Below are 72,089 nucleotides of genomic sequence, written 5' to 3'. Positions count from 1 at the left end.
ACATATAGATTTTTAGTACAAACAGCCATGCACGCAGCATGAAGCAACATATAGCTTTTTAGCACAAATAGCCATGAAGGCAGCATGAAGCAACAACATATAGCTTTTTAGCACAAATAGCCATGAACGCAGCATGAAGCAACAACAATTAGCTGTTTAGCACAAATAGCCATGCATGCAGCATGAAGCAATAACATGAAGCTTTTTAGCACAAACAGCCATGCATGTAGCATGAAGCAATAACATGAAGCTTTTTAGCACAAACAGCCATGCATGTAGCATGAAGCAATAACATGAAGCTTTTTAGCACAAACAGCCATGCATGTAGCATGAGGCTGCAACATATAGCTCTTTAGCACAAACAGCCCTGCACGCAGCATGAAGCAACAGCATATAGCTATGCACGCTGTTTGTTTTACTTTTTTTCTTACAAATCTAAAAATCTTACAACATTAATATCTCTTTTTTTTCTCAGAATATTGCCCTTTATTTAAACAAAAAAAAAAAACCTACTATGTGTCTGATACACCATCATACCTGGCAGCTCTCAGTGTCTTCTAGAACATCTTTCACTATTCCTTGTCTACGGGGCAGCTGCAGTTTTTATATTGTATGACACCACAAGTTTGAGTTTTAGCACTATTATTTGGGGATTTGGGAGAGAATAGTTCATGCTAACTAATACTTTTGGACTGTCATAGACCAATGTATGAGTTTTAAAAATGGACGTAGTTCCCCTTTAACAAGAAATTTTACAAGTGAAATTTTAACAGCCTCTTAAATGTTACTTAAACCTCTCGCATAAAAAAATGTTGATTAGAGGAGCTTTTAAAAATGGAGGACTGTTGTTTACTGCTGCATATTATTAAAGACACATTTCACTGATTGTACCTTTAAAAATCATCCTTCAAGAAATGTCACCTTAATGTGTCATCTCAAGTCAGAATTATAGCAGCAGCAGTAGGAATTATTTATGAGTGCTTTGAGAGCATTTGAGTGCAAATTCAGGAGGCTTAACCTCATCACCATGGAGAGCCACTCAGAGACAGATCAGGATGGACAACAGAGCTGTAGAAGTACAGCAGATGCTACATCTCAGTCATATCCGGAGATAACCTTGGGATTTAGTCAGAGAACAGTAAAACATTTTGCTTTTTTCAGTGTGATGTAGCGCATAAAACACAGAGATGAGGGGTGAATTCCTAAATGACAAGAGGGCTCAAGATAAGCCTTTGTGGAAAGAATATCTATTTGACACAGAGGATCACTGTTCATTTCTCATAACCTACCAACAGTAAACATTGCCGTCTTTTAACCACAACCACAGTTATTCCTTTACCATAACCTTTTGGTGTATTCTCAATATTTCTAGGGTCATTTTTGCCTGTATTTGACAGGTGACAGTGCAAAAAAAGGTCTCTTGCTGGAATCGAACCAGGGATGGTTTGATACTATATGTCTTCACAACATGTTCTTATCTCAAGTCATCACATATTGCCACTTTGCAATGGGCTTCCAGGTCTACATATTACACTCCAGGGGGGTATTCCAGAAAGCAGATTATGTTAACCCTGAGATGAGGCAAACTCTGTGTTATCCATTCCAGAAAGACAGTTAAGTCAAACTCTGAGTCAATCACCATGGTAACAGACTCTTTCAAGATAACCTGCTTGCTGGCAGGTTTTCTAGAAGAAACACAGAGTTTCTACCTGTCTCATCCCACCTGAAGCAAGCTGTCAGACACGGATTGTCCGTATTTTTGCAATCCAATAGATATCAAAGCAGAATTATTACGCAGTGCTTTACGCCAGGAGATTTTCAGATCTGGATTGGATGTGCTCTCATTCCCCAATGAATATCTGTTAGAACAGTACCGTTTTTCATTACAATCAATCATTTATCTTAATAACATTTTGTGGCACACCAAAATCACACTCTGTGGATGTGCACTCACATCAGAACAAATTTTGTGCTTCTGCTATGTTTTTATAATTAGTATTTCACTGAATTTTCATATACACATCACCACATTTAAGTATACAAACCAATGACTCCATTAGGTCTAAAATAAATAAAACAAAATCAATGATCAAATAGGGGCGGCCTCACAGCAAGAGGGTCCCTGGTTCAAATCCCGGTTGGAACGGGGTTCGGTCCGGGCGGGGGCCCTTCTGTGCGGAGTTTGCATGTTCTCCTCGTGTCTGCGAGGGTTCTCTCCGGGGTCTCTGGCTTCCTCCCACAGTCCAAAGACATGCTGCTCAGGTTGATTGGTGACTCTAAATTGCCCTTAGGTGTGACTGTGAGCGTGTATATATGTGTTGGCCCTGCGATAGTCTGGTGACCTGTCCAGGGTGTACCCCGCCTTCCACCCAATGACAGCTGGGATTGGCTCCAGCCCCCCCGCGACCCTTACGAGGACAAGTGGTTACAGAAAATGACTGACCGACAATAATCAAATATCAGTTAGCTAAATAAAAGTACCATCCCCAGATTTGCATGCACCATAATCTAATACACAATTGCCATGCCACAGCAGCATGTGATTATAGGTTTGATCAAATGAGTTGGTACTGGAAGTTGAGGAATGTGCAAAGGGATGTGAGGAAGAGGATGAACATTGTAGGAGGAAGTTAATGGTTTATGTGGTTCTTTGATAGATATAATGAATGCCAGGAAGGAGGAGACTCAGTGTGAGGGATTTGTCTCCGGTTATGAGACGATTATGGACCTGATTACCTGAAAAAGGAGAGATTGAAGAAGTAGGCATATGATATAAGAGGGGATCAAAAGAGGGAAGAGAGGTAGATTGAACAGGGAGGGACACAGAAAGGAATGAGATGAGAACAGAAATGAGGATATTATGGGTTAGGCTGGAATAAGTAGATTTGACAGGTGAGTAGAGGTGTGGTTGAGGTGTGACCCTGATCCTGAACCAAAGTAAAAGATTCACTATGCAAGATATGACGAAAAATGATGTATAGATTCATACAGAAGTAATTCCTCTCCAGAGACTCTGCCCATGGCCTGTACTTTCTTTTCACCTTATTTTTTGTGCTCAAGATGTTTCTGAGCATGTACCCCCATTATTGATGTTACTGATAAATAAAAAGGGTAAAAAAAAATGGTAATGAGCAGGTGCAACACAATAAGTATGCTTCCCTTGATTTTTAAAACAAGATAATTGAGATAACACAACTTTGCGCCATGTGACGAGTCTACCAATTATGCTCCCATTTTGTCTTTTATCTTGTAAATCACCTGTTCCCCATGGATCTGTACACCAGCAAGTGTCACCAGCAACTTTGTTTCTATATTAAGCGACTGTCAGGGTCAGCAAGATATGTATTTAAGTATATTACATGTTTATATAAAATTGTTAACAATAAGGATTTCAATATCAATCAAAATGATCCTGATTATTATTTTTGCCATAATCAAGCTGCCCTAGCTGCTAGCATGGCTGTAGACTGACGGCATTGTTATCCCAATTAACACAAAGTTTTTTTAACGTTCACAAGTAGGGTTTTTTTTTGTTGTTGTTTGTTTGTTTTTTTAAAAGCCAAACTATAATGGCATGGTTAAATCAGAGGTAGAGTGGGTCATCCTCTAATTGGAAGGTCAGCGGTTCGATCCCCATCTCCTCCGGGCAACATGTTGAAGTATCCTTGGGCAAGATCCTGAACCCCAAATTGCTCCCGAGGCTGCGTCATCGGAGTGTGAGTGTGTGTGTGAATGATTACTGAGTAGCAGGTGGCACCTTGTACGGTAACCTTGGCCACCAGTGTGTAAATGTGTGTGTGAATGAGTGAATGTGACATGTAGTGTTAAAGAGCTTTGAGTGGTCAATAAGACTAGAAAAGCGCTATACAAGTATAGTCCATTTACCATTTACTCTGACGTTAGCATTTTACTTCTGGAATTTAGGCAATTATCATAAACATTAGTTTGCCACAGAGCTTATTTTCTGCAATAATACAAAATCAAAAATTGGCAAATGAAACCACGGCGACGACAACTTTTTTGTTGGCGTACAGAAAAACATCTTTCCTGGACCACTCTTTAGAGTATGACACCACTTCCTCTAATAATACTACATATTGGTATGTGCTTCTGTAAAATATTTTCATCAAGTGAAGTTGTCATGGTTCCTGCATTCTCCTCCTCCCCTTCACTGCCAGTGTTTTTCCACTCACCTCACTCTGACCTGCTCTACCTGCCAGCCACGCCCACTGCTGCAGCCTGCTCTCCCTCAGCTGCAGCTCATCATCAATCAGTCCAGTATTTAAGACACTCCAACACGTTCACTCACTGCCAGATTGTTCCTCTGCTACTATGCACGACTCTCCAGCGTTTTTCTGCCTGATTTCCTGTTGCCGACCCAGCCTGTTCCCGACCAGCTCTCTTCGCCTGCCTCCCCGTGTACCTACCTGCCTTCTGTCCCCGACCACGTGTTCCGATTCGGCGTTCCGGAAATCTGACGGCTCCTCTGGCAAAGACCTCACCGCTCGACCACGACGATCCTCCTGCCTGCTCCTCAACGGTACCGTTATTCTTTCGGACTGTTTTCCCGGCTACGGATCCTCTGCCTGTCCCCGACCACGACTCAGCGCTATCCCCGACAACATTCCCACACGTGTTGTCGGCTCGTCGAGCAACGGGGTTTCCTGCTCTCCAGCCACAGTAGGTTCATGCTTCGTGTCTTCGCTTCGTGGGATTCCCAGAGACATTGTTTGGGCTAACCGCCAGAAGAACGAACTGAATATCTGTGAGCTGATCTTCGTTTGTGTTGGTCTTAATAAAAGTCATTACCAACTGACTCTGAGTTTTGGTGTACTGCATCTGGGTTCAAACACACCCCGTTTCAGTACAATCTGGCCAAACATGGACCCAGCAGACTCCAACACTCTACAGTCTCGCCTAGCCCGCGTTGAGGGAATGCTCCAGCAGCACGAGGCACAGCTCTCTTCCAACGCGGCGGAGGCTCGTCATTCGGCTTCGGCGTTGGAGCGAGCGTTAACCCTGCTGGCAAACCAGGTTCAACAGATGGCAACTACGTTGACCGAGCATGCCGTTCCTGGTTCGAGTCCTGTCCAGCCGGCTCCCAGTCCGGCGTTATCCCCCGTTTCCGCTCCTGAACCCCGGGTTGGGGCACCCGAACGGTACGCTGGAGATCCAGAGGGCTGCAATTCGTACATAACCAACTGCTCCATCCTGTTTGCTCTGCAGCCGCACACATTCGCCACCGAGGGAGCCAAAGTGGCCTTCGCTATTAATCATCTCACTGGCCGAGCACGAGTATGGGGAACAGCAGAGTGGGAGAGAGGTACACCAGCCTGTGTTTCGTTTCAAGCCTTCGCAGATGAGCTACGGAAAGTGTTTGGTCCCGTGTCTTTGGGTCCTGACGCCTCCGGGGGGCTACTGAATCAGCGACAAGGAAGTCGGACGGTCGCCGACTTCGCTATTGATTTCAGAACTCACGCTCAACAGAGTGACTGGAATTCGGCCGCCCAGTGCGACGCCTTTCTCAATGGGCTAGCACCATACATCAAAGATGAGCTGGTTTCTTTTGACCTCCCTCATTCTCTCGACGGTCTCATCGAACTGACCACGAGACTGGACAGGCAGATTCAAGCGAGGAGGAGGGAGCAGCGCCTGGAGGGAGGTCCTCACCGGCTTCCTGGTCATCAGCGGGGTTCTCCACCCACCACTGCACTTCCAGCGGATCCGAACCAGGGAGGGACGGAGCCCATGCAGGTGGGACACACCAGGCTGACATCAGAGGAGCGTGAGAGACGGCGTCGGGGACGGCTCTGTCTCTACTGTGGACAGGCTGGACACTTCGTCTCCTGTTGTCCAGTAAAAGGGCAGGCTCAGCAGTAGAGAGGGGCATCCTGCTGAGCCGTTCCCAGAACTCTGTCCCCAGCCTTTGTCCCCTGTTCCATGTGCAGTTCCTGTTGGGTGAGAAATCTCACACTCTCGCCACATTCATAGACTCTGGGGCTGACGTGAATTTGATTGACGAGGAACTCGCTCGTCAGCTGGGAATAAAGCAGGTCCCATTACCACGTCCCGTCCCAGCCAACGCTCTGGATGGTCATCTCCTGGGTACCGTGACTCATCAGACCACCCCCGTCTCCATGCTCCTGTCCGGTGAACACCACGAGACCATCCAGTTCCATATCCTGAGGTCCCCTGAACTGCCTTTGATCCTTGGATACCCCTGGCTCCGTCGTCACAACCCTCATATTGACTGGTCCACCAGCTCGATTGTGGCATGGAGTCCCTCGTGCCAACAGATCTGTCTCCAGCGACGGAAACCACCCAGGGCGATCACCCACTCCTGCACCACCCCAGATCTCACAGGGGTGCCCACAGAGTACCATGACTACAGGGAGGTGATTAACAAGGCCAGGGCCACCTCTCTGCCGCCCCACCGTTCCTATGACTGCGCCATTGATCTTCTTCCCGGAGCGGCCCCTCCTAAGGGTCGGCTCTACTCTCTCTCCGCACCAGAAAGAGAGGCCATGGACACCTACATCAGAGACTCTCTGGCTAGCGGTATCATCCGGCCGTCCTCATCTCCTGCCGGGGCCGGGTTCTTCTTTGTGGGAAAGAAGGACGGGTCCCTGCGGCTCTGCGTTGACTATAGGGGGTTGAACGAGATCACTGTTAAGAATCGTTACCCCCTCCCCCTCATAGCCTCAGCCTTTGAACTACTACAAGGGGCAACCATCTTTACCAAACTCGATCTTCGCAACGCTTACCACCTGGTCCGTATCCGAGAGGGGGACGAGTGGAAGACGGCCTTCAACACTCCCACGGGACACTATGAGTATTTGGTGATGCCGTTCGGGCTCACCAATGCCCCTGCAGTCTTTCAGTGCCTAATTAACGATGTTCTCAGAGACTATCTTAACAAATTTGTTTTCGTGTATTTGGACGATATTCTGATTTTTTCCCGGTCCAAACAAGAACACATCCATCATGTTCAGACTGTTCTGCAGCTCCTCCTCAAGAACTCCCTGTTTGTGAAGGCGGAGAAATGTGACTTCCACGCATCTTCTGTTTCCTTCCTTGGTTACATCATCGGCCACAATTGGATGGAGATGGACCCCGCAAAGGTCTCCGCCGTGACCTCATGGCCTGTTCCCGACTCCCGCAAACAGCTGCAACGATTCCTGGGGTTTGCCAACTTCTACAGAAGATTCATTCGTGGGTACAGCATGGTGGCAGCCCCCCTCACAGCACTTACCTCATCTAAAGTTCGATTCCGCTGGTCTCCTGAAGCTGACGACGCCTTTCAACACCTCAAGGGGCGCTTCAGTTCTGCTCCCATTCTCCTCATCCCCGATCCTGAAGGACAGTTCGTGGTGGAGGTCGACGCCTCGGATGTGGGGGTGGGAGCTGTCCTCTCCCAACGCTCGGCTGAGGATGGGAAGCTGCATCCATGCGCTTTCTTCTCCCGTCAACTGTCGTCAGCAGAGCGCAACTACGACATCGGCAACCGCGAGCTACTGGCGGTTAAGTTGGCGCTGGAGGAATGGCGACATTGGCTGGAAGGCACCAGGGTACCCTTCCTCGTATGGACTGACCATAAGAACCTAGAGTACATCCGAACCGCCAAAAGACTCAATTCTCGCCAGGCTCGTTGGGCCCTGTTCTTCGCTCGCTTCTCATTCACCCTCTCATATCGGCCGGGTTCCCGCAACATCAAGCCCAACGCTCTGTCCCGTCAGTTCCTGGAGGAGGAAGAGGCCTCACCCCTCCCTGACAGCATTCTTCCTGCATCTCGTCTCCTGGCACCCCTTACCTGGGAGATTGAAGAACGCATCATGTCGGCATTGGAGCAACAGCCGGGTCTCAGTTCCTGCCCCCAGAACCGCCTGTTCGTTCCTGAAGAGTTCAGATCAGAGGTGTTACAGTAGGCCCATTCTTCTCGTCTTACCTGTCACCCTGGGATCACTCGTACCAGGGAGGTCCTGCAACGACGGTTCTGGTGGCCCACATTGGTCAACGACACCAAAGACTTTGTGAACTCCTGTCCTGTCTGCAATCAATGTAAGACCCCTCGCCAAGCTCCTGCCGGCCATCTGCACCCACTTCCTGTTCCTCATCGCCCCTGGTCCCACATCGCTCTGGACTTCGTTACCGGTCTGCCACTGTCGGGTGGCAACACCACAATCCTGACAGTGGTAGACCGGTTCATCCGGATCAGCCATCCCGTGCAGCTGTCGGTCGTGGGTCCTCCTCGCCCCTCCGTCTCCTGTTCCTGGACCTTCTGGGTTGGGGTCCTTCCCGAGGGGTTCCGCGTCGCCGCTGGAGGGTGGTCCTCCTTCTGATGATGACGACGACGACGTTGGTTCTGTTGGCTCCGAGGAGTTCTGACCCTCCTCCGGGCCCCCTCCGCCCACCCGGCTTCTGTGACCCTGGTTTGGGACGTCGTGGGCCGTCCCTCGGGGGTTCTGTCATGGTTCCTGCATTCTCCTCCTCCCCCTCACTGCCAGTGTTTTTCCACTCACCTCACTCTGACCTGCTCTACCTGCCAGCCACGCCCACTGCTGCAGCCTGCTCTCTCCCACAGCTGCAGCTCATCATCAATCAGTCCAGTATTTAAGACACTCCAACACGTTCACTCACTGCCAGATTGTTCCTCTGCTACTATGCACGACTCTCCAGCGTTTTTCTGCCTGATTTCCTGTTGCCAACCCAGCCTGTTCCTGACCAGCTCTCTTCGTCTGCCTCCCCGTGTACCTACCTGCCTTCTGTCCCCGACCATGTGTTCCGATTCGGCGTTCCGGAAATCTGACGGCTCCTCTGGCAAAGACCTCACCGCTCGACCACGACGATCCTCCTGCCTGCTCCTCAACGGTACCGTTATTCTTTCGGACTGTTTTCCCGGCTACGGATCCTCTGCCTGTCCCCGACCACGACTCAGCGCTATCCCCGACAACATTCCCACACGTGTTGTCGGCTCGTCGAGCTACGGGGTTTCCTGCTCTCCAGCCACAGTAGGTTCATGCTTCGTGTCTTCGCTTCATGGGATTCCCAGAGACATTGTTTGGGCTAACCGCCAGAAGAACGAACTGAATATCTGTGAGCTGATCTTCGTTTGTGTTGGTCTTAATAAAAGTCATTACCAACTGACTCTGAGTTTTGGCATACTGCATCTGGGTTCAAACACACCCCGTTTCAGAAGTACTTACTAGAGACAACTCTTGGAGCACCACACATGTAATCAATGAAACTGCATCATACGAACCTATCAAAGGTGGACAGCCCTGATTTGCTTTAATAAAAGACCAGTATCATTCTCATACACGGTCACAATGCATATTGTTACAACCCCATCACCGCCTCTCATTACCCAGCATGCTTTGTGTGGAGGATGAGGTGCAGATGAGACCCTTTAATTATCCCATGGCACACATCAATCATGTGTCCACGGGACCTTGCGAGCCACAGAAAGGCAGACGAGACAAAAATCCGTTTGACCTGTCCAGGACTAAATTAATTATCCAATTACTCCTTTCCGAGTGACTGTGCTGCCCAGATAACTTAGGAGCTATTTACAACAGACTGCCTCACCAAGATAACAAAGGGCCAGTCGCTGTATAATCACTTCACATTGTAAACGATCGGTGCAAAACTCCTGAGACTGCCAAAAACTCCCCGGACCTCACCGAAGTCATCAGCATATTTTACTTTCCCTCGCAGAGCACCTGATGATAAGATGTAATGAACAAAAATACACAGGAAAACCCCTGACACACTGAAAATAAGACAATCCAGAGCTGGTGTAACTCAGCAAAAACTCAGTTATATTGTCACTCATTTGCTCTCACGTCCATCTTAAGCCTCAGTACAGCCAGTTGTTTCATTACTATTGCAGCCATCCATTTTGTTTTTATCTTGCCCAAAGCCCCTGGGAGGAGGGGGAGGAAAAGTGTGGCTGCAGGAGTGAGTATCGCTCGTGTCTAAAGCCCAATTACACCCTCCATCCACTCATCACCTTGGCGAGAGGAGGAGTAGCGATGTTTTAATCCGGAGTTTTCACCACAAGCCAAGGACGCCGGCCAGCAGGGAGATTTATCAGAGTTCTGTAACAATCTCGATGGATCAAAAGCACTCGGCGAGATATCGCCATCCTGCACGGGACAATACGTCTCCCCTTGTTCTCCGGGAGCAAGCATATTTCTCTCCAGAAAACAAGAAAGGAAAGAGCTCCATACATCTTTTCGCTGCGTGGAAACAAGTGTCAAAGGCTGCTGTCTGTTATCTTTCTCAGAGCACCGAGGCTCAGTCATTTTCTCACATATGCTAATGAAATCCGTGTCCTTGCTCCCTGCCTCCCTGTGTCTTTATTTCATACTTTACTTTATCTCCACAATTTCAAGAGTAAAGCCTGCCTCAAGGGACATTTAAGTTGTAAAAGTTTCACAAAGAAAACAACGGACTCCACATGCTAAAGACAAAATGATAAGAGTTAAACAAGCAGTAATCACATTGAAACTGGACCTCTGCCAATCCCATTGGAGGGAGGAAAACTGGCCTCAAAGGTCTCGGCTGTATGTGCTCACTTGACACGAAGCTGGAAAAAGGGAGCTGTAAGATCAATATGGCATGTCAGTGGCCTGCAGGCCTGACAGAGACACCCCAAGGCTCAGCTCCACTGATGAGGGGTGGCGGCGAGTGTGGTGACATGGAAACTGCAACCCAGCTCACTCCGTGAGTGGAAACATCAGAGCCAATGTCAAACAGAGGTGGAGAGAGTTCAAATACAGAAACATGATTACTGTTTTGAACTGCCGACCCCTCCAACGCTCTCCAGCACTAATGTGTATTCATGACTGCCAAGCAAAAAAATAGAGGCAAGGCCGGGGTGTGGGTCCACACACACCTACTCACACATGCACATACACATTATAAAGTTGTTAATCTGTGCTTTGATGGGTTGGCTGTAAGGCAGGGGGAAAAAAAAGGCATGAAGGGTGACCCTGATCATAACCTTGACCTCTCCTTTGAGCCCAGAGGCAGAGGAAGAGGAGGATCCATGCATAAAAGAACAACCTAAGGCGTTTGCTCTCCATCTCTGCCTTCCAGTGTCCACATAAAATGTTTTGATTCAAGGCTGCCACCTGGAGACACAGCTCACTGGATGGTTCCATAGAAATGGGGAACTAGTTGTATGATGCTCTTTGGCCAGTCAGACCAGAGGGGAGAAACGAAACCCAGCTTTCTTCTGGCTAGTGTCCGGTCGCAGGAAAATATAGTGGATGAGATGTGATTTAGGCTCACTCAGCAACGAGAAATCAGAGACTGCTCTGCGCACATCTTCACAGAGACATGGTTGACCCCTAACATCCTGGATCAAGCTATTGCACTAGATGGGCAGACCTTGTTGGGAGCCCTAAGGACACAAGACTGATGAAAACTAAAAAAATGCACTGCAGGAATTGAATGATGCCACCAGCAGCAACACGCCCAAAGAACCAGATGGCCCCCAGGAAGTGTGCCATGCATTGAGGCAACATTTACATAGTGGACGAAAGTGGAATTACACCGTTTGAGTTGGTCACGTGATGACACTGACCCAGAAATTCTTTTTTCCATTGACTAACATGGGAAAAGAGACACCTGTAACTCAGTAAATATCACTAAATATTTTTTTGTGAGCTACTGTCACCCAATCAAACATCATCATCATCATCATCATCATCATCATCAATACTACAGTACAATCATCATTGTTACTACATGTACAATATCTACTTTTACTGTCACCCTATCATCATTATCAGTACAACATGCACTGTTACAGTTACCCTGTCATCATCATCAACATCATCATACTACAATGCAACATTGGTTAAAGTTTTCTGACAAAAACTTTAGCCTCAGGGGCAGTAATGAGCCCAAGGCTGCTTTTCACAACAGTATGAGGAGAGGAAGACACACCATTCCAAAATGGACAAAGGTGAGATAAATGCTGACAGATTACAGGAAAGTTCATAGTAAATGAATAGTTCATGTGACAAAAATACAATATGAAAACAATAGCCCACGTAAGGAATTTGCCAGTTATTATCATAAAGTTGGCTTGACTAATCCTCCATATAAAGTAGGTAGGTAGACTTTTATGACCGCTAAACACAGAAGAGCGTCAGAGCTTCAAATTGCAATAATACTTTTTCCCCTCAAACTTTTGCTGGTTTGGTAAAGCATAAAGCAAAGCCATTCAGGTCCCTTTTGCATGGCATTGACTCAACAGAAGCAGCGGGGAGCAAATGAAGGGAGAGTGTGAGCATTAAAACGCTGGTTTGGGTTCCTGTGTACCAACTGGCGACTATGAGCAGACAGAGTGGCAAGCGCTATTCAGACAAGCTGACACATTCTGAATATTCAGTAGGAGTGATAATGCTGTGTTGTGGCAAAGCCTGTTCCTCTTGTTACCTTGGGGGGCTGTGACTCAACCCCCCTCCAGCCCCCCCCCGGCCCTATCTCAGAGGCCTGGCTCGCACCGCTCTGAGTGAATTAATGAGTGAAAGCAGCTCCTGTAGCGAGGATGCCAGAGCGTGTTACGGCTGCAGCCCGATCCTGGTAAGCGGCGGTGAAGGCTGCAGTCTGCTTCAATGAGGAGCACTGAGAGTGGGGGGGGCTAGAGAGGAGGGGGAAGAAGGGGAGTTTGAAGGGGATAAAGCTGATACCTGCATCTGCTGCAAACACCACCTGTGTGAAAAGTACAATATAAACAACAAAGGGTTCAGGAGTGCACCAGAGAATAGATCTTAATGCTCAGAGCAAAGCTGAACGCTTCATTTTTTAACACTTAATTAACTGCAGATTAAGATCTCTGCAAGAGGTATAACTAGGAGAAAACTAGGTCTTGGGGGGAAGGATATGAGAAAATATAAGAAACTTTAGATATTTCTTCTATTTTACTGTTTCATATTTGTTTTTAGCCGTATAGGAGTCGTTTTAAGTTACTGCTTGTTTTGCTGCTTTACGATGTCACAAACTGGTTCAGTGACAAGGAGGGAATCCACACAAGAGATTTAGTTAAAACAATCATTATTTATGAAAGGGTGAGTAACTTCAATGAACAATGGAGTGTGGAGTGTAGTGCCCCCATACATTGCAATAGCCATCATACAAACACACATCCATGTAAACAGTAAACTTAACCTCCATCCATCGCCATTCATCTTACCAGATCCAGTCTTTCACCCAACAACCTCAGATCCAGAGGAGCAATTTAAGGATGATAATCTACCAGTAAATGAATGCTAGTGCATAGGACAGTAAATAGTCACATATAAGAACTAGTGGGAAGTTACAAGACATGATTTAAACAGTGCCCTCCTCAGTGCCCTTTTTTTTGCAGGAATTCAAATTCAAATTCGAATTCAAGTGAGTAGAGCAATGAGGAAGAGTCAGCTGGAGATGGTTAAACCCCCAACCCAAAGTACACTTCAAAATATTGCACCCAAGCTCATCACATGATGTCTTTCAAGGTGACCTGCTGCCAGACAAAGTGTAGTTCAACATGCTCTGCCTTTAAAAAGTTCCAGCTATCAAACACTCACAAGACTGGAGTAAAAAAAAGTGCAAAACCAAAACAACAGTGGCATATCAGAAGGTTCAGTGCAAGGTGGATGTCTGCTTAAGGAAAGGAGAGAGTGAGTTCACAACTTGTCCAGCTTTTATAGCCTGGAGGGCCCTGGTCAGTGTAATGAAGGTATTGACCCTGCCATGCCAGCCTGATGAGGTTGGACAGAACAGCCTCCAAGACAGTGAGAGGGGCATCTCAACAATTAACGTTTTTACGCAACAAAATAACAAGGGAGTTTTTTGTGAAGAATCTAAAGTAAATGAAATGTGTTCATCACCGAATTTGCGGAACTTTGTTAGCAGATTTTCTTCAACAAAAACAAGTCTACTGATACCACAGGAAGGAAGAGTATGGAGATATGGAATATGGTGGCTGAGTAAATATGAAACAACGTGGCTTAATTATTGCCTAGGTTGAGGGGAATACCTTTCCCTTTCAGAGCTAACAGCCGATACAAAGAGGAGTGCACACGTGAGTGTGCTGTGGTGCATTGCTGGAAACTATGCATGACAGAGGATGAGGAGAGGATTGGCACTAACTCCGCCGGCTATGCCTTTGATGAATGTGATTTTTGACCAGTACAGACCATGGAAGAGAGGAAATCTGACACCAATCTAGGGTAAGAGTTAAGGCAGCTTGAGTGGAACTTCACCCGAATCACAAGGATTGATCGCAGACTGGGATCCATAGTGAGTTGTGTCTTTGATGTAACTGTAAGTCTTACTTTTAAGATGTATGCAAGTGTGCAAAGGCTCCACAGGCTTAGCCAAGGGGAGACGTGGCTGACTTTCCTACTTCAAATAAGGTCAGTCGTAATATTTATGCAACAGACAGGCCGGTTAAACACCACCCCTTCTGTAAACTGGCAGTGTGCGGATCCTGTGAGAACGCTGACGTCACGGCGAACACAGATTTTCTCAAAAACGCAAAGGAAAGACTTTTCCGTTTTTAGTTTAAACATTGTCTTTTAAATGTGTCCGAAATGAACACCAGAAACAGACATCAGCTGTCGCAACATTGTGGTCTTGAGCGCAAAGGTCATGGACCAGGAGTCCGTGGACAGCTGGAGGAAGACCAAGGAGGTAATCATAAATAACATCTGATATCTGCCTTTTAGTAATTTTCTTCTTTACATATTCTACCTTTCAGTTTTTGTATGTCTTGGAAAATCACTCCTGAGTGTAAAACAATAATTGGAAATCACTGTCTTAAGTTCTGCATTGTACATTGGTTCTTTCATCGTTCAGTGTTTCCCATCATACACCTCACCGCTGCAGTCGTAGGATGACCCTGAGACCTGCGACCATGATCAATGCATGCAAATTTAAGCCAGCTGGCAGTTTCCTGCTGGCTTTCTGAGTGCATCTTAGCCTCTAAATGCTTACTAAGCACCCATGAATGCACGCACCCCTGCATCTTTCACCCATAATCCAATCGAAGGTACCAAAGGGACAAGGTGAGTCCTAATAACCATTCATTCCTCCCCAGTGGGGACTGAGCTGCCTGCAGTAATAATTACTGGGGCAGGTAGAGTGTGATAATATGAGACCGTCAAACACAGCTGTTATCTGGGCTGCTGATCTGTAAAGTATGCCAAGACTCTCACAATGGAACAACGAAGAGGGGACTACACCTATACCTAACATCATAAATAAAGCCATGTTGTCACAGTGATCCCATCGCTCTTCAAAAACTTCTCTTTGTCAGCGACAAAAATGTTTTCCGATCATATGTGTACTGAAACAGGATATGCTTGCTGTAATCATTCCTCCTGTCCATTACAAGATCCCTTCCCCTATGTGCTTTCAGTGTCAGTGATTGGGGGATAAAATCCACAGGCCTTGTTTTCTGAAAAACATATTTCTATATACTATTTAATATAAGACTTCAGCAGTCTGGGTAAAGAGGCCAGGTGGATATCTAACAGTGAGTGTTTTAGCTTGAAATTCCCCCTTTTTGTTTTGCCAAATAATCTTTCCTGGCTGAGCTCGGGTGGATGGATGTAAAAAGGAAGAGGTAATTTTATGCTAAAACGGAGAGAAAGTTAGACCACGTTGAGACAAGAGGCTATACTAAAAACAGAAAAATATTTCCTTTGCATTAAAAAAAAATCTGTGTTCATATGATAACACTGTGATAACTTTTGAAACCAGGTTCCAGAGTGTAATCATTTGAAAACGCAACCCCTTCTGTCGCCATTTTAATTAGCAATGTGCAGATCCTGTGAGAATGATTGTCACAGTGATGTCACAGCCACACCTTGAGCCGCAGCATGGTGTTTTTCTATAGTGTTTCATTACAAAGTTACACTGCCAACTACTGGCCTGACATGCATACTACAGCGTTTTCAATTGCTTGCTGATCATTCTCACAATGTTATCATGTTATCATATAAGCGCAGATTTTTTTTTAAACGCATAGGGGAGGCTTTTCCATTTTTAGTTGGGCAGTTCTCATTTAAATGTGGATAAAGATTTTGAAAAATATACGGAATTCTTTAACAAAACATAATAAATAAAAGGTGCTACTTGCAATCATATCTGATATGAATACATATAACAAAAATCATTGACTCTCTGCATCTTCAGACACTGCTATGTGACAGAGTCTTCAAGCCACGGCTCCAGGTGAAAGTGCTCTGTGTGTGTGTGTGTTTGTCTGACTCTCCCATTGTGAGGTCATTTCCTTTGTGAAATATGCCAAAGTGCTGCCGCTCAGAGGGAGTCACATCATACACAACCACATTTTCAGCCTCATTGCTTTGCACTGTTCCAAGAGGAGAGGACATACTGTATGTGTGTAACGAATATCTGGTGTGAGCAAGACTTGGAGAATGTGTGCTGAATATTGAGTGTTTGTACCTGTGTGTGTGTGTGTGTGTGTGTGTGTGTGTGTGTGTGCTGTAAAATAAGCAGGAGCGGTGGAGAGAGAGAGTCAGAAGATAGGGAATGTGGTGAAAGAGGCAGGACAAGGTGTTTTGCAGAATGAAACAGGGTGTTGTTGTACAGGAGAGCAGCAGCCTGAGTGTGTTCCTGTGTATGAGAGCACGAGTTCAACAGATATAATCAGTGCGCGTGGATGCAGAGGTAATAACTCCACAGGGGGAAAGCTGGAGAAGTGAATCTATCTCTGTCATGAAGACATGGAGCAATCAGGAAAAAACCTCAGCCAGCAGATAAAGAAGCAGGAGTTTAGAGCTCAGGCACAGGGAGCGAATCACCTGTGTGGGATTTACAGGCAGAGAGGAGCAGATGGGCACTGCGGGCACAGTCACAACATTTGGCTGTGTATTGTTTCAAAAATTTAGCAAAAATTCAGACAATGTTACACAGAGAAACACATCGCTAAAATTCAAAATATGATATAAATTAACCTTCTTAAACATGAGCACGTCGGCTTTTGAAAACATGGAAAGACATTGACAAATGACAGCAAGACATTTTAAAAAGGAAAAAATAAATAAATAAAAGTTTGAAAAAAAGCACAAGAAATGTGCCTTAAAACTAGTAAAAAAAAAATAAAATTAAGAGAGAGAGAGAGAGAAAGAAATTTTTCAAAAATGCTTTAAAATTTTGATAATTCTTTAACATAGCTGGTTAGTTAAAATTCAATGGCGTATGGAGGAAAGGTGAGATTAAATAAGTTTGTACTTTGTATTCCTTTTGAATATGGTAGCTGTTGTTTCCTTTGCTTTTTCTTTCATTGTCTGTATTTTTTTTTGTTTGTATAACCATTTCTCTAGTTTTGTTTTTTACATGTTTGAAATAAATCAAATCAAATCAAAATATAAACTGGCTTAATTTCTTCTTAAAACATGGAAAGAAGGCACTTAGCAATGACAACAGGAAAAGAAAATAAATACATAAATAAAAGATATATTTATTCATATATAAAAATTATTTTTATCCCTAAAGATTTTTCCCTAGCTTTTTAAAAAATCATTTTCTTAATCTTTTTTTGTAACTTTGTGTTTAATGGGAAATGTTAACACAGACACATTCCATTTCATCAATCCACAATGCTGTACAAAGCTTGAAAGTTAAAAACAAATTAATAGTTGACAAATGTGAATTTTCTTAATCTACTAATTTCTTGCAATGTGTGAAACATTTCTGACCAAGTTGTCTTTTATTCTCATTAATTTGGAAGAAATCGCACCAATGTGCTGTGGTTTCAGAGTTTTGAATATTGTAAAGGCATCTGAAAGCAGCAAAAGAAAGTAATGTTGGTCCAGGTTTTACAGGGTTAATATATATTCTACTGTGTTATATGATGAGTGTTTCACGTGGCCTCAACATACGTGGGTAACAAGTAGCGTGTCATAACATGAATTCCTCCCACGTGTCAGGGCCACTCGGGCTGCCTGTATAGGTCTCTTGTGAATTTCTCTGTGGCTGAGGTGAAATTTGGCTAAAGGGTTCCTTTTGATAGTCGCTTTCTGAATTAGGCCAGCACTCTATAAAAAGTTAATTAAGTAAGGGCTAGATTAAGTAAGTTAATAAATTAGGCCAATTATATCAAGCAATATGCACGACACGCTGCTTAAATATGTCCGAAACGAAGTGACGTCCTCCAGTCCATCAAAGTCACCAAAACTTTATGTCTCTGTGAGGACAGTCCATTAAGCTAATGGGGATCCAGCTGCAAAACCACTGGCCCAGTTTACCAGATTACATGTTTATGTGGACATTGTATGTTAGGATCTGTCCCTCAGCTCTACACAGGCCCTATTCACCATGTGGATTGCAAATTAAGTCTGAATGTGTGTCAGGTTTGGCCTATGTTAGCAATCAGACCCAGGGCTCCTTTTGGTGTCCCTGTCGTTTTTGCATGTAGTTTGGTTCAGTTGGTCCAGACCTTCGACTGCATATAAAGATGGACAACATGACAGACTGTAGCGAGACTGTCAATAGGCAAGTTATCATTACAGATTTACGCTAACTATATTTTCAAAACGTCGATAAAACACAATTGTGAGATGACTGTGTTTCCAATGAGTGATGTTCTGTGACTTTTTCTCGACATTCCAAGATGCATGGTGATGGATGTTCAAAATATTAGCAGCTTTATTAAAGCTGCTAATATTTTGGCACATTGGCAGCTGTCATTATTTTCAATCCAAGGCCAAGTCCATGATTTCACAGAGGAATTGTGGATTTAAAACGTCCAGATGATCCGCCCAACTTTCGAAGATGTATGTGATGTAATAACATCTCTTGTAGCTTGTTGCGTCTATTTCGATGGATGGGTGGAAAGGAGACATCAACACGACAATCAAAAGAGAAGATGGAGTCAGAGCATATGTGGCACAAAGGAAATGGTTTATTGGAAACTACTACTACTGACAAAAGTTCACAATTGTGGAGGAGGAGGGTGGGATGAGGGGGTTGTGCCAAATAAACTCAAAGAAATACAATAAAACAGGGCCTAATCTGAATCTAGTCTCTAAAACAAAACTCAAACAAAACCTGACTCTCTTATCTAAAAAAGAAGCCCAACCAAAAATAAATACAGAGGTGGCACCAACCCTAAAACCTAGTGTTCTTAGACAATGAGACCTACATGAGTGAAAAATGTATAGGGTACCCCAACTTACCTATGTCCACATCCTCACTCCGCCAACCTAGTTTTTAAACAACCAAGGTTACTCCACTTGTATGGCAGCATTCAACACAACAACCAGCAGCTCCAGCAGGCAGAGAGAGCGACCACTGCAGGCAAGGTCCTTTTTTAAGAGAGTCCTGGGTGTGACTGACCAGTCCGGAAGTACCCACACTATACAGGCCAGTCAGGCGGATGGCACCTGAGAGCAGTGAGGAGGAGAGAGAGAGAAAACTAGGAGGGAAAGACACACAAACACAACTGCGGCAAAAACCCGGGCATGGGAAGAGTTCGGTGAGGCCATGGAGAACGACTTCTGGACAGCTTCGAAGAGGTTCTGGACCACCATCCAGCGTCTCAGGAAGGGGAAGCAGTGCTCTGTCAACACTGTGTATGGTGGAGACGGTGTGCTGCTGACCACAATTCGGGACGTTGTGGATCAGTGGAAGGAATACTTCGAAGACCTCCTCAATCCCACCGATACGCCTTCCGGTGAGGAAGCAGGGCCTGGGGACTCAGGGGTGGGCTCTCCCATCTCTGGGGCTGAGGTTGCCGAGTTGGTCAAAAAGCTCCTCGGTGGCAGGGCCCCGGGGGTGGATGAGATCCGCCCAGAGTTTCTTAAGGCCCTGTTGTGGGGCTGTCATGTTTGACACGACTCTGCAACATTGCGTGGACATCTGGGGCAGTGCTTCTGGACCGGCAGACCAAGGTGGTGGTCCCACTTTTTAAGAAGGGGGACCGGCAGGTGTGTTCCAACCATAGGGGGATCACACTCCTCAGCCTCCCTGGTAAGGTCTATTCAGGGGTACTGGAGAGGAGGGTCCACCGGATAGTCGAACCTCAGATTCAGGAAGAGCAATGCGGTTTTCGTCCTGGTCGTGGAACTGTGGACCAGCTTTGGACTTTTGGCTGGGTCCTTGAAGGTGCATGGGAGTTTGCCCAACCAGTCCACATGTGCTTTGTGGACTTGGAGAAGGCATTCGACTGTGTCCCTCGGGGAGTCCTGTGGGGGGTTCTCCGGGAGTATGGGTTATCAGACCTCCTGATACGGGCTGTCCGTTCCCTGTACGACCGGTGCCAGAGCTTGGTCTGCATTGCCGGTAGTAAGTCGGACTCGTTTCCAGTGGGGGTTGGACTCCACCAGGGCTGCGCTTTGTCAAAAATTCTGTTCATTACTTTTATGGACAGAATTTCTAGGCAGACTCTGCATCGATCTGTCGTGATGAAGAGGGAGCTGAGCCGAAAGGCAAAGCTCTCGATTTACCGGTTGATCTTTGTTCCTAGCCTCACCTATTGTCACAAGCTTTGGGTAGTGACCGAAAGAACAAGATTGTGGGTACAAGCAGCCAAAATGAGCTTCCTCCGTAGGGTGGCAGGGCTCTCCCTTAGAGATAGGATCAGAAGCTCAGTCATCTGGGAGGAGCTCGGAGTAGAGCCGCTGCTCCTTCGCGCTGAGAAGAGCCAGATGAGGTGGCTCGGGCATCTAATTAGGATGCCTCCCGGACACCTCCTCTGGTAATGTAGTCCACAATTCTTTTAATCTAATTGACAGCTAAGTGAACCAAACCACCCTGGCAAGCACAGCCAAGTTTGAATTGCAACAAACAGGTCTGGTGTGAAAGCTCCACACTCTGATTTGGCAGCAGTAAACTGAAAAGAGAACTGATATTCTTTCCTCACTGCTTGATTTGAACACAGCTATGCAGACAGATAAACTCCTCGACAAGTGACAGCTGCACTATCTCCTTCGACCCTTCGAAACCTGAGCACATTGGCTTGCTTTCTCTCAGAAATATGGAAAAATGCGATGAGCAACTTCAAAGGAAATTACCCGCAAATTAGCAAAAAAAAAAATGCGTAAAAAGTACAAGAAAATTACCTAAAAAAAGGAGTGGAAAAAAATGAAACAAAAAAAAAATCTTTTTTTCTTGCAATTTCTAGAGCAGTACTTGAAAAGTTGTTCATTGCCTTTTTACCCATGTTTTCAAAAGAAAGCAAAACAATTTTCTCAGATTTCGAAGGTTTAAATTCTTGTGGAGCGATCTGAATGCAGCACAAGAAAAGTGATGTTGATCCAGGTTTCAAAAGATTAATGAGATGTTACCTTTAGTTATCGACGGAGTAAAACTAAGAAAACAAAAACACAAATTTCAGGCATTTAGCTGTGGTATAAATATGCAAATGACAAAAGTACCATTAAACTTCCACTAACAGCCTGGGCTACTATTTGCTTGTATTGCTGAACTCAACAGACTTATATTTGGAACAGGTGATGGGACAAGCTTTTAATTCCCTTTACACAAAACTGTTGCTCAGAAGAAATACAATGTAATTGTTTATTTAACCATTTGAGACCTGGGTAAACTGGCTTTAGTTTATTCAAAAACATGGGAAGAAGGAGCAACAAAAGAAGAAATGTGAAAAGTACAAGACAATTACCTGAAAATTTCCCCAAAAATATAAAAACAATCAAACAAAAAAAGAAAACTGAAACACAAAAGAGCCGGTAAAAAAACAAAACAAAACAAAACAAAAAAGTGAGAAATGAGTTTGAAAAAAAAGCTTTAAAAATATAATAACTATGTAAAATAATTTTAAATGATAATTATGTATATTCTTCACTAGACATTTTTCCCTAGCTTTTTAAAAAACGGTCTTCTACATCTAGTGATCTCTTATTTTGACTCTCCCTTGTTTACTATGCCAATAATACCATCTTCTTTGGTGCTCATGATTTCAGTAAAATCAATTGAATGGCAGAATTGTGGAGACACTTTCCAAGCTAACACTGTGTGTATTATGTCCATGTTGACAAAAAGTTAAATATTTATATATGTAAGTGTGAGCTAAGCAGCTAACTACAATCAGCTTCACCAGGTCGCCAACAACCCAAAGAAATTCTATAAAAATTAACTGCATGGTAAGCAGACCGAGCTTCTCATTGAGACAGGCCTTTATTTGTCAAAATGTGTCACCACACTGCACCAGTAAAGGGTCTGGGCATTTAATTGGGACTAGGCTCACATTTGTAGTTTTACAGTTTATGCAAAGGGGAGAACTGTAACATATAAAGCTTCTAAAATTTAAAGTAAGTGTATGAATAAGTACTACTCACTATCCTTTACAATCATGTTTTGGAAATTTATATAACCAAGATACAGCTGCACAATCACCAAATTCACTGTGAAGAAAACTGTTAAATTCTTAATTAAATTACACATTGTAAGGAATACAAAAAAGGACAGTATATACAATGCTAAAACAACCAGAATGCCATAATAGTCGGGAACGATGCCTTAAAGACATGTTAAAATTGGAAATACTCACAGGCAATGCTCTTTGTAAAAATACAAAGAAGGATGGATGCAGATTTGCTTCAAACTAACTCAGCCTCTGCTGGCCAAAACTAAATATGTGAGACATCCTGTCAACGGTCTGACTCAAGTCATTCTGATTGGCTAATGCAACACAAGAAGAAGAAGACAAAACACAATGAAAACAGCGGCACCACCTACTGGCAGAGTTAATGTCTGCCAGCACAACTGAAGATCACTCCATCCAAGCCAATCCAACCAATCTTCATGCCAAGGAGAATGAAATATGTCAATCAATCACTGATAACATATCAACATGTAGACCCAGCCCTTTCTCCAGGTCCTTAAGTACCAGTGCTTTGTTACGACCCATGATGTGTTATATCAACACCAGAGGCACCTTTTAGCGTCTTTATGAGACACATGAGGGTTTAACTGACTCCAATGTAAGACCATCCACTGCCATACTTGACTCTGAGAGAATAAACTGTATAAATAATGGATGTAGCTCCCATAAGGTCACCCATTGATTTATGAAGCCTTGAGTATGAAATTTTTTCTGTCTCCATCTTGGGTTTTGTGGAGCCAGAGGTGACCACATTTGGGTGAGAGGGTGGAGCTGTGGAGGAGTGAGGGATGGATCTGACTCACAGACTGTAGCAATGCCTCACTAGGCAGGTTTCCATTACAGATTTGCACAAAACTTAAGCAATATTTTCGAAACGTCGATAAAACACAATTGCGAGATGACTGCGTTTCCACTAAGTGAAATCACGTGAAATACCTTATGTGAGCATAAAAACTTTTTGTGATAAATGAAAGTTTTACAGAAATTGACATGTTGCCATTAGGCGTATTTTATGTTTGCAATTTCAATTTGAGGGTTAATGGAAACCCACCTAGTGACAGCATGTCACTCAAAGTAGCCCCGCCCTGACATATGTTTACCTTGAGGCCTAAATTAAATGTAAATGGGTGTTTGCTACGAATGTTAAAATGAGCCAAAAAACGTTTTATGTACCAGGTTGTAAACATGTCTATTTCTGCTGTAAAGTTAGGCATTTTAACACGGGGGTCTATGGGGAATTACTTTGTTTTGCAGACACCCTCAAGCTGCTCCTAGAGGAACTGTAGTTTTGGTACTTGAGCTACATTCTTCAGCCTTGGAGTTGGTTGAGAGCCACTGACTAAAGAGCGGGAAAGTCTGCACAGACTGGGAGGGAGAGGAGAGAGATGAGTCAGACAAATCCAGACCACAGCTCATGTTCAATGCTGTTTAAATGGAACCTTTTTTTTTTTTTACATGTTTGTCGCGCACTGGCGTCACTCACTGAATATAACAAACAAACAAACTTATTTAACTAAAAGCATGATCTTTTTTCACTGAGGGACCTAACACAGTGTCTGTATTTGATGACCTAGTAATGACAGCAGTTGGTTGGCTGGGATGCTTGTTTTCTTTTTTTCTAAACTGATAACTTCAAAGAAAGTTTCACTGATGAGCATTTTTATGTCTTTCTTTGATGATTGATTACTTATTCTCTTTGATCAAGCCCTATACACATTATTTCTGCATGCATTGTGTGAACGTACTGCTTTTGTGATTAAAAGTCCAGAGAGTGCACTCATGTGGAGACAGGTGCTTTTAGCATTTCATGCAATGTGTGTCCCACATGACCTGAATGTGGGCTAAATACTAAAAAAATGGCAGGTGGTTAAGCGGGCACAATCTAGAATAGTTACAGTGTGTGGAGCCAAAGAATCAAGTTTCCTGCACCATTTTGCTGTGGAAGACACTGCACATCTTATACTGTACGGATACTCAGTTTACAGGCTGCGAGCCAAATTTGGCCACCAATAGGGCACCAGGTGGCCCCCCAAACATTTACTAATTCACAATAAAAACAAAGCGATTCACACTGAGAATTGCTTTTGTACTTTTAGTATCCATAAGGTGCATGACACAGTACCAAAATAGATTGTTCATCAAAAAAACTGTCAGTGGTGGATACCCCGCACCCCCAACAGAGGTCCTAGCTAAGACCCTAATGTCCTAAAATGACTTGACATGATATCCATAATATCCTAGAAATGTCCTAAATTTCTAGAAACGTCTTAAAATCCTAGAAACATCCAGAAATCTGAGAAATGTCCAACAATACTAGAATTGTCCTAAAATCCTAGAAACGTGCTAGAATCTTAGAAATGTCCAAAAATCCAAGATATGTCTGAAATTCCTACAACCGCAAAATTCAAGAAACATCCTAATGTCTTAAAATCCAAGACATGTACTAAAATACCAGAAATGCCTTAAAATCTTTGGAATGACCTAAAATCTGTAAAAGGTGCTAAAAATCCACAAAAGGTGCTAAAATCCAAGAAACGTGCTCAAGAGTGCTTAGAGTCAGACAGATGTGTTGTGGATGAGTTGGTGGGCTACAAAGTGGAAAGAGGGTAAAAAAGAGAAGTCATTTCGAAAGTAATATGCTGATAAACAGTGCAAAACAACACAGAGCACAAAGACAATCAGGTGCATCTGCAGAGTGGATGTCTGACAGTGACAGTGCTGGCTGGATGCTGGCAGGGCCACAGAGGCAGCAGAAAATGTCAGCGCTCAGTGAAAGCCGGCTCTGTGAGTCCTCTGTGCTTCAGCATGAGCAGCAAGAAACAGGTAGCACTAAAAAAGCTGTGACCATGGCAATACCAGACTATGTTGTGAGGAAGGTGTTGCTATGGCAAGCATCCTGTGTTTAAAGAAGAGTGCAGTCCATTATTGGTGAGGGGGAGGGGTTGCCATGGGGACCAGGTACCGTGGTGAAGAATAAGGTTAGACAGATATATGTGGGTTTGCCAGTAGAGCCGGCTTTCAGTAGAAATCAAATATTAGCCATTGGTGTCGGCCATGGTGATTTTTATGTGTCCTGGTCTGATTTTAATGACATCATGAGATCCAGGCATCAGTAAAGATTCGTCTCCTTCAGGCTTGATTAAACAGACCGTTAAAAGCTTTCAGTGGAGAGTTCTGCCAAAACAAGGAAAAACATTGAAGGGGGGGGACGAGGGGGACGAGGGGGACGAGGACAGTGTCATCAGTGCAGGAGTTGCTGGCAAACATTCTGTTTTTGTTTTAAGTTGATTTGGATAAAGTGTTGAGTGACCGTCAAACCGTGAGTGATAGACACAGGTGTGAACGGCGAGTGTTGGCTGTCCACTTATGTTGGGATCATGCTAATAGCAGGTATAAATGAGCTTGGTGATATTTACAGCTTTAACTACACTGACAACAATGTCTGGCATAATAATAGAGTAAAGCATGCTTTGGTTGTTGCAAAGCGGCCTCAATTGGTAAGTTTTTGGTCAGCTAAAAAAAATCCCACCTACAAAACTCTATGAGTTTAAGTTTACACTATATTTGGAATTACCAACAGAGGATTGGAGCAGTTGTCTCAAAGCCACCAGACTCCCCTGACAAAAAACACTAACTGTATTTTGCAAAACACAGGAGTTGGTTTGTGTGCAAGGTTGAGTGTAGATTATATATATATTTATAAAGGATAGTATGCTAAACTTTGCATAAACTGAAACTGATACTGATTTTTTTGGATGACTACAACACATTTTGCTGCTGACCCAGTCTGAAGTATACAAATCTTAGCTTCCGCTGAAAATGACAAGTCATGAAAAAGTCTGCCAATTTCAAATATCTCAACTAAGATAAACAGATAAATATAGATATTATATAAATATAGAAGTAAATAAATAAAAATAATGTTAATCATGGTCTAAAAATCAAGTCAAGTAATATCAAATGAGGTTGCCTGTCAGTCATGTGATTCAATAGATTTTTTTTTTTTTAAACCAAAAACGCAAGAGCAAGACTGAATCCTTTTTTTTAACCAGAATTATTTGTTTTAATCTGAATAAGAGTAACTGGAATATAGTTTTTCATATACTGAATATTTCAGTTTGTCAGGTATAAAACATTTTCCAGGAGGGGAAGTCACCTCACATGACTTCAGCTGGATGGTTTTCAAAATAAAATGTCAGCTGTAATTTCAACATTAACATTTAGGTATTCAGTGTCTAATAAGATATTTTATGTTATTATGGTTATTACTGGCTCTGTGCTTTTTTCTCTCCAGGATTTATGTGACGCGTTCAGAGCTTTCAAATAGTGTTTTGTTGCTTTGCAGAAGATTAACATTTCTGTAACGAGGCATCGATTGGACTGCTGGTTGGTGCTGTTTTCTGGAGAGGTATCAATATGGGGCTTGAAAAAGCTTTCCTGCTCTGATGCTACAGCGAGGTGAAAAGCTAGGCTGAGGTCGCAGCCGCTGTAATGTGCTGTCAGGACACAGCTGCAGCAGATGTTGGACTCACTGAATGCTGGTTAGGGGCCATTTAGCACCAGTAGACCTGCTGCTCTAAACTGGTGACCCGACACAGCACTCACGCGGTGGCCACATATGTTTATCCAGGGGAAAAAAAAAACAAAACACACACACGCACGCACGCACGCACGCACGCACGCAAGCACGCACGCACGCACGCACGCACGCACGCACGCACACACACACACACACACACATCCTCTTCTCACGTTCAGTACCTCCTTCTTATTCATGCAGAAACAGGAGAGAGATTCTCTTCCGCAGCTTGCCGGCAGCTTCACCAAATCACCTGGATTGTCAAAACAAGTTTTATTGGATAAAATCTCAAAGCACAACATTTACAGTATTTATGGTAAAATACATCATTTGATACTGAAGATGCTTACAGAAAGATCTATAAAGGCTCCATATTCAATAAACATTAACAGCAGTTCACAAAGCAGTTTTCAGGCGAGGCCTTCAAAAACAATACCAACGGATAATACAAAATATCAAATCAATATGTGCACTCCCTTTACAAATGGAAACAAGGAAAGGCATCATGATCCCATCTCTTTGAGAATAAAAACACATTTTCAGCATGTAGGCAAAAATACAAATAAGAAAAGGTCTTTAAAAGGATTTTGAGGTTTTGGCACAGCAAGCCAAACATTTGACATGTGCATGTATTGTAGGCTCAAGATTGCTAAAGAAGGTTGCTGTGCTTTCATTAAGCACAAATAAGCAAAGTAAAAAAAAATATTACATAGCAGACATGCATCTGATGCTGCACGGATGGAGCGGCGTGTCCATGCAGCGGAAAACACCTCTGCCTGAATTGTAATTCAATTTATTTTTGTTAAAGAACAAAAATTTTAAAAAATAAATCACTGAATATTTATGCTGGCATTTATTTGAGTATTTGTATTTATTTGGTACAAGTAATAGATAATTGATTTTTAACTTTTTCTGCAAAGATAGCACCCATAGTATTGGTACTGGCCAGTTGGCTTCTTTTTTTAAAACAACATTAATTTGATAAGTTAACCATTTGAAACCGGGAGCAACATCACTTTTTGTATTAAACCCTTTGAACCATGAGCAAATTTATATGATTTATTTCAAAATATTTCATAAATTACAAGAAATTATAAGATTTAAAAATTATCCAAAAAAAAAAAAAAAAAATAGGGAAAAATGTCTAAGGAAAAAGGAAAACAAAACTAGGGGAAAACTATATTTATGACTATCATAATTACACATTTACAATTATGTTACAGAATTGTTATAATTTCTAAGCACTTTTTTAAGTCTTTGACTTTTGAGCAAATGAGCAACTTTGTAAGAAATGCAAATTGCAAGAAACTGGTAGATTTATAAAATTATTTTTAAAAAGCAAGGGAGAAATGTCAAAGGAAAAATAGGGGAAATTAGAATTTATAATTCATGCAATTCATCACAATCATGATTACATATTTAAACTTATGTTACCAAATTATATTTTACAGTGCTTTTCTCCAGGTCATTTCCTTTTCTTGCTTTCCTTCTTTCCTTCTGTCCATCCATCTGTCTGCCTGCCCACCTGCCTTTCTTTCTTCCTTCCTTCCTTTCCATCTTTCCTTCCGTCTTTCTTACATATTTTATGTTTTTTATTGTATTTTTTAATTTCTTCTATTTCATTTATTGCTCACTGCCTTCTTCCCATGTTTCTGGAAGAAATCAAATTCATTTGCTCTGGTTTAAAAGGTTTCGTATCAGGATGTGCCAGGATTATAGAACAACACAAAGGTTCACAGTAAATATTTATTCAGTGTTATTCGCTGTCTATTTTCTGTAAATGTGTTGTTTCACCAAATACACAGGATAAATATTTGGTCGGAAAAAACCCTGAACCCTTTACTTTTTTGGTGAATCGAAACATAGATATATTCAGACCAGAAACACTGACTAAATGAAAAGTAAAAAAATATAGGGTAAAATAATACAATAACAATAATAATAATAATAATAATAATAATAATAATAAGTGACAATAATTACAACAACACTATTATTAATAATAATAATAATAATAATAATAATAATAACAATAACAACAATAATAATATTGAGGATAATCATTATATTTTTATGAACACTAGAGCTGCAAAAGTTAATTGGTAAGTTGTCATGAAATTAATTGCTAGTTTCGAGGTAATTTTTTTTAACCCCTTGCCCCTTTTTTTTTTATTTCTTTCACAAACATGGAAAAAGGCAATGACAAACTTAAGAGGGATTGACCAGAAGTGTGTAAGAAATTAGCAAAAAGTACAAGAAAATAACCTGAAAATTAGCAAAACATAAAATAAATTTTAATAAAATATCAAAATGTGTGTGTGTGTGTGTCTGTGTGTTAATGACTTGCTTAAAAATGATAATTCTATTTTAAAAATAAAGTATATGATATGATAATTTTAAAAATTGTTCTTTTTTATGTTCTATTCCCCCCTAGCTTTTTTTAAAAAAATATATTTATATCTACTAATTTCTTTTAATTTGCAGGATATTTCTTGTCAAGTTGCTCATTTCCTTTTTCCGTTTTTTTCTTTTTGTTTCTTTAAATAAATCAAACCAACATTTTCAAGGTTGAAAGATTTAAATATTCTTGAAACATGTCTGAAGGCAGCACAGAACAGTGATGTTGATCCAGGTTTTTAAGGGTTTAAAGAAGAAATTCCAGATCTTTAAATGTGAATATTTTTTGCTTTCTTTTCTCTGCTATGATGGTAAAATCAAGCTCTTTGGGTTGTGGTCAAAACAAGACATTTGAGGACGTCATTTTGGGCTTTGGGAAACACTGATCAACATTTGTTACTATTTCATGACATTTTTTTAGACCAAACTATGAGGAAAGTAACTGAGAGTAGTCGACAGTGAAACTAATAGCTGGTTGCAGTGCTGAACACTCCCATCCACATATTGGTAGTAAGTAGTACATATTGATGGTACATGTTAATACAACAGCATGCGATTAAGGACAATTACAATGCGTGTTTGTCTCTCTCCTGGTTCAACATGTGTTCAGCATGCACACAGCCGGCTCCATAAAGAAATGTACCCAGTGTGCTGTGGGAGAACGTAACCATCATACCCACTTTGGGATGACTTGGACCGACCTGATAAACCAACATCAGTGTTGGACCTCACCAACGCTCCTGAATGGGAACATTCCCTTCAGTCTGAAACAAGCAGCACATAACGACCCTCATTTACCAAAGAAAGAGACTACAGGAAACCAGTTTTGTGGTCATTTCCATGCAAAGCTCAGAGTTTATCATTGGTGACGTGAGTGGAGGATGCGGGCAAATCTCACGTCTCACGGTCTCAGCTCACAAGTTTGAGTCAACGCGGACTGACTAAATTAAGGATTTATCAGCACATGTTGCTTTGGAAAAACTAACTCGCCTTTCCATTATGGCTCCATAACACGCCTACGTGGCCTTCGATTGAACATCACTCAGTGGAAACACAGTCATCTCACAATTGTGTTTTATCAACATTTCAAAAATATTGCTTAAGTTTTGCACAAATCTGTAATGGAAACCCGCCTAATGTCATTATTTAAATACTAGCAGCCTTAGTTATTACATTTATGCTGGTGTTCGGCTCAGACACAGGTGGTGCAGCTGTGTCTCCTCCATCACCTGTTTAGAAAGCAGCCCCGACACTTATGTGCTCTATGTTCTGGTACAATTATAAGCTTTTATATGTATTGTAGGTTAATATATTACTAGGATATGTCAGCTATTTCTGTATATATCATGGATGTATTAATTAAATATTCCAGCCTAATCAAGAGTTTGATTGTCCACTGTAACCCGGTTGATTGCAGCATTGTTCTCTCTCCAGACTTTCTTCCTTTCCTTACTTCCTTTCACGCCTTTCCTCAGGCTGGCAAACACAACCAGTTGGTTAAATTTCAGGATGCCAGTGTTTCCATTTCCAGCTCAGAGAAGTTTCTCCTCCTGGCCTTATGTCATAAACTCTTGGAGCGAGACCTCTAAACTCAGAATATATCAGGGCGTGCTATGGAAATGACGATTTCCACGGTTACATTCATCAACATCCAGTCATTTGTACACTCGTGAGATAAAATTCATGAATCACCGACCCTATCGTAGGATGATTTCCGCACTCGGATCTGCACTGGTATGTAGGCTGGATTGATAGATGAGGATCGTTGTCTCTGGTTTTAGAATGACATGATCGGATGTTTAATATGAATGTTACGCTGTCCACAAACTTTTGGCCACATAGCGCATTGGTTTGATTGTATTTCCTGGTGTTTGGCTTATTGAAAATAAAAATATTTTTGGTTGATTTACTGTGCGATAAGGTATCAAACAAAAAAATCAGGTATGATATTGGCAGCTTGGCTCTGACAGTGAGTGCTTTTGATGGAGAAGAGTCACTGATACAACAGCGAGATCAACGCAAAAAAAAAAAAAAAAATTACAAATGAGGCAAAAATGTAGACTTGTTCTATTCTTCTTCTTCTCTTCTATTCTCCAGTACATGTGGGCCTGGTGCTGATCCATTATAGAAACCTGCACCATGAAGCTGAAATATGGATATGATCCAGTTTGACTGGTCTGAATGTTTGAAACTGATCTATTCTGCACTGGTTCCTTATAGAAAGCTCCGTAAAAACAAAATGGATATTTGACATTCAGTAAGCATGCATGGATATGTTATTATCATTGGGTTGTTTTTAAGTAGAGGATTGACAGTACAGCGCCTTGCAAAAGTAATAACCCCTCTCTGTGTTTCTCCAATTTTGTTGCATTACAACTTGTAATTTCAATCGATTTTTATTGGGAATTTTTGTATCGGACCCTCACCAATTTTGTCTATTTTGTGTAGGCTGATTACACAAACCCCCCAAAAATCCATTTTAATTACAGGTTGTAAAAAATGCCAAGGGGGCTGAATACTTCTGCAAGGCACTGACATATAAATGCTGTTTCTGCCTTAAATAAATGCATACATGAAAATAGTCAAATTTAGAGCATATTGAATAATTCTTGGCATAAATGACCAAATAGAAGCTTCGATAGTAAAAATAGAGGTTGTGGCACAGCTGTGGAGATCCAGAGCCTGTCGTCTCCTCTGTGCCTCTGCAGCAGCTCCTAAATAACAATCTCCCTTTTTTTTTTTTTTTTTCCAGCAAAAGCAGCGGCTGGCTACAAAAAGAGTGTCCGCGGAACTGATAGGATGTTCACGCCATGGTGTAGCCGTAGCTCCCACAATGCAGCGCTACCAGCAGCCGGTCCCTCAGGACCTCCTGGCTCGGGTATTCGGGGAGTTTCAGCATGTTGATACTGTGGAGAGGACACAGAGGACAGAGGGTGGGCTGGGCTGCTGGTCATGATGACTCATCTGCAGCTGCTGGAGGAGCTCTGATGTCTCATAGCGATACAAATAAAAGGGCTGCAGCCGTATGAATAACCTGTTGCACATTCAAGCATGCACAGACCTCTCCCTGTTTTTAAACTGGGCTGTCAGAGCTGGAGGACGCTGCTGCCCACAGCCAAACACAGAAGAGACACACTGCCCTCTAGTGCTCAGTCACATCTGTCAAAAGTCCCTCAGTGAAGGCTTGTCCAGTGACTCCAACTGAGTCTCCGTGTCTGTTTATTTCTTAACCATTTGGAGCATTTTACGCTCTTCTCATTCTCATTCTCATTTTTTTAAAATAATTTTGGTTGTTTTCATGCATATGGAATACATTTTGGTAAGATGTAGTGTAGTTTTGTTCAATCTACGAATTTCCAGCTCAGCTCCTACAATAAGTCTAAAATACACTGTAGAAACTAAATAGTTACATTCAGACTGTTAAGGTCAAAAAATGCTCCATTGAAACCCATTGAAACTGACTTGAACTGATGAAACTGATTTTTGATCCCACAGCCATCAAAGCATAAAAACATGCATTATATTATTTCTGGGTGTCATTCTGGGCTTTTGCCTTGGAATTTGTTATTTTTGCCATTTTCCACCTGATGTCTTTTTTTTCCCTTTTTTTTATCCATATTTGGCATCTGGAGAAAATACATGCTATTTCCACAAGGTGCACTGCCACAATCTATGTTACTGCTAATCATTGACATATCCCAGCCTGTGATCATCAAATAAAAAAAAAACCTTTGCATGTAGTATACTTAAAATAATAAATTTTTGTGTTGCTTTTTTTCATCTAGAAAGACAGTAGCATTGTAACAAAAACCTGACATTTTAAAGTGTTAAAATTCTGAAAATTAATGAATATTTCATATTTATGATTGGGACCGATGCTGGCTAAAAAAATAAACTCAGTTAAAGTAGATTATAATATTAATGTATAATATTATAATCTAATATATAATATTATATATAATCTGTAATATTTTTTAAAGCCTGAAAAGCACATTCTGTGTGCAAAGTGGTATGAGTGTGATTATTTGACACTGAACATAATGTATAGAAATCAGTTTTCCTTCTAATCATTGACATATCTCAGGCTTGATAATAAAAAAAAACTACTTGGCATGTAGAATATTGAAATTATTTTTTCATCTAAAAACATAGTGGCATCATGACAAAACCCTGGAATTTACCGGGTTAAAATTCTGAAATTAAAGAATATTTGACATTTATTTAAATCATATTAAATTCTAATATTTTTTAAAGCTTGATTTTTAAAAGTGAATTACCATCACGCAGTCGTGTGCCTCAGTACTAACAGTGAAGCTGCGGTTACAGTTTACATCTCTGTCTGCAAAATCATGGACTTTCACCCCCCAAACCGACTGCAAGATTTATGCAACCAGCACAGTTTTAACAGACTGAAAAGTTTTTTTTTTTTTTGTTTTTTTTTTATGTGGAACATTATGATGTCACAGTGAGGTTGACCTTTTGGACATAAAATATCAGCACTTCATCATTTTATCCTGTTAAACATATGTGTGTAATTTTGTCATAATTACTATAAGAATTACTGAATTATGGCCTAAAGCAGGATTGACCACCAAATTCTAATAAGTTCATTGTTTAACTCAGCGGACGTTTGTGTCAAATTAAAAAAACTCCCTCGAGGTGCTCTTGAGATTACACGTTCACAAGAATGAGACTAATGAGGTCACAGTGACCTTTGACCACCAATATCTAATTGCTTCATCTTTGAGTCGATGTGGACATTTGTGTCAAAATTTCTAAAATTCTGTCTAGATTTTGCATTAACAAGAATGAGACAGACAAGCCTATGACCACCAAAATCTAATCAGTTCATTCTTGAGTTCAAGCAAATGTTTGTGCCGAATCTAAAAACATTCCCTCAGGTGTGCATTAACTACAGGTCATAAACTTCTTTTTAAAATATGTAAAAAATGTGAAATTCTGGATTATTGCATCAGTATCATCCATGAAAAGCAGTAATTATCTGCTATCAGTATTGGCTGAAAAAAATACACATCCATTATCTGAAACATTTCCAAAAATGTTTCAGATCTGTCATTCAGGAATCTGTCATTTTAATACAGAACACTGTAACAGTGCCGTCATTTCCCCTTCATGCATGCATCATTGTGGTCATCTGACAGAGGATTTCATAAATTAACCTTTTTATCCAATTAAAAGCCACATTTTTACAAAACACATTTGAGATCCTTGTCATTTTTAAAGGTATGTTTTAACATGATGAAGAACATCAGTCATCAGACGTCTGGATCTGACATTATCCGAGAAACAAGAGCTGGTCTGCCAAACAGCTTCAGAGAAACAATGTTTTTTTTTAACATGAAACTGCATTATTCAGTGTTTTTATGGGTTTTAATTACCAGGCTAATTTGTTTTGGAGAGGAAGAGACCTCTGCAGATAATCCAACATCTGCTAAAAACCTACTGAACAATGAACACCAAAGAAGCTCTAGCTGGGAGAAACTGACTGAAATGACAGAATTCCTCTGTCTTATGTTTCGACTGGGAGACCCATAGTGGCAGAAAATTATATATTGTTTGTTTAAATGGGTTTATCTTGAAAAGCAGTTCCTCTAGAGATCAATAACTGCTTCTAAACTCAACTATTTAAAAGAAATGGCTAATAATACATCATTAAACACAATTATTTATTTATTTATTTAAATTACCAAGAAGACTACGATGAAATTTCATGGCAAAGACACACTGCAGCTGGGCGATATGGCTTAACATAATAACAGAATAAACTAATTTGACTACTAGAATACAAAATTATTGGATGAACTGCAGTCACAATAAAGTTAAATAATTACTTTCATATAGTAAAGTTAAATAAAATACTGTTATAATAACATTTAATAAAACATGGTTATAAGGAAATTAAATAAAGTACTTTTATGATGATTTTTTTTTAAAAAGTATTATTATAATTAAATAAATCAAAGGGGGACCCATAGTGCTTTTATTTTGAAGGACCTGGTTCGTCTCAAGCAGGAAGTGTCGAAGCTTTCGGTCAACATTTGGATGTTAGCAGAGAGTTAAACAGATACCATGGCACCTTCAACTATAAGGATTCATTCACTGTGAGCGGCAACAAACTAACAGAACTAACAGAACTCGCTCTGCTGCTCTGTGGTCCCAAAATGTGACTAAATAGTTATTATTGAAGCTCTGCAAATATAAACACAAAGCCTCACCTGCTCACATTACTGCCACTACCACTCGTTAAGTTAAACTGTTACCGCAGTGACATTAAACCTGGTGATTTATTCTCTGTAAGCTGGAAACAAACTAACAGCTCTCCAGTTTATAGATCAATAATATTTGAAAATCCCAGTAGTGCTCCATGGTCGCAAAATGTGATTAAACAGTCACAATCTGGAGCTCTGCAAAAGCCCTACTGTGTGTGTATGTGTGTGTCTGTATGAGAGAGAGAGAGAGCCTTAGGACGGAGCACGAGAACCTAAACGCTGGTGGCTTATAAAGGCAATGTGACAATTTCAACTCAATGTTCGTGATAGTTATATAGTACCTGCAACAAGCCATGAAACCTTAAGTAAATTCTATGTATCATCCATCCCCAAGACACAAAATGTAAAATACACAGTTCCTGCACTCTATAAACATATCACAAAAAAAGGCCCCAATGAAGATCCAATGGCCTACTGACAGCAGTCTGTTACATGAGTGTCCAGTGACAGAAAAGACTTAAAATTGGACAGCTGGACTGAGCCAAGGACAAAGACTGCTGATAGTGATACCAGTGACTAAGACTGAGACATGTACAAGTTAAAGCTCCCAGTAGACCATGAGAAGTTGTGGAAAATAGAATAAACATCTCCAAGAGGACTCAAGACAGAGACTCACATTCTACGATAGAACTATGTAAATGAACAGAAAGAGAGTCATTACCAGGTACTGGAGGTAGGCAGTAGGTTGGAGGTGTATGGCACTGCAGCAACGGTGAACTTTTGTAAACCACTGCCTCCCATCAGGTAGGCGAAGCCGCCATGAGGAACCCTGGAGCTGAGAGGGAAGGGGAATCCATTACTTATGATTAGACATTCCCAGATTTCTATATTAAGAACTCGAGTTTAAACTGAGAAGCAAACCTTCCAGTCACAAACTGAAGCAGAAGAACCCGTTCCTCCTGAGTCAGACTGTTCACCACCACCCAGAACCACTGCAAGGACACACACACACACACACACACACACACACACATACACGCACACACACACATACACGCATCAGCTGATGGCAAACACAGTCAGCTGAGGGGCTTCGGTTCACAGAGATGTTGTTGCAAAGTGACATAAATACACTTCTGTTAACTTGTGCACAAGTGAAACAGTTCTGACGACTGTTGGGAAATTATTTCTCCTCAATCAACCATCTTCTTTAACATCATCTTCATCATTCCTCTGAGGAATTTGTTTTTTTAACTCTAAGCTGCGCCCTCAAGAGCTTAATCCTTTAACACCTGGATTGACATCAGTTTTCTTGTGTGGCGCTCTGACACCGTTCACAAGCTTTCAAACCTCAACAAACTGGTTTGATTTCTTTGAGAAAAAAAAAAGTAAACAGCAACTTGGCCAAAAAATTATACTGCACATTACAGAAATTGTTAAAAAGTGACAAGAAAATTCCCTGAAAATTATTAAAACAACAAAAGAAAGAGAGAAATATTAGAAAATTGTATATCAAAAAATAGGGAAAAATGTCCAGAAAATTATATTCATAATATTATATTTATGTATGTAAGTTTAGTTACAGAAAAAAAATACTGTACATGTATTACTTTTATTTCTGTTTTGTTTTTTGTTTTAGCACAACTTTATTCAACTCACCCTTTACATTTATTCAGGTTTAAAGTTATGCATATTAAGGGTGGGTTGCTTTTAGTGACAGGTGGATGCTGTCCATTGACAAGTCCCTACCATGGTGACAAGGCTAATTAACATAACCACGGTGTAACCCCAGATTCACAGAGTACAGGTGTAGCTAATGCTACTACTACTACTTTCAGTGTGTTTTCAGCAGAGATGCTTGATATTATATGCATGTCATCTGTATCCACAGATTTTGGCTTTAAAATGAAATATCTATATTTTTAAACATGCCAATTTCTGCTGAAAAACGTATATATATTTTTTTTAATTGACAAAGTGAACATGTAGAAAACATAAACCCTAAGTTAAAGAATTTTTCTTATTTTGCACAATAAATGAATATTGCGTACACTGAAAAGTATTACATTGCATGTATCGGCCAAATGAGCTGTTTAAACTCTCTGAAGCCGAGCTTGTCACATATGACAAAAATGCCCATTGTTTACAAACAATTTCACAAGTTTTTAACCATAAATTGTAGCTTTTTACATTTTTTTTCTTGCTGGAAGGTAGAGACTGTGCCGATCTAATGTGGCTCTTGGTGCAATCTTAGCCTTTACCTAAGCTTTCCTATCCAGCCTGCAACTCCTGTGTCTTTTCCAGGACTTTGTACAATACATCCATAGTCATAGATCCAATAGATCCAATATTGATTGTCTTTTTGTCTATATTTTATCCATAATCAGTCATTTATCATCACAAGCTTTGTAAACTATATATCTTATAAATGTTTTGTTTTTTTTGTTTTAGGGAACAAAAAAGCTGAGTTCTGTATTGCAGTGTGTGTTATTTCAGTAAAAACTATGAGATTAAATTTTCTTTTATTTATATTTTGTCTTTATATTCCCATCACTACTTTTACATTCAAGTGGCATCTCTGCAGTACAAATATTTTTCTAAGTGCATCTTGTTTTAATGGTTTCAAGCTGGTGTCTGCCACCAAAAAATAGCATTAGCATTAGCATTATCGCAGTTAACCCTGGATGTAATGCTAACCAGCCTAGCAGCTACCATTAGGGTTATCTCCACCTAAATCTAAAGAAATCTATATATAGTCACTTCATGCACTACAAATCAAGCTGGCGGTGACTAAAATGCCAAACTGGAGGCTTTAAAATTAGAGTTCACACACCAACACATGATGTCATGGTGGCTATGTTCATTATTTATACACTCCATAGTATTTTCACTGTGGGTTGTGAACATTTGGACACATCATTGAACATCATTAAACTGCTCCCAAATTTGCCTTTTAACTCTTTTCAAAATATAAAATGATGCTCCAGTGTTCAAAGTGCTGGGCTGAAATAACACATTCACTTCATTCACTTGACTGGAGTGTTCAGAGGCACCTGCCAGGATCAGATTCAGGTTCAGGCAGATTTTAGAATTCAGTTTCAGAAAGCAAAAATGCAAAGTTTGATGAATAAAAGCATTTTTTCAATTATTGTGTGTTGCGTGTCTCATTATAATGATCGCCAATAAAATGAATTAATTAAAAAGCGCAAAGAAAGTGTCAGCACGGGAGGAACTTTTACTTTGTAAAACCTCAGGGAGCTATTTTTATTTATTTATTTTTATTTAAATTTTCACTTGCCTTTATAAAGAGAAGTTGCTGGGAACTTTCTGTAAATGATTTTGAAAGTTTCAGTTTTGATTAAACAGTTGCTAAAGATAGGAAGATTGATGACAGAAAGATTTGGTTTTTATTGTAAATGCATATTGGTTCCAAATATGGGTTTTTGGTCTCATTAACTACTAATAATCAGTATCAGTATCAGCCCTGAAAAACCAATATCAGTGGATCCCTCCAATGTACAGACAGACATAAGGACTGAGGAAGGAGAGAGCCAGCGAGCTGATGTCTGACCTGCTGTCACACTCATTAGAAACACTGACTAATTGAAAATGTGATTTTCTTGAGTTTTTTTCAAAATGATTCATTTATGCAATATGGTGTGACTAACTGGTAAACATCCCCGTCACCACATGATTCACCCTCAGAGGCTGGCAGAAAAAAAAGCCCACCTGGATGACTGGCTCCTGAGGGTCGTAGCCACTGGTGTACTCAGTGTTCCTGCACCAATCCTGCACATCGATCTCTGGCATCCCTGACAGCAGGAGCTCCTGCATACGCGCGCGCACACACACACACACACACACACACACACACACACACACACACACACACACACACACACACACAAAGGAAAAACTCCAGCTAAAAACACGTTGACATTATCAGCAGCATAAATCCCACAGTTTAGTTGTTTCAGCCCAAAGTGTCCACATCTGACCTGATCAGTGCTGTAGTTTGACAGATAAACTGGTGATCTAAGACAGCTTCTTTACCTGCATTGATTCTCTCTGAATGCTCAGATCCAAGTTTTGCCCTCCGGATAGAGATTTCAAGAGTTCACCTTTGAGTTTGTGCCAAAAGTGAGTACTGATCTGATACCAGCACTCTCTTTAACTCTCATTTCAAATCAGTAAACCTCACTGCGGCCAGCTCATCTGAACTGAAGTTTATTGGAAGGTAATATGAGTCAAAGAACGCTGTGGCTCTGAAAAAACAACTGGCTGGCTGCTGCGGCTCCACCTGGCAGCCGAACCACTGAGTTTCTGTAATGACATTGACTGAGAGGCAGTATTTAATGCAGATCAGTCACACCTACATAACAGCTGCTGCGCTGGGAATCAAATCTAAACACTGATTGGCAGTGTTACTGTAATCACATTACATTTGTTAGTAACGCAGTAATGTACGGCATTGCTTTGAAATTCACTCAGTACATTTACACACTGTTAGAAAAAGTTGAATTATTGTGTTAGTCTGCCTAAAAATGGACTTTTAAAACCCATGTAAACATGTTGATTTGACTGAAATCATACTAAACCGAGTGTAGTCCGACTAACACCCAGATAATGCAATTGGAAATCTAGATATTCAATTAAATTTATTTATAAAGCCCATTATGACAAAACACAATTTTCCTCAGAGGGCTTTAAAGCATACGACATCCGTCAGACCTTAGACCCTCACGTCGACTAAGCAACCCCCCTCCCCAAAAAAAACAAAACTGGACAAAAAAACAGTCATATAAGTCATAATCTATCATGTAAACACCTCAGTTGGACTTTAACTGGAAAAGGTGATCTGCGCATGCTCCTAGTCACCACTGGTTATAGTTAGGGACTGTTTGTTATTTATGAGGGGGGAAGGAGTGCTGGAAAACAGGTCAGTAACTGAAAAAAAATGCAAGCATTGACGTGACGTGACGTGACGCAGCAATTTTATTGTTATTGTAAATAATACTTATTTAATAATATTGCAACTAGCTGAAAGGGGGCATATCTCCACCTGCTGTGATGGAGTCTGACATATTCCCATCAAAAAATGAATTCTCCCCTGCTGCTTGTATACTGAGACAAGGACAGCAGCCACATTAAATGACCTAAGTGAGCTATAACCATGGCTCCACTGAACTGTGCATGTAAACGTACTGAGTGTTCACATTATGCTCACTGATCAAACAATTATGTTGCTAACTTGTGTCACGTAGTTTCTTTAATTATCTGAATAATGAAAGAGAGACTCCTGTTCATGAGGTATAACTGCTGCTTTGGTGATAAACATGTCAACTAAGCTGGAGCAGTCGGTTGTGTACACATTGTATCAACGTGTTTCTCAATACTGTGGGACTTGTCTCCCCTGTCTGTGGCACTCAGCCCATTGGATCCTATATGAAGCTTTAAAAACACCTAACAATGCATAGTCTCCTTTTTTAAAAAGCTCTCACTTCCTGAAACACTGTGGTTTTTAACTAACATTGCTCAAGCGAGGGGTGTCTGGGACTACTTTCAGTGGTGCATTAATCGCATCTGTGTTTTAGTAAACAGAAATTTGCACGTGTGAGTTCTTTGTGAATAAGAAAAATAGAGAATCTTTCCATCCTTCTCCTTTAACTCTAGGTACACTAACAGAGCTGAACGCAGCTGATCAGAGTCAAACAGCTGTTGTGCTGTGAGAACACAAACCAGGCTGTTGAGTCGTCAGTTGTCCTGCGATGACAGCGTGGCCGAGACATGTCCAACAAACCCGAGGCGGGATAATCATCATGCCACACTATTGATCTTTGCACGAGTGAGCACGTAAAATCTGCCGACACAGTAAAAAAACCCTCTAATGGAGTTGGAGAAGAGGGATGGGCTTCAAGGTGACCCTCGCACCCCACACCCCGCCCCATCCAGACATGGCAAATCAATCCCTGCATCAGAGGCGAGCTGAGCGGGCAGGAGGAGGGGGGACAAGGAGAATGCCAACAGTGAAAGGCAATGGATGTGAGGAGGAGGAGGAGCAGGAGGTAAAGTAGGGAGAGAGGAGGAGGTCGGAAGGAGGATGACTAACCAATTCATATTCGTCGAATAGCTGAATGAGTGAGGGGGGAATGAAGGTGTGGAATCCTTGCAGGAAGCCGTTTATCTGAGGCTGGATGGCTCGCGTCATCCTCAGCTCCGTCACCAGCTGGACGTACTCGGCCTGAGAGAGGACACACACACACACGCACAGAGATCAAAGCCTTCAGAAATACTGATGGACAAGAGAGAGACACCGCTCAGAGAGAAAGACTCTGTTGCTGTTGGACAGACAGTGCCCTCTGCAGGAACACTGCAGCACTGCAGCCTTTAATTAGGACTGCCTGCAATGAGCCGAAGGAGACAGATCAATCACTCAGAGGAGACCAACTCTGGATGAACAGAATAGAAGAGAACTTAAACCAAAACAACCGCATCTTTAAAATTGGACAGATTTTTGATTTTTTAAAAAAGTCCGCTTGTGGTTTTGCAGTAACATTGTCCGGCAGCGGAGCAATGCCATCTGATTTTGTACAATCTGTGAGCTTGGAGATGCATAGACAGACCATTTTATTTTCTATTTGCATTTTCTTGAACGGCAATGTAGAAGTGAGATGGCTTTTTAAAAAAACTAGGCCATCTATGCAGTAGCTTGCTGAGATAAGTGTGACCATGACCTTTGACTTTTTAAACACAAGATTCTAATCAGTTAATTCTTGAATCCAAGTGGACAAATTTAAGGAAATTCCTTCAAGGCCATCTTTGGATATTGTGTTAATGAGAATGAGATTGATGAAAGGTCACAGTGACCTTGACCTTTGAACACCACATTTTTACTAGCTCATCATTCGGGCCAAGTGAATGTTGGTGTCAAATCTAAAGAAATTTCCTTAACGTGTTCTTGAGATATTGTGTTGAAAAGAATAAGAAAGACAAGGTTATGGTGATCTTGACCTTTGACTTGTGACATCCAAAGTCTAATCTGCCCATCACCGAGTCAAAATGTATATTTGTGCTAATTTTAAAGAAATTCCCCCAAGGCATTCTTGATATGTTACGCTCAAAAAAATGGGTCAGACAGACAACCCTAAAACAATGCCTCCAGTCTCAGCTTTCACTGACGCAGAGGCATTAAAACAGAGAAAAGGAGGCTTTTGCTCACGAGATAGAAAAAGTACAACTACCAGTATGCAGCTTTTAGGTTCCAAACATGGGTGTTTTGTAGCAACCTGTGTATTTACAGCATCTTTTTTTGGGCTCCAGCTTTCCAGTGGGGATTGTGTCCCCAAAATGGAGTATTTTAATCCAAAACATGTTCTTTGCTTTCTTTTAGTTAGTTTGTTTTTTTTTAAAGATTTTTTTGGGAGGGATTTTTCCCTTTATGGATAGGACAGCTATAGAATGACAGGAAACTTGGGAGAGAGAGGTGGAGTGACACGCAGCAAAGGGCCACAGGCTGGAATCGAACCCGGGCCACTGCAAAGGCCTCAGCACGTACTCTGGCAGGTGAGCTAGAGGCCGCCCCTAACCAAGTGGTTTTTGTGCCTAAACCTAACGATATGTTAACCACAGCATTGTTGAAACGTAAAGCGTGGTAAAGAGAAACATTTTCTTCTGGTGAATTGGCTGGAGAAATCGTAAATAATTGGACAACAGCTTACCGTTTGGAGAAGTTTGTCTCCTTTCTGCAAAAAGCCCTGAAGACAAACTTCTTCCATGTGCCTGGTTTACATGCAGTGTGCTGACCTGGTTACTGTCAAATCCTCATTTACACCAGACACCTTCCCCGACCAAAGCGTACTTATTTGAACTTGAGAAGCGATACACGAGGCTACATCCTGACAGCACATTCAAAGAACAGGCTGTGTAGTCAGAGTACATTTTGTCTTGCAGCACAAATGGATCTAAAATGTACTAACAGTCAAAACTGTGGACTTATTTGACTTTTTGAGCAGCTGCTGCCAACCTTTGCTATTTTTTTTTTTTGTTTTTGTGACCGTTACACAAGAAGCTTTGTCTCCTTGATGATTTTTCTTCTTCCGGAACAATGCAATCATGAGAAAAATCAAATAACAAAGAAAAAATATATATACATAACAACTACAGAATTTTGTTTCTGATTAATTCCCTCTCCAACAAACATGTCACAACCCCACCCAGCGTTACAAACCCCTAAATGAGAAACCCTTTACAGTCGTTATTTACCTGTAATTGCCATCCAATGAAAGAGTCTGTTTCCATTAAACTCTATGAAGATATTTTTAGTGACTATAAAGTATTACAATCTATCACTCAACTTTTCCTTTCACTAAACAAACTACATGTTGTGTTTTGTTGATACTGTGAGACATGATGCCTCTGACTGTGTCTGTGACTGACCTTGTTGTCCTGGGTGACCAGGATGCTGGTGCCTCCAGGTTTAAGCGGCACTTCCTCCATGGCCCCGAACACATCCGTCTCCACAGAGAAGGTGAGCTCCAGACCCAGATCGCTGATATCGTTATCCAGGATCCACTGCAGGTTCTTGGCATACTCTGGATCAATGGACGACACGTCCTGGTAGTTCACTGGGATACCTGGAAAATGAAAACACACACACACACACACACACACACACACACACACACACACAACAATATAAACATAGTAATAAACACAAAATATGACTTTCACATTAAGTAGAGCTCGACTCTTAAATTTCTCACAGATTTTGTCAAAGCTAGGTACTCATATTAGAATATATATATACACATACATTTAGAGGTTAACTTCTGGGGAACATTAATGGTGTGCAAATCAACAACAACAACAATTTTAACAGCTGTGAAAGACTGAAAAAATAGTGCATTATTTCTGTCATTCAAACTGCAATTCTACCCTCTTCCACAATGTGGGTTACAATAGCAGAGTGGCGCTGTCTGTTCTTTTCACTAATTGACTGCACAGGCAGAAGAGGCAAGTCAACGCTAAGTATTTTTATACAAAACAGGCACAGGCAATGAGATTAAGGGCTCTGTCAGGCTCCACATATGGCAATTCTAAACGCCCATGTGCAATTTCAGATTGACTGGGAGAAAAAGGATGCAGTCAGACAGGCGGACTGAGTTTCTTCATTTTATCGTAGGGTATTCCATATTTAAGGTAATCCAGTACTATCACTGCCATGTTAATGCTGGGTAGTTTGTTTATATTAATCCAGGACCCTCATGTTGACCCTGACAGCACTAAAGCTCATGGAGTCAATGGAGTGCCAGACTAAAATGAAAACACCTCCTGTATTTCACCTCTACTGACTGTTGGGCTTTTGGGTGTTGGGCTATGGAAAGCAACATTAACTGAAACTAACATCACTGACCAATATACAGACAACAATCACCCAGATTACAACTAATGTACTGCTTTGAAATTTTCATGCAAGACATAAAGTTAAACTGACTATTTTTTAATATATTTTCTACTCTGATTTCACCATCAAAGGAAAGAGTGAGTCCTGCTGACACCAGCACTGCGTGTGTGAGGTAACTGTGTATTTAATGTTTCATGCAAATGTAAAGGGTTAAAGGTGGATGACCCCATACATAAGGGTTAAAGGTGGATGACCCCATATATTTATTATCTACCAGGACACTAGTCTGACTCATATCTACATGTAGGTATGAGTTCTTTTACCTAGAATGTGTTTGTAGAAGGAGCGGGTGAAGTAGATGTTGACCAACTGTCGGTGGTACAGAGCCAGACCCAGGATCTGGCCTGCGAACCGGAAGTAGTTCAGGTGGTCCGGGTTTACAGATGAGTTACTGTTGGGTTGAAAAGTGGTACCTGTAAATCACACACACACACACACACACACACACACACACACACACACACACACACACACACACACACCTTCAGTCTGTGGGATACGGTTCTGAGCATCATACTGAGTGTTATCACAGTAAGGAAAAGGTCAGGTACCATCAGCTGACTGAGTGAACAGAGCATAGTCTGGGTTGATGATCTCATTGGACAGGATGTCAAACCACTCCCGCACAACACCCTGGCCCTGAAAAACACAGAAACTAGAATTACCACCATGCCCTTGTATGCTAAACATGCACCAGTCAAGTTGCACTTACAGTTGACATCCATGTGTATGAAAACATGGAGCAATTCATTGTTTACTCTTATTAGACATTTGTGTAAAATTTTAGTGTGTGAATTCTTGAGTTATGGCCAAAAACATGTTTAATCAGTTCTTTGTTAACACTAATTGGACGTTTGTATCAAATTTAAAAAGATTCCCTCAAGAAATTCTTGAATATTGTGTTTGTGAGAATTGTCAGTTCAATGTTGAGTCCAAATGAATGTTTGTGCCTGAAGAAATGTGAAGAACTTGAAGAAATTCCCTCCAGGTGTTCTTGAGATATTATATTCACAAGAATAAGATAAAGCAAGGTCACGATGATCTTTCACCACAAAAATCCAATTAGTTCATTCTTGAGTCTAATCGAAATTATGTCACAGATTTGAAATATCCCCCTCAAGGTGTTCTTGAGATATTGCGCTCACAAGAATTAGGCACACAAGGTCATAGTGACCTTGACCTTTGAGCACCAACTTCTAATAAGTTCATTGTTGAGTCCAAGTTAATATTTTGTGCCACGTTTGAAAAACATCCCTCATAGTGCTCTTGAGATATCACACTGACAAGAATTAGGTGAATGCAAGGCCAAAGTGACCCTGTACTTGGCCCGCTAAAATCTGATCAGTTCATCCTTGAGTCCAAGTGAATGTTTGTGCCAAGTTTGAAAAAAATCCCTCCAGGTGTTTTTGAGATATTGCGTTCACAAGAATAAGACAGTGACCTTGACCTCCTAATCTAATGTAATGTGGCTGGACGTATAGATGGATGGAAAAAAAAACAAAAAAAATGCCCCCGGCCATAGCTGTGGCTGACAGGAAGGCATAAAAACTCAACACAACACACTGCTGAGGACTCACTGAGACATGAGACTGCAGATCCATCAGCTCAAAAAGGCCAACACAAACAGAGTTATATCACTGATGCACTCATGCACTGTCATATGACCCACCATGCCCTCCTCGCCGTGGAAGCGAACAGCGATGCCCTGTTTGAGTTTCTCATTGGTGGACTTGGAAACCATCTCACAGCTGCTCCTGAATATGGACTCTGTCAGTGAGATTAAAGACAGAGTTAGTATTAGGAAGATGAGGTAGGTGAGGAGTAAAATATGTGAAGAACAGATGGAAATAAGGTGGAACTACGAGCATTTTTATCTTTTACCTCATTACCACATTTTGTACAAACAGCTTCAGTAATTTTGCAGTTGTATCCTTCCACTCACACCATCCATAGTGGATATTGTTGGAAATCATTTGTGGGGGCAGCAAACAAGGTAGTTCTTAAAGTTTCTGTATGTGACATTCAGAGCACATATAGTAGATTTTCAAAAACAAGCCACAGGCCGCTTAAAACATGTCAAAGGGCCACATTGTTCCACTGGCCAGACTTTGGACATGTCTCATGTAGCTAAACATGCTCATGTGTTTTCGCTTGGAGTTTGAACACAGCATAAGGCCTTGCTTGGACCAACATAAGTTGTGCATATAAAAAAAATCATTAATTTCCGTTAGACCTGTGTGTTGGCAGAACAAAGGTGTCAGCAGTACACTGTTAAGGGCCGTCAATACCAAGCACTATAACTATAACCACAACTATAAAGATAAAGATGTGAGCATCCACACTGAAGAATGATAACGGTCTGTAAACAGTGGCGCAGAGCACGCGCTACACACTCCACAAAAATGGATGTTGGTTAGCTGCTGCTGCTGTGCGCTGTATTACAAGAGCTGTTTTCTTCTAAAGACAAGTCTCATTCATCCTGACTCAACATCAGTTTGTAGACTTTGTGTCGATGGTAAAAGAGGACATCAGTAAAAACAAAACCAACTTTAGAAACCCCATCAATGCCAGAGACCGTTTGGCTGTATGTCTCAGGGAAAAAATTACTTCATTTAATTGTCATCCGCAGGTCAATAATAGGTCATATAGCCATTAATAGGTGTGACTGAGTGATGATAGTATGTAAAAGGTTGTTCCTAAATCCTACATGAGAGAGATAAGCTGCAATTGAGACAACAATATGATCAGCACTCCCGAAACTTTATTTTGAAGGAAAATGTTCCTGAAATGTTCTGATGACACCCAAACTGAACACTTCGGGAGATCAGGGACTGCTGCCCCTAACAGAGTTAACCCATGACATCCCGGATTAAGCTTCGGGATGGGCAGACCTTGTTGGAAGCCATAAGGACAGAAGACTGATGTAAATTCAAAACATGCACTGCAGGAATTTTATGATGCCACCAGCAGCAACATCGCCAAGCAACCTGATGGAATTTTCATAGAAGCTGCTGATTTTAATCAACTCATCCTTCAACTCCAAAGATGTAGCAGGATCAAGGACAAATGTAAATTGTAATAAATGTAATAAATCTACCTTCAATTCAAAGGATTTTGATCTAAATTCAAAATTTGTTCTGTAGCCTATAAATCAGCATCTTAAGGTGATGTTTTTAAATCAACACTTTGGACTTTTTTCTTCCTTCTTCTCCTGATAGCAGTTAACAGCTCCATCTACTGGCCAGAATCTGCTACAGTCAGGGAGACTAATTATTGTTGACTAAATTCACAGAAATAAAAACAAAAAGAAAACCAAATCGAACATATTTTTTAACATGAAAACAGACATTTTGTGGTCCATATTAGATGTTAGGATCTATGTCAAATGTGATGTATAAATAAAACAGATTCTGATTGGCTGTGAGTAATTCTATCGTTCATGAAATCCCTCTAGGAGTTATCATAACAATGGATCCCTCTACACACAGACAGTGACAGTGCACTATGAAATATCTTATAGTAAAAAAAAATATATATATATATGTTTTTATTATCTCAACTGGACCTGCAAAAACGGTCCCACACTAACAGAGCCCCATGCATGATTTTATTGCCAAGCCTAAAAGAAAACATGCTTCAACCCACAGGAAGTAAATTCAATAAATACTGCTTATTGCAGTGAGGATTCTACTGTTTTATCATTAATGTGCTCCTAAATATTCAGATTGTATCAATAACCAGCACATATCCACCTCCACTCATTCTGTGTGTATTTGCCAATAAGCCATGAAACTTAAGACTGGAGTGTAAATGACATGTGTTGTGATCTTGCCACCTCCACACACAGACAGTGCTGATGTGTAAAAAGGACATTTTGTACCTCTGTGGATGAGCAGGATGTCGTTCTCGTTGACCGGGCGATGAACCATGTCTGAGTCTGGCTGGCCAGCCAGCAGATGCTCATAGAACCACTCACAGCGATCCTTGAAGGGCTGAGAGGGAAAAACAAGACTTCATCCCACACTGCACAGCACTTTCCTAAACTAATTACCACTTCTATGTGCTTTCAACTCGCAGACTGTGGATTTTTCCGTCTCAGCCGACGACTCAGAAAGCCTTCAGTGCTGAAATACTCGTCTGTAATACAGAGATGAGGCTGGGGTCTATTTGCATAATATATGCCTTTGTTCTCTAAGCGTTGGAGGTAGAGTGAAGGATGAGCGTGGAAGAGAGAGAAAGGCTTTTCCCCCCAGGGCTGCGGGGCGTACAGAGAGAGGAATCAGGAGATGAAATCAAATTCACCAGGTTAAAGTCTGTAATTAAAACAAGGGCCTACTCCCAGGCGAGCCATAATCCATGGGTAACGAGGCTCGAACGCTGCAGCTCAAATATGAATACTGAAGAGTGGGGGAACAGCACGCAACTCGGAGCAGCACTTAAAATTTATGAAGCCATATAAATGGAACTTAAGACAAGTGTTATCGCCATGGTTGTAACACTGGTAAATGATCCTGGAGTGAAGACAGGGGACTTTCAAAGTCACTCTCCATAAAGTCCCTGAAGACAGTCACATACAGACACACAGGGACTGACTTATCAAAGGAGAGACGGAGGAATAAGGTAAATACTTTGGAGCTGCAGTGTAGTTTGCATACAGGAGAGGCAAGTGAAGCAGCACGGGCTGTTGGGAGGAAATGTATGTATTTGACTCAGTTTTGGAGCTAATAGTGATGGCTGATTCTGCAAGGTCCAGATCAGCATGACTGGTACACCTCTGTGTGACGAGCTTTAAAGAGAAACTTAACACCCAAACCGCTCTTTCAGTTGAAAAGCAGTATTTATGGGTATTTAGTAGTGTTGTTGATTCAGGCCCAACTCTGGACATCAGTGCAAACTATTCAAATTCCACAAAATGTGTTATAAATGTGCATAGTAAGTGCCCTCTAAAGGTTGAAATCTGTAATTGCAATTGAATTTTGCTACAGTGAAGAGAGTAAAGTGAGGAGTTTAGTTACTCTTTCATAAAAATGAGGATAACCATGCTGAAAAAAAAGAGCTGAAAATAAGACGGACGCATACGGTCTCATCATTTCAGAATTCAACATTCCCACTTTTGCCCTGAGACACTTAAGGCTGGTACAACCGATTATCTCCCCAAATAAAGTATCTAAATTATCCTAATGTTACAGTAATCTACTGTGTCGGAGTCTCTTCGATCTCGAATTGTAAATACCATAGTTACGACTGTCGGCTCCGACGGAATACTGAGCAGAAACCTGCAATGGCCAATCAGAGCGTGGAGACCGGGAAGCGTCACCGAACAGATACTGCGTGCATGTACAGCTAAAAAACAACTCCAACTCACGCGAATTCCTTATAATACATCCATGTGCAAAATGTGTAATCCTCGCTCACCCCGTCTTCTCAGCCATGACTTGATCCATAACTTTTTTCTATGTTTTGGTTTTTCGCTGCAAAAAAAAACAAACAAAAAAAAAAAACAACGCAAGCAAGTGCAGTGCAGCCAGCTGACGCTGGCGATCCTCCTCCGTGTTCTTCTTCTGAAGTCACCTTTGTTCACATGAGATTCTATGAGATCCCAGGTCTGTGGGATCGCCACTGTGACATCTTGATGTGGTCTCACGATCTGGCCGAATCATTATGCGTGTGCGTCATGACGATCATAACATTAAAAATCGTTTAAATCTGTCATTATGTCTGTGGTCTCCCACGTTTAAAAAATCGATTAAGATTTGAAAATCCTCTAGTCTGTACCTGCCGTCACAGAAACTGAACCGTAGCAGTAATGCTGACATCACATAAGACTGGTTTCCATAACAGATTTGCGTAAAACTTAAGCGATATTTTCGAAATGTCGATAAAACAAAATTGTGAGATGACTGTGTTTCCATTGCACTAAAATGATCCTTACCTGGCCCTTAATGATATGCATGAAGCGTGACATCAACTCTGGACACTCCAGGAGGAAATGGAAGTGGTTAAAGATGATCTTTGGGTTCCTGAAAAGAAGAGGCAGAGGGATGAACAGAGTGAAACATGACGGGGGGAGCGAGGGAACAGAGAGATAAGAGCAGAGATAGAGGAGAAGGGGAGACGTTGCTAGATGAATCTGCAGTCTCTGGGTGCTGTGTGGGGAGGCTGAAGTATGGCAGAGGGCCACACTGACTCACCTGGTCACAAAACACTTGAGCACCTCGTCGTGCTTGCAGACAAACTCGATAAAGCGTGGGGACGTCATCCTGGGTGAGGAGAGAGAGAGGGAGGTGAAGAGTAAGGAAGGTGCAGTGAAAGACAGACGGCATCTCTACAGTTAGATCATCAACCCTTTGAAACCTGAGCAAATTGGTTTGATTTCTTTCAAAAACATGAAGAGAATGCCAGAACAACCTAACAAGACATGGCCCAAAACTTTGCAAACATTTTGTGGAAAAGTTACAAGAAAAAGTACAAAACAAAAACAAATGAGAAAATGACCTTACAAGAAAAAACTGCCTTTTTTCCCAGGTTTTCAAAAGAAATCGAACCAATTTGCTCAGGTTTCAAAGGGTCAGATACTTTGTTAAAGGCGTCAGAAAGCAGCAACAAAAAACTGATGTCAGTTCGGGTTTCAAAGTATTAATTTCTATTGGAGATGACAAAATCTCCTACACTCAAAATGACACTGGATCATAAAAGAAGACTTCAGGCAACAAACGGCAAGAGCAACATCATCAGACAGACAGAGAGCTCCTCTCAGCAGGCAGGTCAATAACAAGCCTCTGCTGGCTGCTCATTAAACATCTTTAATGACTGAATTGTGTTTCATGATAGACCTGCAGAAGGGTCTAAACAGAGTGAAATGTGAGTACAAACAGGAGGCAGATGAAGCAGGGCTGGTCACTGAGGAGCCTTCTCAACTTCCTGAAAACTAACTAGTGAAAGAGAAACAGTGACTCTTTGCATTTTCCTGATTTACAGTAGGTTTGAGGGGAGTATTCCATCAACTCTACTAAGAAAATCTGTGCTTAATTGAAAAAGCCCTGTCTGACATAACGTCAACTTCCACTTAAGGCTCAAGCCATTCCCTTAACACAGTTCAGCCTCATCTAATCAGCATTAACTCAAGCCAGGATCGAACTCAGCGCGCGCACGGAGTACGAAAGCAGCCCCGAGCAGTCCATTGTCGAAAAAAAAGGATATTATTTCACGAAAGTAAGGTTAAACAAGAGCCACACTCTTCTCAGCAGCAAACAAACCTGCTGATGGAACTCCATGAAGAATATAAAGCAATATATAACTGCAAACCACAATCTACTCAGTCCAATGAGGATTGACTGAAATGGGCTGGCTGTATATCAAATAATGAACTGGCTTCTTAAGACAGTAAAAGTGGTGACACATGATTTTTTCCATAACTTTATTGTTATTAAGTTCTCTGTAACTAAATCAAACGCGTATGTGTACGCTTGGTCACACTGTAAAAAAAACCCAATTAAAACATGGGACAAAAGTGAAGGTAGGCTGCTATAGAGCTATTTTTGGGATTCTTTGACATGCAGCTAAACTAAGCTTGAAAGTTATCCTGCCATGAAGCAGACTAGGTCAGCAGGATAAGATACCATGGTTACTAAGTAGGGCCTCACATCAGCCACTTATCAGAATAAACCAGGCTTTTCCCTTATCCACCTCAATGGATTACCCCTCAAGGTATTTATAAATCCTGAGGGTATGTTTTTTTAACACAGTCATAAATAAAGGCACTCATCTTTCTATTAAACTCAGTATATGTACTGCATACCACACACCACCAGAGCCAAGTCTCCAGTTTCTACCTGTGGAACAGGCAGCTGAGCTGACAGACACTCTGACACCTAGTGGTGGGGGGAGAAGTTACAGGACTGTAAACAGCCGCTGGCCAAACTGGAGCTGGTGATGGTTGGAATAGAGGACGTACTATCTAGATTACTAACAAGAGTAACCAGGGCAATTAGGGTATGTTTTATTTTGTTTCTGTTGAGTTTAAATCTAGTGTGTTTTATGATGAGTTATGGAGGCAATGAAGCCTCGTCAGTCTTCTTGTGAACAAGAGAGTTCTGAAAAGCTGAAAGCAGGAAACGCACTTAAAGTTGTGATGGAGGCGGCTTCATAGTAAAACAGCACAAGTACTAGACAGGCCGGCCTGCAGTCCAGACCTGTTTCCAACTGAAAATGTGTGGAACATTACGAAGCATAAAATATGACAATGGGAGACATTGGAATGCTGAGCAACTGAAGTTGTATATCAAGCAAGAATGAGAAAGAAATTCACTTCCAAAACTTCAACAATTAGTGTCCTCAGTTCCCAAAAACTTACCAAGTGTTGTTAACAGAAAAGGTGATGTAACACGGTAGTAAACATTTTCCTGTCGCAACTTTTTTGGAAGGTGTTTAAGGCAACAAATTCAGAAAAAGTTTTCAGTTTTGATATTGAATGTCTTATCTCTGTACTGTATTCAACTAAATATTATGTGAGAGAGGATCAACAAATAACTGTATTCTGTTTTTATTCACGTTTCACACAAATTCACAACTTTTTTGGAATTGCGGTTATAGTATTTGCCACATAACTGCAGAAAATCTGGAGACATATATGCGCTGGAGGCATCCAGTTTATCCGTCAACAGCAGGCTCAGCACAGCAGAGATTGAGGAGTGACACCTCTCAGCAGAGGAACTTCAGCTGTCTGCACAAGACACATTTCAGCAGCGTTTTTCAGCCTTCTGCCTCGCATGTTTGACAGAACAGATTCACTTGTAAGGTTTTTCAGTACAGCTGTTTACACCTGCTGCGTACAGCTTCACTGACACTGTAGCACAGAACAGAGACACAATCTGTCTTTTTAGGCTTTAAGTCTACGTATTCATTGTTTTTTTTAACTTTGAGCCTTCTGATGGATGCTGGGGTAGAAATAAAGCTTATGAAATGTTATGTAATTTCTCACTCGATAACATTCCTAGAAGCATGGTGACAGATATTCAAATCAATTGCAGCTTTATTTCTATTGCAGCCACCACACTAGCCATCATTATTTTCATTCCAAGGCCACGTAGGCGTGTTATGGGGCCATAATGGAAAGGCGAGCCACTTATACATGGGAGCAGCCACGTATGAGAGATTTCTAGGAGGTGATAGTCCACGATTTCATAGAGGAATTGCTGATTCAAAACTTCAAAATGATCCACTCAACTTTTGAAGAGCTATGAGATGCAATAACACCTCTTCTATTGCCTGCTGCATTATGAGGGAGCCAGTTCCTACTGACAAGCACATAGCCATAGCATCATGTGACCTAGAAAAGCAAAAACAATAAATTGTTTCCATCGCAGCTTTGCGAAATATGGCTTTTTCAAATTGCCTAAAATACTACCTCATGCTAGAGTAAAAATGTTTTTGCGATAAATGGGAGTTTTTTCTAAATCGCATGTTTCCATGAAGCATATTTTATATTCGCAATTTCAATTTGCCCAATTTGTGTGATGATGGAAACCCGCCTACTGGCTCCAGATAGGAAGATTCAAGTGTTTGCCTCAGCCACCGCAGTTAGAAGCCCAACTACAATAAGCAGCACCAGAGACATACTGATTTATTACGTGAAACTGCTTAATTCCTTGTTTTGTAACAGTTTAAATCACCTGCTCCATATGTTTTAGAGAGGAGGAGACCTCTGTGGATAACTTAGCTTCTGGTAAAAACCTCCTGGATGTCTGGATATTAAGTGATTGCCAAGTGACGGACAAGCCACCTGCAGCGACATGCCAAAGTGCATGATTTGTACAATTTCTAAGATTTGTACCATGAAAGTACTTTATTCAGTGTTTTTAAGTGTTAAAAATGAGGAGACCTCTGCGGATAACTTGGCTCATGGTAAAAACTTCCTGAATGTCTGGATCTGAAAAAGCTGAGCACACATTAGCTTATGAGAGAAAAGGGGTGAGCACACAGTAGCCCGTGGTGGGTGAGTCTTGTCTCCAGAATGCCCAAACTGTGTCAGAAATACATGAATTATAACGTGAAACTGCTTCATTCAGTGTTTATGGCAGTTGAAATCAGTTCATTTCTTTTAGAGAGGAAAAGACCTCTGAGGAAACTCAGCTCCCGATAAAAATCTCCTGAACAATGAACATGGAAGGAATTCTAGCTGAGAGTTTTAGCTGGCTGCAATCTGCAATACATCATTAGACCCCACCAAATCCCACTAAATCTTACACACTCCACCTTTAAGGCTTTAACACCTGGACCACCATCACTTTTCTTGTGCAGCATTCGGATGCTTTTCACTTATATTTAAACCTCTGAAACCTGAAAAAGCTGGTTTGATGTCTTACAAAAACAAAAAAAACATACTGAACAACTTGACGAGAAATGTCCCACACACTACAAGAAAAAATGTTTAAAAAATAGTAGAACATTATAAGGAAAGGATCAGAAAATTAGCTAGGAGAAATAATTAGATATTACTTAAATTAAATTAAAAAAAAAAACAGGTGGAAAAATGTCCAAAAACCTAAATTTATAATTATCTTAACTGTGTTGAAAATGATATTACACACACACACACAATTAGCCTTACTTAGCACTTTCTTGAAATCATTTTCTTGTTTTTATTTTTTTGCCAATGTTCTCTTAATTTTCTTGTAACTTTTTATTCATTTCTTGGCATTCTTGGGCCATTTCTAGTCAAGTTGTTCGTCGCCCTCATCCCACATCTTTTAAGAGAAATCAAGCCAATTTTCCTAGGTATAATAGGGTTAAGTATCAGCTGTGATGTGTAGAGACCTCCAGATGCACCGTACCAAAATCCCAGCTTCTCTGTACGCTGATCAGATGTGACGGCTGACAGATGAAGATTGAATACTGACCCTTGTGGCATCTGACAGGAGCAGCACATGTAGAAGGCCTGGATCACAGCGCTGAGCCGATTGGCTGTCATGGAGATGACGTCCTCCCCGTCTGCGTACACCTCCGTTTCCATGACAGTCTGAGGGTCCATCAGGGCGGGGAGCTTTGGCGGGGAGCCGGAGTGGTCGACCTCCCGCTGTTTGAGAAGCAGAGAGGCAATCTCGCTGCTGGAGGAGGAGGAAGACGGGTTCTTCCTGTTCCGGTCCAGCTCTGTGGAGATCAGCACCAGCCACTCGTCCAGGGAGTGCCACAGCAGCTCCAACGGCTGAAAGAGACAGACAGCAGGTGAGAGGGACACGGGGACACAGAGGACACAAAGAGAGTGATCCATGAGGACACCACAACAGAGGAGTGACTTCAGTCTTCAGTTTTTTCACCTTATCTGGTACTGAGTCCTTATCACAGAAAAAAAAATCGTCATCATGACACCAAAAGACCTGACTCTTCTATAGGACAGTGTGAGGAACAGTATCTGGATTTTCAAGGACCGGAGGACCCCGTGGCACCAGCAAAGAAGTCTGCTTTTAACCCTTTTCAAAACTGGATCCTATTTCTTGTGCAGCTGAAACCTGCAAATGCCTTTCACAAATATTTAAAACAGTGAGCCTTGAGCAAGTTGGTGCAATTTCTTTCAAAAAATGTGAAAAGAGTAATATGAGCAGCTAGCAAGTAAGAAATGTTTCCCAAATTGCAAGAAATTAGTAGATTTAGAAAATTATTTTTTTTAATATCCAGGGAAAAATATCTAGGGAAAAAGAGAAGTGAAGTTAGAGGTGAAGTCGACTCTGTTTAGGGTTGGGCAATATTGAAATACACAGTATACTATGAGATTTGTCATAGCAGAGCTTTAAATTACTGAGACACAGCTGCTTTATGACTAGAACTGATTATTAGGATTGGTAGGAGTTTGCCCAACCCTAACTCAGTTCACATCATGTTCAAATGGAGCATTCATATCAGAGCAAATCATGTGTCAGATTTTCATTCAGAGGGAGATAAACTTGAAACGCAGGCTGCCTTGATGATAGTATCAGTATGTGATTACAGGGTTCCACACAGATCATGTTTCCCACATTTGATCATATCAATATATTCGACATGCAGAGGTTTGTGATTAACTGCAAATAATAAAAATGTCCATGGCTCACATCAGAGACAGCAGAAGCTGTCCAGGACCAATCATCTTTTTGAACCGTCTCCACCTCCGTCTGTCTCACCCGAATCTGGAACCGATGGAGTCAAGTCTTACTTCTGCTGTTGTCATTAAACGAACGTCAAGTCCAGTCAGTATGATCATCCAGCAGTGTTACCAACTAGCTTCCAATAAGAATAGGCAATTGACCTATCACTAAGCCCCGCCCTCAAACACCACGAGCCTATCACATATGATGCAGCTACACAACTCTGACATCCTGCTCGTAAACCTCCATAGAAAAGCATCAAAAATGTTGATTTTACTGCAGTCTTATTGAAATTTCTGCAGCTATAACTTTAAAAAATGGTCGATAAATGATGTGCATGGGGTAAATGCAACACTGATTCAAGGTATCCTGAGAGGCTGGAGAATGGAGTGTTTTTTGTCCTGTTCTCTAAATATAACACAAACAGAGCAAAGTGTCTACTTGGGATTAAGCACATAAAGTGACACATAAAAGAGATAAGCAAACAAGGATGTGTACTTTTGTTGTAACGTAAGGCAACACAGTGTTAGCAAAATTTGCTGCAAAGTGACAAATATATTTAGCCTCATACATTATGTCGGAAACATCATGTACAATGCAAACTTTGCTAAGCAACGTTAGCTTAAGTTAGCTAATAGCTGCTAACATTATGGCCAACTTCAGCTTCATAAAGTTGGCTCATCATGTCATCTGTTCAACTTAGTCTCGGTACTTTTGCTTTTAGACAATGGGACATCAGTGTTAACCAGGGCTTCATTTGAGCAGGATCCGGCACCTCCCCTGTTAGGACCCAAACCTATTTAATTGGATCTAGCACCTCCTGTCTCACTATGGAAATATGTAAATAAATTTGTGTTTAATATTTAATGTTACCTGTCTTGTTAGTCTATATTTCCCATTGAAGTCGCACATAAATCCCTTGTTTGCCTATTTTAGATGCATTTTAAAATGGATTTTAAAAGAGAGAGAGAGAGCGAGAGAGAGGGCACTTAGGTCACACAGTGCACAGAGTTTAGTTATTTTGCGTGTGTGACGTGAGCTGATGTTGTGATTTGAAACTGCGGTTTGAATTAAGACAGCCTGGAAACTGGTAAAATGACAAAAATACAATCAAGTCTGTTAAATTTCCTCAAACTAGTCAGCCAGTCGGACCCTATGCAGGCCAAAGTCATTTCAATGAATCAACAGTGTGGAGACCCCACTGAGGTCATGAAAAAAAAGACATGGAACTGCTCATGACTGAAGAAGAAAGCAGGGGAGAGGAGGCCGAGGGCTCTACGGATGTTTCATGGGCTGTTTTGGACAAATAAGCATGAAGGCAGGAAGAAATTTTTATTGTTCTCTGCTGTGTCTGTGTTGATTATTGATCTGGACGGTGGTGATAATATACAGTAAGTAATGCATTGCATGCTGTTTTGTGGTTTAAAGCTTTTTGGTGTCTTCAAATTTTTGGCATATGAATACTGTAAGCCCCACAGGTAAGTGGGTGTTTTTGGTGCTGGATGGTGAAATGATGACACACGCCAAGAGTATTGGTGCGGCGCTGTCCGCAGTACAGAAACAGGCTGGAGCTACAGATAGACAGACGTCATTTAGCCTGCTAGTTCTTCATGGTTCTAAATTTAAAAAAATTCAGGCCTAATTCATAATCACCCAACCCCCCCTCGTTGAAACCTGGCTAAAGGTACAAGACAAAGCAAGCACTACAAACTGGTTTCTAGCTGGTTCAGTGTGTCTAATCCTGCTGATTTTGAGTGACCAAAGTACTATGATTAATAAAAATTGCTTTGTTTGGAAGACAGTATTATTTAGGTTTCTTTAATTGTAAAAGCTAGCACCCATGCAGTCCACTATGTTGCATATACTGAGGATTCTGATGTATTCTGTTCCCCTCTGAGCAGCCGATACATTCCCCTCTCACCCAACTGAAAACCATTAATATTAACTCAGCTGTAACTTTACAAACAACCAAAGGCTGGCTAAAGCTAACACCTCGGCATAGTGAAGATTGTTTTGACGGCTTCTGTGTGAAATAAGGATGGTCAGTCCCAAAAAGTTCTGAATAGCATCTTTGGATAAGTCTTTAACACTGACACCTGCCATTGTTAGTTTAGGGAGCCCACCAATTGGTTGGATGAGTGAGCTAAGGGGGTGGGGCTTAGCGATAGGTCAATTAGCTACACAAAGTGCTGTTTTTTATATCATCACCAGGACATGCCGCCAAAGACAGACATTTTCAAACCCTAAACACACTTTTGCAAAAAACACAGGCGGGTTTCCATTAAACCTCAAATTGCATATCTGAAATTGCTAATAGAAAATATGCCGAATGGAAACACATCAGTTAAAAAAAAAACTCCTTTTTTGACAGTAAATACACTTTTTTGTCTTTTCTAGGTCACATGATGCTATGGCTATGTGCTTCTTGTCAGTAGGAACTGGCTCCCTCATGATGCAGCAGGCGCTACAAGAGCTGTTATTGCATCACATAACTCTTCAAAAGTTGGGCGGATCATTCAAAAGTTTTAAATCCACAATTCCTCTGAAATCGTGGACTATCACCTCCCAGAAATCCCTCATATGTAGCCGCTCCCACGTATAAGGGGCTCGCCTTTCCATTATCACTCCATAATACGCCTACTTCGACTACAATTGGAAATAACAACGGCTAGTAGAAACAGACCTGCTAGTATTTTGAACACCATGCTTCCTGGAATGATATTGCCAGAGAAGAAGTTGCAGAACATCACTCAGTAGTCATCTCGCAGTTGTGTTTTATCGACATTTCGCAAATGACACTTAAGCTGTGCAAGAATCTGTAATGGAAACCCGCCCATGGACTGCTCCCCCCCCCCAGCAGCTTCCTTAGAGCATTTTTCAGATCACAGTTTATGCACTAACCTTAAAGACCTGGCTGCGAGCCGTCTTGTTGCCATTGTAGCCCATGTCGTTGCCATTGTTGGGAGACGAAGGCCCCAGGCGGAACACATGGCAGAAGATACGAACGATTCTCAGCAGACTCTTCATCTGAGCTTCGTAACTGCTGGACAGGCTGAGGAGGAACACAAACACATCTCAGGACCACTCAACTCTCAGTCTGTGATGCAGCTCCATCAAATCAAACACACTGACACACATCAGGCAGCTGTCACACTGACATGTTGGGGATTGTTTCTGTGTGTCTGCAATCAGAGAGGGAGAGGAGCACCAACTACTCTGATTCAGCTGAGCAGGGAAGACTTGTTTTGTAATGACATCTTTGGTCCTCTATTTCATCTCAGCATTGGTCATTAACCCCTTTAAACCTGAATAAAATTAGCTTGAAAAAAACAAAAAACTGAGAATGCAATGAGCAACTTAACATGAAATTACCCCCAAAAATAGCAAGTTTTGACTCAAAAAATGTTTTTGATGTAGCTTTTTGGATAATGCATAAATTAATTAATTATTTTACTGAGAAAATGTCTGAAAAAATATTGAATTTCTCTGATTAGAAATGTTGCTATAAAATGCCCCACGAATATTACTAAAAATCTGGTGAAGTAAGTAGTAAAAGTCGTGAAATGTTCCAAAAATATTTGTAAATATTTTGGGAAAAATATCAGTGAAATGTCAAAATAAAGATTGAAAGATGAAAATATGAAAGACATGAAAATAAATATCAGTAAAATGTAAAAAAAAAAAAAAAATTAAATTGTTTGAAAAATATTTGTAAAATGTCTGAAAATATAAGTAACATGTCTGATCAAAAGTATCACAGATTTTGTAACAACTTGCATGTTCATTGAACATTAATTGCACACAGACTAATAAAGTCAGAGAGGTGTTGTGATGCCTCGGCTCATGTTGAATGGCTGCTGTATGTTTGATGTCACTGTGTGTGCTGTGTGTTTGAACCCCCAAAACCCCCAAAACCTTCAAATCAAACAAACAAAAAGAAAGCCCCAAAGTTTCATAAGACTTCATCATTTCTTTCATTTGTTCTTGTGTTGTTTTTTTTTGTTTTTTTTTTGGGGGGGGGGGGGTAATCTCTTATTTTATTTATTGTTATGTGTTTTTTGAGCTGCATGAATTTCCCTGTGGAGATCAATAAAGAATCTTCTATCTATCTATCTATCTATCCATCTATCCATCTATCCATCTATCCATCTATAAAACTGTGATTAAGTCAAAAAGTTCTGTACAGAGAGATCGATAACAAATGAGACGAATATGTGAACCTTGTATAGAGTGTTACCTGAGAAGCTTGTGTCCATTGGTGGTGGCCACTTCAGCAAGACTGGTCAAGATCCTCTGGTAATGACCGTCACTCTGCTGAGAGACATGCTCCAGAACCTGCCGGAGCTACACACACACACACACACACACACACACACACACACACACACATCAATAAAAGTGTATACACTGGGTTTGTCAATGTACAGTATGTAGTAACAAAGAGGCGTTACCATGTTCTCCTTCATATCATCGTTTTGTGTCATCTGGATGAGGGTCTGGAAAAGTCTGCCGTGGTGCTGGATAAGGATCTCACACGTCTCCCCGTATCCACCCTGAACACACACAGGAGGGACAGTAACAGCACTAAGAGGAAAAAGTGTGAAGTGTGTGGATGGTTAAAAGGTGGTAAAAAGAAAAGCTCACCTGCACACAGAGGTCCAGAGGGGTGATTCCATTCTTGTCAGCGAGGTATTTGGCTCCTCGAGAGAGCAGGATCTGAGCTGTGTCTCTTTGGCCGTGGCTACAGAATAAGACAAGAAAAGTTTCAATACGACTAAAGTAACGTCAAATAATAGCACAAAGCTATCCATGGCCCCTTCATAATATTGTGGTCCCTAATACTTAAGGTTATTTTAGCGTTATGGAATGTGAGATAAAACTGGGAGGAGCCAGCTCCCAGTGACACTCAGCTTACGACCTGCAGGTCAAATCTGGCCCCTCAACCATTTTCTGATTCACTATAAAAAGTGATTGACACTGGGAACTGTTTTTGTACTTTTAGTATACATAAGGTGCCAGCGTGCATAAAACAGAATCAAAATAGAGCTTGTTTATAAAAAAAAGTGCCTGTGGAGGATCCCACACCCCCCGACAGGAGCCCTAGCTAAGACCCAAATGTTCTAGATTCCTAGAAACATTCAAAAATACTAGAAATGTTCTAAAATCCCAGAAACATCCTAAAGTTCTAGAAACATCCTAAAATCTGAGAAACATAGTAAAATCCTAGAAATGTCCCAAAAGACCTAAAATCCTAGAAATGTCCTAGAATCCTAGAAACATTCTAAATTCCTAGATATGTCCTAAAATCCTTGAAACACGTACAGGGGCTGCAACTGGCCCCTGGCCTCCTGTCATTTTTTAAAAGTAGTCCCCAAGCAAAGCAAGTTGATCATCTCTGGGTTAAATCATTTTCTAAATGAAAGGAAGAGTCGGACAGTGTTGAAAGTGAATCAGTGGCACAACATGAATCATCAGCATCAATGATGACATCACCTGCAGGCAAAGTACAGGGGCGTGGCTCCGGAGACGTTGGGCCTGTTGATGTCAGCCCCGCTGTCCAGGAGACACAACACCGTCTGAGTGGACAGAGCACACACTTACATCACACACCGGGAAATATCTCGCTGACATGCTCAACAAAAATAACAATTTACAGACATGATTTCAGTGTCTACAGTCTCATGCTGTGATGGTTAACTTACTAACAGGATAAAGAGTTATGAGAGGAAAGAATGTCTCTGCTGGATTATATCTGGTATATTATTCATATTTCTGGAGGAGGGCCAAGCTCGGACAGCAGCTCAATCTACCAGCAGTAAGCATCGTTGGAGGAACCCTCTGCTGTGGCTCACAGTAGTAAACCCAAAGGCTGCATAATGACAGCATGTAACTAATGTTTATAACACTGAGCACAGGTGCAGTGAATTGACTAAATGTGTTGGCTCAGCATTGTGTTGAAGTATTCCTGAACACACGCATCTGTCAAATCTGACTAAAGGATCAGGCTCTAATTCTGGCAGCTGTGTCTGCCTTTACAACACAATCTTTGCCAATCTGATCATCTTAGCTGCTGTAAGGAGCAGCCAGCTGGTCACAATCACAGCTCAACATGTTGCTTTGATTTTTGGAGGGGCATTTTTGCTTTTATTTGAGAGAGTACCGGAATTGAATTGGTCATGTTGCAGCTATACGACATGCACTTTACCCACTTGCCTACCAGCATTCCAAATTGTTATGATTTATGAAATTTTTTAACAAATTATTTTGTAGCACTCACACCATACAGGCATTAAGAAATTGAATGTGCGTGTTCTGGGATGCATAAAACTGGGGGCAGGAGGAGCACAATATGAAGTTTTAAAGGTTAGAGCAGTAGTACTGACATCAACTTCAATGTACTTTTACTCGTGGATCAAAGAGAATGAAAATCCTGTCAGCAACTGTCGGCACTGCCAGTAAAACCCAACATTTACTGATCTTAAATTACAGTCCATAAAGGCCTAAAAGCCTGTCGAGCAGTCGATAGAGCTGCTGCTGCTCCTGATGTTGGAGTGGATCGACCTGACCGAGCCAAAGACCAACATCTGCCGCCAAGCTTTGAGCTTTATGCTCTATCTTAAGCTAAAAATACAGATTCATTTTGTTTATCTTTTTAAATTGGCTTACAGTTTTGTGTCCGTTCTGACAGGCCACATGTAGAGCTGTCTGTCCCATGGCGTCCTCCACATCCACGTTGGACACATGCTGGACCAGATCATGGAGGAGCTCGGTCCTGCCATTCACTGCCAACCAGTGGATCTGCAGCAGAGGGTTTACATGAGCAATCGCTACCATGACTACAGGAGTTAAAGGGACAGTTCATTCCAAAATTAAAAATACACACTCTCCCTCTTACCTGCACATTGGAAAATCTGACAAGTTGATCTTACTTAAAATGATCTTGGAAACCTATGTCTTAAAAAATGAAAGTAAATGTAACTTTAAATCTGAATTTTAGTTTACTTTATATCCAAGTGTTAAGTTTACTTGAAATTTTGGCCAAATTTACTTAGTTTTGTGGAGTTGTCACAACTTAAAAATGACAAGTGAAATGACCTTGTTCTTTCTAAGTCTTAGCAACTTCAGTAATCCAAGTTAGTCTGACTCAATTTGATCATCACAAAGAGGATTTTACCAATGATGAAGTCAAGAGATCTGTTTAAGAACACACAAATATGACTGACTAATTTGCAACCAGCAGAATACAGATATATAGCACAGTAAGCTTGGTTTAGTTAAAAACTTTAGCTAAAACTTTGATTAAATTCTACTTGTCATTTTTAAGTTGTTAACTTCAAAAAATGAGCAAATATACCACAATTTTAAGTAACCTTAAAAATTTGATATAAAGTAAACAGAAATTAAGATTAATAGTTATTTTAACTAAAATTTTAAGTAAATTCTACTTTTCAGATTTTACAGCGTAACACTTTTTATCAATCAGAGATGTCTGCCTTCTCTCCAGTATGGTGGAACTAGATGACACTTGGCTTGTGGTGCTCAAAGTGACAAAAAAAAAAACTACATTTTCAAAATCAACAGCAATTTCAAGAAATCATGACCCGGTTGCTCAAAATAATCCACAGAACTTGTCTTGAGTAGTTTCATGTCAGAACTATTTTCTTTCTACTGAACTACACCCAATAACTGTATAACTGCACAGAAAGAAACGTGAATCTCCTCATGGACGAGAGGCTCGTCCTCATGACAGTGAAAGATGTACACATTAACAGCATCCTCCTCAGCTGAGCTGTTACGTTAACTCATTGGTGCTAGGTGAGCGAGCAGTAGATGCACCCTTCCGTCTTGAAAGAAAATAGGTCTGTGGATTATCTTTAGTAACTGAGTGGTGATTTCTGCAAAGAGACACTGCTGTTGAGTTTCTCAAAAGTTTTTTTTGGCATTTTGAGCACCACAAGCCGAGTGCCATCTATTTTCACTATATTGGAGAGAAGGCTGATATCTTCAACACTCACACCAACTCACAACAAAACTATCTAGATTGATGAATAGCACTAAAAGTAAGAGGAAAAATACGTATTTTTGATTCTGAGGAAATCCACAAGTTGCTCATTATTTTCCGTGTTTTTGAAAGAAATCAAACCAATTTTCTCATGTGTCAGAGGTTTAAATGTTAGTAATTAAAACCGATGTTGATCCAGGTGTTAGGGTTAATTAATTAGCAGTCACAGAGATAACACTACCATAACTTGATTAGAAATGATGAATGAATTGAAGATATTCAACAGAAACATGAGAGTGCACTCACAGCAGTCAGTCCCTCATTGTTGCAGATGTTGACATCAGCATTATATTCCAGCAGTTTGCCCATACACTTCTTCTGTCTGAGGGGACAGTGGAGGAAAGTGTTCATCATTAGTGTCATGACACACAGTCATTCTGTCTCACATCATTTCATACTTCTAACAGTGATGACTATCTTCAGTGTTCATTGACTCCAAGTGATACTTTTTCAGTTTTTATCATTTTGGCTGTGTTCATGCATTTGGCATACATTTTGGTAAGATTGTGTATTTCAGTTTAATCTGGGAATTTCCAGCTAAAATACACTGTAGAAACGAAATAGTTACATTCAGACTGTTAAGGTCAAAAAATGCTCCATTGAAACCCATTCAGAACGACATTTTTGATCCCACAGCCATCAAAGCATAAAAAAACATTGTATTATTTCTGGGTGTTATTCTTGGCTTTTGCCTTTAAATTTGTCATTTTTACTATTTTCCAACTGATGATGTCATTTTTACCATATTTGGCATATGGAGAAAATACATGCTGTTTCCACTAGGTGCACTGTCACAATCAATCAATGTTGCTGCTAATCAAATAAAAAAATAAAAAAATTAAAGGGTTAAATAAAAATTAATGAATATTTGATAATAAAGATTAGGACTCCTAGGCTGTGATAATCAAAATAATAATTATCTACTTAGCATGTAGTATATTGGAAATAATTCATTTTGGGTTTTTTTCAGCTTAAAAAAACATGGAATTTAAAGGGTTAAAATTCTGAAATTTAATGATTATTTGATATTTATGATGAGGACTGATGTTGGTCCAAAAAAAAAAAAATACTAATTGAAAGTAGAAAATAATAATAATGCATAATATTTTTTAAAGCTTGAATTTGAAAAACGGATTTTGTGTATAGAGTGCTACGAGTGTGTGTAATATTAAAACGGGTTAAAAATAATAACCCTAAGGGTTAAAAGAATCAGTAAAAAAAAAAAAAAAACTTGTATGTCCATTACATAACATGTAAATAAAAAAAAGTAAATAAATGTCTCATGAGGCTCATACCCGTTGCGGGCAGCGAGGTGCAGAGGGGTACAGCCTGAGATGTCCTGGTAGTTTGGGTTGGCTCCTCTCTTCAGCAGCAGAACCAGACACTCCACTGAGCCACAGCTGCACACAGACAACACACAGCAGCTTAGTGACTCAGCAGCACACAACACAACACAACACAACACAACACAACACAACACAACACAACTGGGGAGGACGTGCTGGGGATTCAGCAAACTTTCTGTTTAGCTTTTTTTTGTGTGTGTGTGTGTGTGCGTCATTTCTTTCATATAATGTGCATGTCCCCTCTTGAAATTCATACGTTTTTGCAGTTCCATGAATGCAGCACAGGTTAAACTCTTCATGAAATCTTTCTTTCTTCAGCAGCACTCTGTTGAATTTGAGTCGTGGGGTGTTGAACTGATCAGTTGATCCAATCACAGCTAGATCTTTGGATAAGGGGAGCAGCTGCCACAGAGGCGAAGGAATACACATTTTTAGACCTAGCACAATTAACAGTTTAGTTTCACTTTTACTGTATCTGGTGGTCCGCTGCGCCGTCTGTGCCCAGAGTACACTCTGCGCTCAGAGTGCAACCAATAACCGGACAGTATATTCTAATAGCGCTCCTAATAAATGGTCCAGCTCCAAAAATAACACATCAAAACATGCTGGCAGATGTTATCATTGTGGGCCGCTGCAAATAAATAAATGAGTGGGAAACCCTGCAAACACAATCACATCTGCTCAGTGTCACACATCAGGGTTGTCAGTGATGTCGAAATATTCATTAGCATGGCCTTTGAACTAAATATTTAATAATTAAGTGTGAAGGTGTGTAGGTTTCTCAATTTATTAAGCTCAGTTAAAGAACTGTGGTGGGAAGAGCACTGAAAATCTATACTTGAGTAAAAGTACAATTTCTCCTATAAAAGTAAATCAAGTGAAAGTTACCTTTTGAGAAACCCACTTAAGTAAAAGTAAAAGATAACCCCGTTCATAAATTATTCAAACTACAAGACTATTTTCCATATTAATATTTTGGGGGTGTGCAAAATTTAAAAAGCGGAAAATGATGTTTTTAAAATAGTACTTGTTGATAAAAGTCTTTTTAATTTTTTTAAAAATGAAACACAGCAAGCTATTCAAACAACTAAGCAATACACCAAGACAAAGAGTGCAACCAAGTGCAAGTGTTACCAGTGCAGAGTTCAAAACAGCATCTGTGATGGTACAGCAAGTGTTAATGCCCATGCTAAAAGGTACATACAGGTTTTGGAGCAATACATGCTGCCATCCAGACAAAACCTTTTTTTAGGGATGTCCCTGCTTACTGTAAAACTTCAAATAACAAATTCAAATATTCATCTTTGTATGCGTGATCTAAGCGACCCACATCCATTGATTCATCTGTCATAACAATGTTAGAAATGTCAAACGTAGTAAAACGTAGATAACTGGCTCAAAAATAGAATCAAGTAAGGAGCAGAGGTACTGTTTAAGAAAAGAAACATGAAAGTTCCTGTTGCTTAAAAAAAAGTTTTGTTTTATTCATTCATGTGTGTTACTGGTAATGCATTAGTACCAACCCTGTTTATGACCCAAAAGAACAGAAGTGTTCTAAAAACACAATTCTGTGTGAAACAACCAGTTGGCATTGCTACTAGGTGCTATACATGATACTAATTTAGTAATAATTTATTAATCATATTCCCTTTTATGTCTTTGGGAGGACAGGGATGCACAAAAACAGATTATTTGGGCCCTCTTCAAGTCAAAGAGGCATTTCCTCCCACCTCCTCCATCTTTGTTGTAATGTTTTTTAAATGCGCTGGATGAGAAGGAGGCTCCTGGCTGGATTCCAGGCTGTGCTTACTCTTAAATGAGAACAGAGTGAACCACATCTTACTTGGCAGCGATATGCAGCAGACTTCTCTTCACTCGTCCGAAGGCATAGTTTACATCAAACTTGGAGTTGAGCAGCAGCTCTGAAACTGACCTTTAAAAAGACAGGATGGAACAAGAGTATCATTTCCTCTGGAGACAAAAAACACATGGTGATTATAGCTCAGCGGCAACACATATGAAGAAGAAACTAAAGACATGATGAGACTTGTTACTACGAGCAACGGTAGATAAACACTGTGATTCTTCCTCAGGCGCTGACATCACACTCTGCCTAACACTCTGCTCATGCTGCACAGGGTGCTCTGATGTTTACCTGTGCTGGTCAGCCATGACCATTGGCATCAGTGTGTACACTGCAGTCTCACTGTCTGTGGAGGAGATACAGGAGAGGAAGATAACTGTTAGAATTCATATTTCAATTCATATCAGGCAACATGCCTCACTGGAGTACATGATACAGTCGATGATGATGCTGCGTTCATGTGATGTCAGAAGGACAGAGTTCCAAGTTGGAGAGTCGTTCTTCAACTTGGTTGTGTTCATGAGCTTTGAGGTTGCAACATGGAAGCTACAAAGACAGGTTGCATTTTAATGCTTAGAGTGTTTAAACAAGAGGTTGATAGCTGTTTCCAGTTTCTTCATATTTGTATACATTATTTTATGTTTTATGTAGTTTCTTAAATATACATTATATTTTTTTATTTAATCTAGGTCACTCTACATGGACAGCAGTTAACATTAATACCAAATTACATTTTACATGTGATCAATAATGTAGATTTAACATGTTAATGAATTAAAAAAAAGTGTCTAACCATTGACCAGACATTGACCTTTGCCCGCAATGTTTATGCATTTATGACATCATGTCAGCAACTCATGTTATAAAATAACGTTGTTATCAATGTTGGTATGCTGGCCTGTCATGCTTTATAGTTCAGTTTGCTTACTTGCTACAGCTAATAGATGCATTTACTAAAATGTGCAATAAAATATGTAATTTTTTTTTGCTGTCAGTTGTTGACCCTATTCCCACTCAAAAGTATGATTTTGGAGGGCCATTCATATGCTCTGAACTTGTAAATACAATACTGATACATTATCAGTAAACAGATCGACAGATCAGGATGTTTATATTATTAGTTCTCACATCTCAGAAATTAAGATTTTCTGCTTTCCTCATTTTGATAAAATTTTAAAATTCTTTGGCTTGTGGACTGTTGATTGGATACAATAAGGCATTTAAAGACTTCTCCTGGGGCTCTCAGGACTTGTGATAAGGCTTTAGCTTTAGCTGTTTTTTAACTAGACTATTACTTGATTACCCCCCCCCCCCAAAAAAAATCAATAAACCTTATTTTTTCCATCCATTTTCTCTTTTTTTGCCCATCTATGTTTTTCTTTTTTGTTGGCCTAGATGTTGATATCTGTTTTGTGTTTGTTTTTTGGATTTTTTTTAAATAAATGTATTTATTTATTTTTTTTATTAGTGAGTGCAAAAGGGCAATATAAAACAATAACACAACAAGGTATTGGCAGGTAACAATACTCGGGAAATTCCATGCCAAGTTGCTCATTGCCTTTTTGCCCATGTTTCTGAAAGAAATCAAGCCAATTTGCTCAAGGTTTAAAAAACTGCAATACTTGTGAAGGCATCTGAATGCAGTACAAGAAAAGTGATGTCAATCCAGGTTTATATTTATATCATGTGTTTATATTTTAAATCTAACAACTACCTTGTGGTGGAGGGAGGGGTTTACATTTCCCCAAAGTCAAGGAAAATACTTGTAATTATGGGGAAGGTCACACAAAAAAGACAAAGCAAAGTCACACCCTAGCGCCCCCCCTCCTCTGATAAATAAAGAACAGTCCCTAAAGAAAACCTTTATACTCCCCCTGCTCCTGTGTGCTAGACTGTCAAAGCTAACAGTCACACACTTATACAAACACTGTTCACACATGAGTAAACGTCCAGGCTGTAGAGTGAAATCAGTGTGTGTGTGTGTGTGTGTGTGTGTGTGTTTCAGAGGCCGAGGCAGGCTGCTGTGACACCTCACTGTGACTTATATCTGCACGTGAACACCATTGTTTACACTGGCAGCTCGCGTTAAAGCCTTTTTGAGACGTTACCTTCCGGGAGTTCGACGGTCCTGGCCCGGCGGAGAGAACGGGTCAGCCGGTTGAGCTGTACATTAAGCTGCTCCATCGCCCGTTCCATCATAGGCGAACGGTCCGCTGGGATAAACCGAGGGAACAAAGCCTCGCCCGCCCGGTTTATGTCTTCCTGCTGGGGCTGCGTTGTTCCTGGGCGGCGGCCATGAGCGCGAGCAGGAGAGGAACTGCTTCTCTGACGGACTGTCTGATTTACAAGAGAAATACTGATGTTTTCCTGCCCCCCTATCTGCTCATATCATACCAACGCTGCTTCCCAGCCTCTTACACTTCCTGTTGTGATTACGTTAGAGCGCTGTGCAGTATGGGGGGTGTAGTTTCAAAGGCCAGTGGGCTTATTCCTTTGATGTCCTCAGTGAGACAAAAGCAATCGAACATTTTTTCTTTGCGTTTTTTATTTCCTTGAGGCTATGTAACCAAACAACACTGTCATCACTGTGTTCTTTATCACACCCCACCCCCTCCCCCCATTTTTTACTTCTTTTTTTTTTTAGACTCCATAATCTTATGATAGGGGTCTCTACCTAGCACTTGAGATGGCCATCCACTGTAATGGTAAAACAGAGAGAAAAAGTGTAGTGAGTAGTGTCAATATTATTTCCACATAGATAGTTACCATAACAGTATTTACCATGGCAGTGCTTTTAAAACATCTCAGAAATGGCAAAAAAATGTAATACTGATATATATATTTTTTCATCAGATTTGTCATGAAGTGACATTAAATATATGATATTGACAACAGTGAATATCCATCTTTTTTTATTTTATACATTCAGTGTATCATGTAAAAACAATGAATGATCAGAAGTTTTTTGTTTATTTGTTTTGTTTTATTTTTTAACAGACCCTGTGGTTTTTTTGTTTGGTTTTTTTTGTTTGTTTTTTTGTTTGTTTGTTTTTATATGGGTCTCTACCAAACAGTTGAGATGGCCGTTCATGGTAATGGTAAAACTGAAACAAAGAAAAATCAACATGACAAACCCTGTACTGTAATGATGACTACAAAATGTTATTAAACTAACATATATCAATGTCTGATCATGAATGAGTAGTATTATCAATACTCATATTATTTTTACATACATATTTACCATAACAGTACTTTGAAAATGTCTCAGAAATGGTGAAAAATAATGATTTTTTCTAATCAAATATATCATGGAATAGCATTAAATTTATGGTGTTAACAACAATATCCATCTTTTTATTAAATTCATTACATAAAAATTGTGAATTTATTATTTTACAACCTTTGCCATAAAATGACAATGCAATCCTGTTTTACTGCCTAAAGCATGGCAAAATTATTTCAGCATAGACATAGATATAATCGATAATATTCAGTGTATCATGCAACACCAATGAATGATCAGAAGTTTTTTGTTTTGTTTTTGTTGCTGTTTTTAAAATTATTATTATTATTATTATTATTATTATTATTATTATTATTATTATTATTATTATTATTATTATTATTATTATCATCATTTTGTAGCAATTATAT

General features: G+C 40.7%; 1 protein-coding gene across 2 annotated transcripts; it reads right to left on the bottom strand.

Moving 5' to 3' along the window:
• Positions 1 to 27,207: 27,207 nt before the first annotated feature.
• hace1 (HECT domain and ankyrin repeat containing E3 ubiquitin protein ligase 1) lies at positions 27,208 to 71,033 on the bottom strand. 2 transcript variants are annotated; one of them, XM_088084954.1, is made up of 25 exons: positions 70,541 to 71,033; positions 68,724 to 68,778; positions 68,412 to 68,501; positions 66,518 to 66,622; positions 65,469 to 65,544; positions 63,827 to 63,958; positions 62,654 to 62,736; positions 61,805 to 61,901; positions 61,612 to 61,713; positions 61,398 to 61,504; positions 60,062 to 60,212; positions 57,128 to 57,202; positions 55,940 to 56,244; positions 51,233 to 51,301; positions 50,974 to 51,061; positions 48,922 to 49,033; positions 46,711 to 46,808; positions 45,593 to 45,680; positions 45,305 to 45,454; positions 44,015 to 44,211; positions 41,688 to 41,819; positions 39,308 to 39,406; positions 36,500 to 36,570; positions 36,300 to 36,413; positions 27,208 to 32,254 (listed from the first exon to the last, which is right to left on the bottom strand). In XM_088084954.1, the coding sequence occupies exons 1-25, from the start codon at positions 70,629 to 70,631 to the stop codon at positions 32,152 to 32,154; spliced, it is 2,790 nt and encodes a 929-aa protein (XP_087941080.1). In that variant the 5' UTR covers positions 70,632 to 71,033; the 3' UTR covers positions 27,208 to 32,151. The 2 variants fall into 2 exon arrangements, with proteins under 2 accessions (XP_087941080.1, XP_042346208.1); XM_042490274.2 differs by lacking the exon at positions 57,128 to 57,202 and having other exon boundaries at positions 70,541 to 71,032.
• Between the last annotated feature and the right edge of the window lie 1,056 nt (positions 71,034 to 72,089).

The sequence above is a fragment of the Plectropomus leopardus genome, chromosome 11 (genome assembly GCF_026936395.1).
Source record: "Plectropomus leopardus strain MGB_pleo_1.0 chromosome 11, ASM2693639v1, whole genome shotgun sequence".
NCBI classification, from domain to species: domain Eukaryota; kingdom Metazoa; phylum Chordata; class Actinopteri; order Perciformes; family Serranidae; genus Plectropomus; species Plectropomus leopardus.
The sequence above is the reverse complement of the archived record's forward strand: the minus strand, read 5'-3'. Positions and strand labels throughout refer to the sequence as shown.

Excerpts from the sequence above, each read along its gene's own strand:
- hace1 (XM_088084954.1), bottom strand. The coding sequence starts at position 70,631 with ATGATGGAACGGGCGATGGAGCAGCTTAATGTACAGCTCAACCGGCTG. Across the intron at positions 57,203-60,061 it reads CTCGCAGCCAGGTCTTTAAG|ATTCGGGTGAGACAGACGGA; the intron begins GTTAGTGCATAA and ends CATCGGTTCCAG. Across the intron at positions 51,062-51,232 it reads CTCAAGTGTTTTGTGACCAG|GAACCCAAAGATCATCTTTA; the intron begins GTGAGTCAGTGT and ends TCTTCTTTTCAG.